The sequence below is a fragment of the Papio anubis genome, chromosome 18 (genome assembly GCF_008728515.1).
Source record: "Papio anubis isolate 15944 chromosome 18, Panubis1.0, whole genome shotgun sequence".
NCBI lineage: Eukaryota > Metazoa > Chordata > Mammalia > Primates > Cercopithecidae > Papio > Papio anubis.
In genome coordinates, this window is record NC_044993.1 from 17,519,461 (window position 1) to 17,590,465 (window position 71,005).

Consider the following 71,005-nt stretch of genomic DNA (forward strand, 5'->3'; position numbering starts at 1 on the left):
ACTTTGGGAGGCCAAGGCAGGAGTACTGCTTGAGCCCAAGAGTTCTAGACCAGCCTGGGCAACATAGCGAGACTCCATCTCTTCAAAAAATTGGCTGGGCTTGGTGGCATGTACCTGTGGTCCCAGTTATTTGGGGAGGCTGAGGTGGGAGGATTGCTTGAGACCAGGAAGTCAAGAAAGACAGTTTATATGGTAAAATAGAGTTTGGCTCAGATAATATGAACATATAATTTTTTACGCACACGAATGTCAGTAGGATGTTCAAAAGTCACACAGGAAATGGGGCAGTTCATGTCAGATAGTCTCAACCCGAGAAGGATGTCTGACTTTCCGGATTCCTGCCCACCACATCTATTAGCATTACCCTGTCACTGTAACCAGTAGCAGTGTCCACCACAATCCCCCTAGAGGACAGTATGGTGCCTCTTGAAATTTCTGGCCTGAGAGTCCCAGGAAAGCCTTTAGGACCTGAAGAGGTGTGTAGGCAGAAGTGTCAATACAGCCTCTGACTGTAGAGGCCAGTGTTAGCAGAAGGCTAAGGGCGTCTGTTTCATGTGACCTGCCGTTATGCCCTCTGTGTGCCTGGGTGTGAAGGGCTCAGGGAGGATGCTGCAGCCTGGCCTGGACGGCCCCCCTAATAGGCTCTTTTTTTTTGCAGAAGCGGGCCCAGGATGCTGTGGTCATCCTGGGGGGTGGAGGACTTCTCTTCGCCTCCTACCTGATGGCCACGGGAGATGAGCGTTTCTATGCTGAACACCTGATGCCAGCTCTGCAGGGGCTGCTGGATCCGGAGTCAGCCCACAGACTGGCCGTTCGCTTCACCTCCCTGGGGCTCCTTCCACGGGCCAGATTTCAAGACTCTGACATGCTGGTAGGTGTTCCTGGATACCCTGTGCATTACATACAAAGGTGAAGGCTGAAGTCCCTAAACTTCTCAGCTAGGACTGATCTTTTTGAACACCAGAACCTCAAGTGAGCAGTGGAGATTTGGAATTCAGTCTGAGCATTATTTTTTTGTGTCATGTAATTAGCAATGATGATTATCTATTACATATATGGGATTGTGTTAGGCGATGTTCTTGTTTGATCTTCCCAGCTACTGCATGAGCTGGATCTGTTACTATCCCCAGCCATGGATCAGGAAACCAAGAAACAGAGTAAGGAATAACAAAAAGGAACTCCAGTCACACAGCTAGCGGGTAGCAGGACCAGGATTCAAACCCACGGAGTCTGACACTGGCTTCCTGCCCCTTGGCTGCTGTCCTGCCTTGCTGAGGTTGCAGGTAGCTCAGTCTTCCCCTCAGCTAAATGGGGAAACTGCCAGTCATTGAGCACCGTGCGAGACAGGAGCGTTGGGTCCCAGCCTCACTCAGCCGCATGTTCAGCCCACGGGCCCTCCCCACATGCTTGAAATCTTTGGCCTAGAGTCCCAGGAAAGCCTTTAGGGCCGGAAGAGGGTGTGTAGGCAGAAGTGTAGATACAGCCTCTAACTGTAGAGGCCAGTGTCAGCAGAAGGCTAAGGGCCTCTGTTTCATGCAACCTTCCGGGCTTAGTGCAGCAAACCGAATAGAAGAATCCCCATCCTCATAGAAGCTGCTTCCTCATGGAAGTCTCGGCAGTTTCCTTTCGAGAGGCTTCTTATCAAATGGGAGGACATGGGAATGATTTGAGTGTGAAAACGCAAACAAGAAGCCCTCAGAACTCTGGTGAGGAAGGGTCACTGTTACAAATTAAAGGGGCCTTCACCGCATTTCCCCTTCCGACCTTAGACTCCTTTTCACTCTGATTGTATGGTGCTGAGCAGATGTGTCATTTCCCCTGACTCGCCATGCTCACACAGTAACAGGTACTGTAGGCTCAGACAGAGCACTCCGCTAAACCGTCCTCACCCCAGACTGCTAGTTTGAGAGCCCTGGAGTGAATGGGAGTGAATAATGAGTGGGATGCAGAGATGAGGAGAATTTAGAAGGAAGTGTGTGCCTGAGGGCGCAGGCTGTGTCTGTGTAAACACAGATGACAGAGACAGGCAAACCTGACCTCCGAGGTGTTGTCCTAAACACCGCTGCCTGTGCCCACGCTTGCAGCAGCTCATTTAGAATGTGACTCAAACTTTTTAACTGGTAGCCAGGACTCTTGATGATTTCACAGCTTTCCTGGTTTAGCTCTCCACCCTTCACCTATGTCAGGCATGTTAGAATCCCCCGGGGTTGCATTTGGAGTATCCAGATGCCCTGGCCTGGTGCCAGACCAGTTTCACCGCCACATCTGAGAGTGGGACCTGAAAGCTGCCAGGGGCCTCTGTGGTACAGCCGGAGCTGAGAACCGCAGTCCTGGAGGAAAGCCCCTAGTCCAGCCACACACATCTTGCCTCCCAGTCTCCTGAGGTGCTGCGAGCATTCTCACCTTCATTTGTTGTTCTTCTTTCTTGGAGCATCTCTCTTACCCCTGCTTCCGGGATCCCACGGTGTTCACCCTGGGAGGCCTTTGCTAGTCTCCTGAAAGGTCGCTGGAGCCCATCAGTCAGTTCTGCCCAGCTGAACACCTTCCTTCCTCGGGTTCCCCGTGGGAGGCTGGGGGTCGTGGCTGGGGCTTCTTACCAGCCTGGATGAGGAGGGACACAGCTGGAGCTGATGTTTATTAAGCTGATTAAAGAGTTTGCTGCTTACCATGCCTTGGTTTCAGGGAAGCACTATCTAGGGCCTGACACCAGCGAGCTACTCTCTCCCACCAAGGCTAGTTGACAAGAAGGTATGAACCTTAACCACAGCTGGGAAAGGCAGCGCTTGTCTCCTGTTCAACCCATGGTGGAAACACCATTTCTCCCCCCAGGCTTGCTAATAATAAAGCCCCGTGGTTTTCAAACTCTAGTAGGTGTCACAGTCCCCTGGAGAGCCAGCACTGTTAAGAATAGGTTCCCCCAGTGCTCCATTCCTCCCCCAAAGATTTTGACCTTGGGGGTGGGCCCTGGGATCTGAGGTTTCACAAGCTTCCCAGGTCATTCTGGTGTAGCCGTGCCAGGAACCATGCTTTGAGAAACACCGGGATAGCCTTGCGTGCCTCTGACTTTGTCTTCCTCTTCCCAGGAAGTGAGAGTTCTGGGCCATAAATTCCGAAATCCAGTAGGAATTGCTGCAGGATTTGACAAGCATGGGGAAGCCGTGGACGGACTTTATAAGATGGGCTTTGGTTTTGTTGAGATAGGAAGTGTGACTCCAAAACCTCAGGAAGGAAACCCCAGACCCAGAGTCTTCCGTCTCCCCGAGGACCAAGCTGTCATTAACAGGTAGGTGAGCGGCCCAGAGTTCATGGGGGATGCCCTCTTTCCAGCTGGGCTTCCAGAGATGTAAGATCTGCCTCTGTTTTTTTTCTCTCATACAATGTGGACATTCTTCTGTCATTTAGAATGTTCAGGAACCCCGTTCAGCGTCTACTATGTGCCCCAGGCATCTATCTTGAAAAGCAGGCTTCGTTACGTCCATTTAACAGTTGTGTAGACGGAGGCTCGTAGAGCCAAATAACTCCGCTTCGGTCACGGAGATAATAAGCAGGAGAGCTTGGGCATGGCCTGGGCTTACTGGACTTGAGAGTTTGTGCTCTGTCCATGCTGTTTCTCCAGTGCTCTTACTCGACACTGTCCAAGAGAAATGTAATGTGAGCCCATGTGTAATTTAAAGTGCTCTAGTGACCACACTGACACAGTAAACAGAATGAGTGAAATTGAATCTTACTTAAAATTATAATTTAGTTATATTTAATGTGTTACAAATATTTAAAAAAACATGTGTTTAAAACACCATAAAAAGTATTAATTCGCTGTTTTTACCTTCTTTTGCCTGTACCAAGTGTAAGAGCCAGTGTGCATTTTACTTCCAGCACCTCTCCCTTTGGACCAACTGCATTCCCAGCAGCCAGTAGCCACATGTGGCCAGCAGACGTGTATTGGCCAGCACAGCCCCAGCCTTTAGCAAACAGGAGAATGTAACATTCAACATGCACAGCTGCTCTTAGTAAGAGAAATCCTTCTAGACTGTATAAAGCTCTTCCCTTTGTCATCCCTGGGTAATTTTTACTGCAGCAAACCCAAAAGGTGAAGAAGTGCCTACTTTTTGGTAAGAGGATTTTGAAGAGCCTCCTTGGGGAGATTTCGATGGGCATCTTTGGGGTCACTGGTGGCCTCCTGGGAGATGGACCTGTAGGACATTTACTTGGCCGTGCTTCCTGCTTTCTTGTGCTTGTTTCAGGGAAAATCTGCAGCATTAGAGATCAAGTTATCGATCTTTCTGCTGCATTGCAGGTGGGGATCAATATCTTCAGAATTGGCCAGGCAAAATATATTTGCTTATCATTCAGCTGCTACAGATAACTGCAGGTGCTGGGATGATGGTACTTGGTGAATCCTATAGGTGAGCAGGGGTGTGAGATCGTGCTCTGAGCACTGCGTGTGTGGCCTCCTGGCTGCGTGGCATGTGGTGAGTGTGCTGTAAATACTTGCTGAATGAATGGGTGAAGTTATTAAGTCATCAGATATGTGTGCCAGTGTGTCTATTATAGATGCTTTTGGCTCTAACAAAGTGGCTTAAACAACAGGCACATTTGATACTATTTTCTTCTCATAACAGGTGCAATGGGCAGGCCCAGGGTTGGTTGAGCACTAGGGCAGTGTTGAGACTGTGGTCCAACTTCTTTGAGCCTTCCCTTTTTGCTTGTCAGAGAGTGACCTCGGCTGCGAGTATTACGTTCTTACACGGATGCTCAAGAGCAGAAAGGAAAAAGGGCAGGCATGTTCTCAGAGGCTCCCAGTAGGCCTCACTTGTGTCTCAGGCACACACTTTTGCTTCACTTGCCAGCAAGGCTGGGAAAGGAGTCATTAGCATTTTTACCCTGTATCAGGGCAGGTGGGTTTCACTGGCAAGGAGGAAGAGGAAGGGGACTGGCCACTAAGTCAACACCCACAGTGGGGCTGGGGATACAGGGATGAGGCCCCTGCCTTTGGGAAGTGTCTAGTGACAGTGATAGAGGGATGAGAGAGGTATGAGATGTTGCTTGCCCTCAAGAAGATCGTAACCTAGTGTGGGACCTTAAGCACATATGTATGTGTCTATCCCGAGCCAGGAGAAAGGTAGGTCCAAAGCTCTGTATGAAGGCCAGGGGGATGAGGGATGTTTTGCAGCTGGGAGCTTTGTGGAGGACAGGGAGCATTTGCTCTGAGCTAGGAAGAGAGGTGATTTTCACAGGCAGAAAGCATAGGGAGACAGAGTGGCTGCAGGGGCTTCAGGAGGCTGTTTGGGAGCCCAGGCAGGTGGCAAGTGAGCGTGCAGTTCTCAGAGTGGCTGGGTGAGGAGTGGGGATCCAGCAGGTCTGGGGCAGCTGCTGCTGCATCTGGGCTGTTTCCAATGCTAGTTGGCTGAGCATTTGCAAATTTTAATCTTTCCCCTGGGTACTGGATGGTGTTCTGGCAAGTTCTCTAGGAGCCCCAGGGGTGTTTAGACCCTGGAAGTGTAAGAACTAACTGTGATTTTTTTTTCTCTTGTTTTAAAAAGTCCTAAGTGTACAGGAAGTGGCTATGGTGCCCTCTCACTCTGCCCCTCTCATCTGCTTGTGGTTCTGCAGGTATGGGTTTAACAGTCACGGGCTTTCGGTGGTGGAACACAGGTTACGCGGCAGACAGCAGAAGCAGGCCAAGCTCACAGAAGGTAAAGTGGGTTGCGTCAGAGGGCCTTTCTTATTTATTAGGAGAAAACGTGGGAGAAACACTGGGAACATTTCTAGTGAAATAAACATGATTGAGCAATAGCAAAAACCACTGAGGACCTCAGGGCACCTCTCCTAGAGGGATTTTCCTGGTCCCACACACAGCCTCCAAGAGTTTAACTGGATTTCACAATTTAGCAAATACTCCCTTTGCCTCTGCCTCGTTATGTAACCTGTTACCGTAACTAGGGAGGCCTGAAAGCAAGTGAAGCGAAGCGGCTGGGCTGTGATCACACAGGCAGGGAGGGCGGGAGCAGGACTTGAACGTCATCTTCCTGTGGCCCACTCTGTCCTCCCTTTTTAATCGTCTATTGTGTAAATAATGTTCATTAATTACAGAAGACAGTAAATACAGAGAAGCGTAAAGAAAGAAAGTTCAAGAAACGGATACTCCTCCCTACTCAAGGATAACTAATATTAGCATTTGGGAAAATATTCTTCATGAGTTGTTTTGGAAACTGCTCATTTTTGGCTCGACACAGTTCACACCTGTAACCTCAATACTTTGGGTGCCCAAGGTGGGAGGATCGCTTGAGCTCAGGAGTTTAAGACCAGCCTGGGCAACATCGTGAGATCCCATTTCTCTAAAAAACCAAAAACAATGCGCATTTTTTTTTTTAAATGGAGTCTCGCTCTCTCTCCCAGGCTGGAGTGCAGTGGTGCGATCTCAGCTCACTGCAAGCTCCACTTCCCAGGTTCATGCCATTCTCCTGCCTCAGCCTCCCAAGTAGCTGGGACTATAGGTGCCCGCCACCACGCCCGGCTAATTTTTTGTATATTTAGTAGAAGTGGGGTTTCACTGTGTTAGCCAGGATGGTCTCGATCTCCTGACCTCGTGATCTGCCCACCTCGGCCTCCCAAAGTGCTGGGATTACAGGTGTGATCCACCGTGCCCGGCCACAACATGCATTTTTGAAGGTGCCTCCGGCAATGCGGGTGTTCTCTGTGGCCTCTGCCTCACTCGCTCTCAGGATGCACTTAGTGGTCACAGCCCTCTGTTGTCCTGACCCTGATGCCCCAGGACCCCGTGGATTGTGTGTGGGGGGCTGCGGCTCAGTAGCGACCACTGTCTTCTTTGGGTCCTTCTGAAACTCCTTTTAGGATGTCTTAGTCCCAGATAGTCCTGGTAGCAGGATAAAGAAACCAATGGATATGAGATTCACTTCAGGAAGTGAGGTGGAAAGGGCTGAGGCACTCAGCAGTGTCATAATTGGGGAATAGGAAATTATCTTTTGGAAACCCCTGGCTTGGCTGGAAGCAGACCCCGCTGAACTGCAGAGCTGCCCACCTGGGGAGCTTTGGAGGTCATCACAGGACTTGCATGGTTTGTGATGCTTGCCTGCCTTCGTGCTTGCTTTTTCTTCTTGGTGTCTGCAGTGCAGTTTCCTGGCTTATCCCCTGTTCTTCCTCACCCAGCCCTCCCTCCCAGTGGCCCTCCTGGTCTGTGGAGTGAAGCAGAGCCTGCACCAGGGCTCTGCACGGATGTGTCTGCCAGCAGCTTAGGGGCCTTCATGGCAGCTTGTTAGCACCATGCCAAGGAACATGTGTTGACAAAAGCTTTGGTGCCCTCTGGGGACAGAGTAATCCAGTAATTTCTCTCTAACTCCCAAATCTTGTCAGTTTGGGCAGATGACTCCTAATCCATTAGCTACATGAAAGTGATATTCTCCTTCAAGCCAGTTTACTTGTGTGGAAAAGAATTCAAGCTTACAAATGATCTGGGCTTGATAGGTGCTAGACTGGGAAGCTTGGAGACCTATGATAAACCTTTTGTCTAATTGGATTCTTTGTTTTTTTGAGACAGAGTCTCTCTCTGTTGCCCAGGCAACAGTGGTGCGATCTTAGCTCACAGCAGCCTCCACCTCCCAGGTTCAAGTGATTCTCCTTTCTCAGCCTACTGAGTAGCTGAGATTATAGGCGCCCACCACCACACCCGACTAATTTTTATATTTTTAGTAGAGATAGGGTTTCACCATGTTGGCCAGGCTGGTCTTGAACTCCTGACCTCAATTGATCCACCCGCCTCAGCCTCCCAAAGTGCTGGGATTACAGGCATGAGCCGCTGTGCCTGGCTTCTAATTGGGTGGGTTCTGATCCCCTCCTCCAGTCCCCACCCTGGAAAGTAGCTACACTATCTCATTTGCTAATGATGCCAGAGTGTGATTGGGGTGTGAGAAGGTGGTGAGCAGTACAATAGATGTTGTTCGATCCTCTCTGGCCTGACAACCCATTTTGTGAGCTACTTGGTGTTCTAAGTCTTTTCCCAACTCTCAGATGGAAAAAACAGCCTGTACCATTGATGTACCACTCCTCATGCAGATAAGATAGTATCTTAGGAGAAGTCAAGTAGAGACAACCCTTTTCTTTTACACATAGTGTGTTTCTGAAAATGTATTTTTCTGGAGGTCCAAAATGCAAGTCCACTGATAGTCAGTCCCATGGATTTTTAAGTAAGCTGACCTCGTTGCATACATGTAAACTGAGACCCTCTTGAGAGTAAAAAAGGGCAGGTGCTAACAATGATGCCCAGGCTAGGGGAGTAATCAGGCTGTCCGGGGAAGCACCGAAGACACAGGGTCCCCTCAGTTATTATATGAGGGAGAGTCCCTTTCCTCAGACAACTAAAATTATAAGTTAGAAAACAATTACACCTCTACATTTTAGGCATGATAATTGAAAACATTTGGCCAGGCATGATGGCTCATGCCTGTAATCCTAGCACTCCGGGAGGCTGAGGCAGGTGGGTCACTTGAGGTCAGGGGTTCGAGACCAGCCAGACCAGAGAAGGGGTGAAAACCCTTCTCTACTAAAAATACAAAAATTAGGCCAGGCGCGGTGGCTCACATCTGTAATCCCAGCACTTTGGGAGGCCGAGACGGGCGGATCATGGGGTCAGGAGATGATCATCTTGGCCAACATGGTGAAACCCCATCTCTACTAAAAATACAAAAATTAGCTGGGCATGGTGGCACATGCCTGTAATCCCAGCTACTCAGGAGGCTGAGACAGCAGAATTGCTTGAATTCAGGGGGCAGAGGTTGCAGTGAGCCAAGATTGTGCCACCACATTCCAGCCTGGGCAACAGTGGAAAAAAAAAAAATTTTCCAGTATATATATATTTTCCAATATATATATTGGAATATATATATATTTTGAGACAGAGTCTTGCTCTGCTGCTCAGGCTGGAGTGCAGTGGCATGATCACGGTTCACTGGAGCCTCAATCCTACTTCAGCCTCACGAGTAAGTAGCTGGGACTACAGGTGTGCACCACTGTGCCCAGCTGAGTTTTTCAATTATAGAGATGGGGTTTCACCATGTTGCCCAGACTGGTCTTGAATTCCTGGGCTCAAGCAATCCTCCACCCTTGGCCACCCAAAGTGCTGGGATTATAGGCATGAGCCACCTCACCTGGCCTGTTTTTCAGAATTTTATACATATTCTTTCATTTTGTTTTTTCTTCACAACTGTACATCCAGTCAACTGAGCCAAGGCCAACAAGCATCCCTTGAGGTGAGCGTTGCCGGCCTGACGTGCCTACTGAGTTCTGTCTGTTCTCAGTTTTATTCAATTTATGAGGCCCATCTTTTGCCCCACAAGTATTTGCACTAATTTGTCCATTTTCCATGAAAAATTTTTTTAAAAAAGGGCAAAATGCAGCAAAACATCCTCGTAGCTGCCCCGACTTTGCTAGACAAAGCCGGCGAGTGATTTTGGTAGGCAGGCCCAGGCCGCAGCTGAGCACCTGTCAGCCGGTGTCGGGCAGGTCAGGTTTGGAGGGAAGACCTGCCCAACTGTCCACAGTGGTTTGGTCAAGGACAGCCTCAGAAAGTGGCACAGGAAATGGTGTGCGGGCTGCAGGCCTGACCAGCGACGTTTGCAGATGGACTGCCGCTGGGGGTCAACTTGGGGAAGAACAAGACCTCAGTGGACGCCGCGGAGGACTACGCAGAAGGGGTGCGCGTGCTGGGCCCGCTGGCCGACTACCTGGTGGTCAATGTGTCCAGCCCCAACACGGCCGGGCTGCGGAGCCTTCAGGGAAAGGCTGAGCTGCGCCGCCTGCTGACCAAGGTGGGCAACTGCACCCCTTCTCCAGGCCCCGTCCCACCAGCCTGCCCCACCCGCTCCCCTTCATTCTCCAGGGTAAAGCTTCAGCATCACCCTCAGAAGCTGTCCTTAGCACCTGGACCAGTAGGACCCCTGGCTATGCCTTCCCAGGGTCCCCTCTGATCCCCTGTCATGACACTGATTATACGTGACAGTGACAAATTATCTGTCCCTGCTGCTGTAAACCACGAGGTCTGTAAGAGCAGAGACCGCGTCTCTCCCATTTGTCACTCTGACCCTAGCACCCAGAGCTCTGAGTGAACTGAAGGACTTCACCCAGTACTTGTGGTAATATTTCCTGGCTATCTTTTAGGAATGAAAGTCTAAAAAAGGCTGGGCATGGTGGCTCATGCCTACAATCCCAGCACTATGAGAGGCTGAGGCAGGTGGATCACTTATAGCCCAGGAGTTTGAGACCAGCCTGGGCAAAAGAGCAAGACCCTGTCTCTACAAAAAATTTAAAAATTAAGACAGGCACAGTGGCTCAAGCCTATAGTCCCAGCTACTTGGAGGCCGAGGCAGGCAGATCACTTGTGCTCAGGAGTTTGTGACCAGCCTGGGCAACTTGGCAAAACCCCATCTTACAAGAAATACAGAAATTCGCTGGGCATGGCGGCGCACACCTGCAGTCCCAGGTACTCTGGAGGCTGAAGTGGAAGGATTGCCTGAGCCCAGGGAGGTACAGGCTACAGTGAGCCATGATCATGCTACTACACTCCAGTGTGGGTGACAGAGTGCAACCTTGTCTCAAAAAAAAAAAAAAAAAAAAAAAAAGAAAAGTCTGAAACACCCTTAAGCTATGAGCCAATGTCCATGGGGATCCCTTGGCCTAAAAGAATGGACTCGGATCCATCTCGTTAGTGCTCCTCACGTGTCTGAGACTGGCTTTCCTGAAAAGGAGAAATTGTTCCTGCTTTAGTCTGATTGCTTTTGTGGAAACCGACTGACCTGCAGTGTAGGTCACAGCTGCACTGCGGGGCTGCAGTCTGCAGGGTCCCCAGCTCTGGCCGTGTGTCGCCCTAGGTGCTGCAGGAGAGGGACGGCTTACAGGGAGCGCACAGGCCGGCAGTGCTAGTGAAGATCGCTCCTGACCTCACCGCCCAGGACAAGGAGGACATTGCCAGTGTGGTCAAAGAGGTTTGAGTCGGGGCCTGGGCCCAGGGTGTGCCTCCCATGGTCTGCAGAGGCTATTTGGCCAGCTGGGTTAGCTCAGAATGGCGGCCTTTGTGATTTCCTCTCCTTGGTATTGAAGGCTGGTTTGGTGTCTGTCATGGTGTAACTCACCCTGTGGGCAAAAGCGAATGTTGGAATAACTGCTTGAAGGAGTTTTTCTCATGCCTCTTACTCTCTCTCCTCATCTGCATCCAGCAAGGTTAAGGCTTGAGCCTGGGTCCTTGGCCAGTCTTGACTGGGACTCAAAATTCTTTCCCTCACTCCTCTCTCCAGCCTGTCTGGACAGCGGGTCTCTGTGGCATAGGAGAGTAGTGGAAATAGCCTGAGCCTGGCCGTCATGGGTTCAAATCATGGTTCCACCACTTACTACCTGAGGGCCTCAGACAAGACACTATAATTGGGTTGTTTTAAGGACTGGACCATGTCCTAGGGGAATGCTGTGGGTGGTCAGTGTGTGATAGCTGCTGTTGTCACGTTATGGCTCATTCTAAAACTTGTTGAGGAAAAGATGAGTAGTAAGGTCTGGTGTAGCTCTTGCTTTGGGGGCTGTAGGTGTGGGTACCTGGCCCGGCTGCTGCCTCTGACCCCCAGAGGAGCGCCTCTGTGTCCTTCGGTGCCATGACTCATGGCTTTTTCTCCATCTCACACTGCAGTTGGGCATTGATGGGCTGATTGTTACGAACACCACCGTGAGTCGCCCTGCTGGCCTCCAGGGTGCCCTGCGCTCTGAAACAGGAGGGCTGAGTGGGAAGCCCCTCCGGGATTTATCAACTCAAACCATTCGGGAGATGTATGCACTCACCCAAGGCAAGGCTTCCGGCATCTGTGTCTTCAGATCTGCGTGTGGCTTGGGCTCCTGGGTCCTGATGGGAATCATCATTCCCTAATCTGCCTTGATTGTGGGGGACTCTGGGGCGGAAGCCATATCCTTCTTTACAGTGTCACCATGTGCTTCTCTGTAGGCCGAGTTCCCATAATTGGGGTTGGTGGCGTGAGCAGCGGGCAGGACGCGCTGGAGAAGATCCGGGCAGGGGCCTCCCTGGTGCAGCTGTACACGGCCCTCACCTTCTGGGGACCACCCGTTGTGGGCAGAGTTAAGCGGGAGCTGGAGGCCCTTCTGAAGTGAGTGAGGCTTGAAATAGAAGTTAGGCAGAGGTTAATTCAGAATCACTCAAGTCAAGGACATACTGTTGATCTGTTTCTTACTCATTCAAAAAGGAGTTGAGGGGTACACTCTGAAAGGGGAGAGAAACTCTGGGTTACTCTTTTGATGAAGGACAAACAGTGCCAAGGAGAACTGAGGATTAACCTCCAAGGCAATGGTGTTTCTACGGCAGAGTTGTCCATTTGCTCGAGGGAGAAGAGCCTAAGGACTCCCGTCAGCATTCCCATTAATTAAACAACACTGGTTCAATGTTGGGAACTGTCAGTACTTAAAAGCACTTTCCTTCCTGCTCTGTTCCTACCTGGGTAGAACTATCCCTGTGTCCCTGGGTGAAGAGTGTAGAGGAAACCAGATGCGCCTGGGCCGGGATGATGCATTTCTGGGTGAATGTGGGCTTCCTGTAAGAGCAGGGCCTGTCCTCCACTGTTTGCTGAAATTGCTTTGTTTGCTCTTTTTCCAGAGAGCAGGGCTTTGGCAGAGTCACAGATGCCATTGGAGCAGATCATCGGAGGTGAGGACAGCGTCTGTTGGGAAGCCTGATCTGGAACCTTCCCAAGGACTCAGGCAAGCCTTTATGGCTGGATTGTGAGAGGAGGGACTCTGTCTTGAGCCATGTCCCTCAGCCGTGGCATAGCTGCACCATAAACGCCAGTCAGGGGTCACCAGGATCAACCGCAGGCTTTCTTCAGTCCCTTGGTCAGACTATAAACTGTGTTTGTGATTCTTTGTGGATTCAAACCCTAGGATCCGTCAGTCTTGCAAGGACATTGAATATTAGGGGGAAAAAGTTATGGAAAAAATAAAGCCATTTAGAACCTGGGTTTCAACGCTAGCCCTTTCTGGTTTGCCACAGGCCCTGCCCAGACGCTGCAGGTCCTTCCAGGCCTCTGCTACCTGCATCTCCAGTGGGCTTCCCAGGAACTTGACTGTCTTTCATTTGATCTTTATTTTTTTTTATTTAATGTTTTAAACTTTATTTTTAAAATATTTCAAACATAAGGGCGGGGTAAGGTGGCTCATGCCTGTAATCCCAGCACTTTGGGAGGCCGAGGTGGGCGGATTACCTGAGGCCAGGAGTTGGAGACCAGCTAGGCCACCATGGTGAAACCCTGTTTCTACAAAAAGTACAAAAAATTAGCCAGGCATTGTGGTAGGCACTTTTAATCCCAGCTACTGGGGAGGCCAAGGCAGGATAATCGCTTGAACCTGGGAGGCGGAGGTTGCAGTGAGCCAAGATTGCACCAGTGCACTCCAGCTTGGGTGACAGAGTGAGACTCCGTCACACACACACACACACAAATTTTTCCCATTTCTCTCCCTCCCTCCCTCTATAACATGGATAAAATATTCACATGTATTACATATTTATTGTTGTTGAGTCATTGGTGCCTTACTCTTAAGTGTTTCAGTCTGCATCTCCTAAGCATCCTGATACTAGTTTTTTGATTATAAAATTGACCTGCATTCTTTACTAGCAATCCAAACGGTACAGCACTCTTGAAGTGTAAACATTCCTGTTCCTCCTCACCCCACTCTGCAGACATGCCTTTCTGTCTATCCTCCTGGACTTTTCCCCTGCATGAAGATGTTCATTTTGTACATACACTCAGACATATGTGGCTGTATTTTTTGTATACCTATATATGGATGGAATGCACACTGTTTTCTGTATAGTTACTTTACATTTTCATACAAATGACATCATCCTACAAATACGATTCTGCCGTTGACTTTCTTCACTATTCTCATGTGGGCATGGTTCATGCTGGGCCTCGGTCTTTGAGTGGGGTCTATTTAGCCAGTCCCCTGTTGGTGATCACATCACTAACTTCCGGCATTTTCCTATCACCGTCGGTGCCTCGGTGAACATCTTGTGAAAGTGCTTGTGCCTTTGTTCCGGCGTCAGTGCAGAGCAGGGTCCAAGGAGTGTGACAGCTGGGCTGAGGGGCTGGCATGTTTCACATTCTGATAGATAGAGCCAAGTTGCTCCTATCAGGTTTTCAAGCTGCCCATTTCCCACCGTGGAGACAGCAACAGAGGAGACATCCCCAGCTCCTCTGGCTTTGCCTGTTCAAAGCTACCCTGTGAGGCCTGAAGACAGCTGCCATGAAGGCAGCTCATGTCCACCAAACACTGACTGTGGGCCGGACGCTGTGCCAAGGGCTTGATGTTTCCTCTTTATAGATGAGGAAACGGGCAGAGAGGCAGCTGATTGTCCAGTCCCCCTGCGTGGAGGCTGCTCGGCTGGGCTCAAGCCTGGCGGTGTTTTCACAGAGCATGTTGTGCTGAATGGCTCTGCCATGGACCAAGCCTTGGCTGCTCTAAAAGCCGGCTCATTGCCTCATGCCTCATTCGTTCCTTACTCCAGGAAGAGCAGTGCACTGAAGGAGAAACGGGAATGGGCAAAAGGAGCCACATGCTGGCCAGTCCACCGCGGGGTCACTTTCCTCATCAGCCTGGGCTCCCACACGCCACGTCAGGTGCCAGCGCACACACTCTGGACACCCTCCTCGTTCTCTCTGGGCTTGGATGCTCTCTGTGAGTCACCTGCCCTCCCTTCCCCATGTTACAGGCATCTACCTTGCTCTGTCCCACCTAATAGCTTTAGGACTGAACGATTCAGGAAAGGGAAGGGAAGGAGTGGAGGAGAAGGGGGAAGAGTCGGCGCTTGGAAGGTTCTCCATGGGAGACTGACTTTCTTTCTTTTTTTGAGACGGAGTCTCGCTCTGTCACCCAGGCTGGAGTGCAGGGGTATGATCTCAGCTCACTGCAAACTCCGCTCCCGGATTCAAGGGATTCTTCTGCCTCAGCCTCCAGAGTAGCTGGGACTACAGGCGTGTGCCACCACGCCCTGCTAATTTTTGTATTTTTAGTAGAGATGGGGTTTCACCATATTGGCCAGGCTGGTCTCGAACTCCTGACCTCTTGTTCCACCTGCCTCGGCCTCCCAAAGTGCTGGGATTACAGGTGTGAGCCACTGCACCCAGCCCCCACAGTGACTTCTTAAGACAAACTCCTCCAAGAACTTGACATATTCAGAACAAAATGTGTGTTGAAGCCAGGCACTGCAGCTCATGCCTGTAATCCCAGCACTTTGGAAGGCCAAGGTGGGAGGACTGCTTGAGCCCAGTGAGGCAGAAGAATAGGGTCTGGAGATAGGGAACATAAGGCTGATTCACGCTCACTTCCTAGAACTAAATCAAATGGAGACACTTCAGCGATGACAGGAAACACCCTCTCCATTTACATAGGGCATACACTGAGTAAATGACTTTGTAACTTTACTTCATCCTCTTCATTTACAGAGGACATACACCAAGTAATCAATGGAAACCTCTAGAGGGTATTGAAACCCCAGAACATTCTGTAACGGGGCTCTTGAGCCCCTGTGCTCGGCCCGCTCCCACCCTGCGGAGTGTACTTTCATTTTCAATACATCTCTGCTTTGTTGCTTCATTCTTTCCTTGCTCTGCTTGCACATTTTGTCCAGTTCTTTGTTTAAGACTCCAAGAACCTGGACACCTTCAACTGGTAACACCAGGAGTTCGGGACCAACCTGGGCAACACAGCGAGACCCTGTTGTTTTTTTAATGTGTGTACTTTCATTGGGACAGGAAAGAGACCTTGTCTCTATAAAAAATTTCAAAACTGGCCAGGTGTGGTGGCAACCACCTGTAGTCCCAGCTACTCAGAAGGCTCAGGTGAGGGGACTGCTTGAGCCCTGGAGGTTGAGAATGCAGTAAGCCATGATTGTGCCACTGCCCTCCAGCCTGAGTGGCAGAGCAAGATCCTGCCTCCAAAAAAGTATGTTGACCACAAACTGAGCAGTCTGCAGGGCTGGCTTGAGTAAGTGGGCTTCTAGGGGCTTAGGCTCCTGTTCTACCCCTCTTTGTGACAGAATGACACAGAAAGATGAAGACAAAGGAAAACACTATTTCACTGAGGAAAAGGGATCAAACAATAAATATTCATACCAAAAACTACCAAAAAGCACACCAGAGTTCTACACCCCAAACTAGTCACACAAATCCTTTTCTCCCTGAATTAGTCAGTTCTCTGCTGCTAACAAAGACATACCCGAGACTGGGTAATTTATAAAGGAAAGAGATTTAAAGGACTCACAGTTTCACATGGCTGGGGAGGCCTCACAATCATGGTGGAAGATGAAGGAAGCGCAAAGGGATGTCATACATGGCGGCAGGCAAGAGAGAGCGTGTGCAGGGGAACTCCCCTTTATAAAACCATCAGATCTTGTGAGACTTACTCACTATCAGGAGAACAGCATGGGAAAAACCTGCCTCCATGATTCAATTACCTCCCACTGGGTCCCTCCCATGACATGTGGGGATTACTACAATTCAAGGTGAGATTTTTGTGGTGACAGAGCCAAACCATATCACTCCCATTAATCGAGATTATGTAGAGGAGATAAACGGTTATTTTTTCCTGTCTGCTCAACTGGGTTTCACAAGAAGACAGGCTGGGAGCCTGACTGTTGAGGAATTCTTACCCTTTTGCCCGTTGTCAAGCCCTGGGTTCCCTTCACTGTGGCTTCTAGAAGAGCAGAGTGGCTTTAGTGAGCCTGCCCACAGCACCAAAACTGTAGGATCCAAGGGAAAGCTTCCCCTTTGCCTTCTGAAGGTTCACTGAAAAATCACCTCACAAAAGAGTTTTAGAAATGGCATACAGTTATCCACGTGCACACAGGGGAGAACCCCAGAGTGATTACCCCCTTCCTGAGAGAGATAAAGCCTCAAGGAAAAACTCACCACTTCATGGAGGGGTGAGAATATCTAGCTGAACAGAACTCAGGACCGGAATTGTGTGGGAAGTCTGAGACTCAGGAGGAAGGCACCCAGTTGTCTTCAATCTTGGAGGAGCTGGAGGGGCTCAAAGGGCTTTTGCTGGTACCCTCAGGGTCCCTGCAATGTTCCAGGCAAAGAGTGGTGTTGAGATGGGAAAAATGGAGGTGGAATGCAAGTGGGGGAGCAGGGAGATACAGGGCTCTCTGTTTTAGGGTCTGAGAGTCTTTCAAGCTTTCAGAGACATGGTTAATTGTTCCGGTTAGTCTCCTTTAAAAATTTAGAGACTGCCAACTGCATTTGGAGCTTTCAAAAATGCTGATTAAAGAAAAGCCTCTGAGTGTTTTTGAGAAGTCCAGACTCCTCTTTGTTCTAATTGTGTGCATAGTTTAATTTAGATGCATCTCTCAGGTCGATCTTGTCTGGGGGCAAAATTTGACAATACCAATCCTTGGTAGTGATTAGTAATGTCCATGAACCAGGGGCACTGGTGGAGGACTTAGGGCTATATCAGGAGTGGCCCATTCCATCCAGGGGTGGGGCAGGAGGGCCCCAGGGGGTGTGCTATTGACCCCAGACTCACTGGGTATAGGATTGAAGTATAGACATTGGAGTCAGCCTTGTAAGATTTACCTCACCTCCCTGAGGCCCTGTTTTCTCAACTGTAAAAACAGTGGTTTGGCAGGTTCGATGATATACTAACAGCAACTTTTTTTTTTTTGAGACAGAGTCTTGCTCTGTCGCTCAGGCTGGAGTGCAGTGGCCGGATCTCAGCTCACTGCAAGCTCCGCCTCTCGGGTTCACGTCATTCTCCTGCCTCAGCCTCCCGAGTAGATGGGACTACAGGCGCCCGCCACCTTGCCCAGCTAGTTTTTTTGTATTTTTTTAGTAGAGACGGGGTTTCACCGTGTTACCCAGGATGATCTCGATCTCCTGACCTCGTGATCCGCCCGTCTCGGCCTCCCAAAGTGCTGGGATTACAGGCTTGAGCCACCGCGCCCGGCCAACTTTTTTTTTTTTTTTTTGAGACAGAGTCTCACTCTGTTTCCCAGGCTGGAGTGCAGGCAATGGTGCCATCTCAGCTCACTGCAACGTCCGCCTCCCAGGTTCCAGCGATTTTCCCGCCTCAGCCTCCAGAGTAGCTAGGATTACAGGCACTTGCCACCACATCCGGCTAATTTTTTGTATTTGTAGTAGAGACGGGGGTTTCACCATCTTGGTCGGGCTGGTCTTGAACTCCTGACCTGAAGTGATCCGCCACCTCGGCCTCCCAAAGTGTTGGGATTACAGGCATGTGCCAGCGTGCACAGCCACAACAGCAACTTCTAAAAGGATGAATATTGGCTGGGCACGGTGGCTCACACCTGTAATCCCAGCACTTTGAGGGGCTAAGGTGGGCAGATTACTTGAGGCCAGGAGTTTGAGACCAGCCTGGGCAACATGGTGAAACCCCATCTCTACTAAAAATACAAAAATTAGCCAGGTGTGGCGGTGCGTACCTACATGTAGTCCCAGCTACTCAGGAGGCTGAGGTAGGAGAATCATATGAACCTGGGAGGTGGAGGTTGCAGTGAGCCAAGATAGTGCCACTGCACTCCAGCCTGGGCAACAGAGCAAGACTCTGTCTCAAAAAAATAAAAAGTAAAAGGACGCAGGCTGGACACAGTGGCTCAAGCCTGTAATCCCAGCACTTTGGGAGGCCGAGACAGGAGGATTTCTTGAGCTCAGGAGTTTGAGACCAGCCGGGGCAACATGGCGAAACCCCATCTCTACAAAATATACAAAAATTAGCTGCATGTGGTGGCACGCACCTGTAATCCCAACTACTTCAGAGGCTGAGGCAGGAGAATCGCTTGAACCCAGGGGGCAGAGGTTGCAGTCAGCTGAGATTATGCCACTGCACTCCAGCCTGGGCAACAAGAGCAAGTCTCTTTCTTAAAAAAAAAAAAAAAAAAGGATGCATATTATGTGCCTGTCACATTATATACTTATTAGGTGTGGGTGATCATGTAAATTTTGTGTGCCTCAGTTTCCCAATGTGTAAAATGGGAATAAGGACAGCACCGATCTCAGAGGGTTACTATGTGAATTAAATGTGAAGTGCTTACAGTAGTGCTTAGCATATTCTAAATTTCTCATAAATGTTAGCTATTGTTTTTTATGTTTCTGATCACAAATAGGTCCTGAAAATAGATATTAGTATACCCATAGTTACAGATAAAACAAGTGCTTTGAGAGATTAAATAACTTCCCTAAACTATGAGGCTAGGATTCAAAGAACTGGAGCCCCCAGGGTATGAGCATCTCCTCCTGATGCAAACTGTTGGCAGGAAGTGTAGGTGAACCTCTCCATAGGGCTGCTTGAGTGTCCTTACAACATGGCGTCCAGCTCCTCCAGAGTGAGTAAGCTAAGAGGGAGCAAGGTGAAAGCTACAGTGCCTTTATGACCTAGTCTTGGAAGTCACACATCATTACTTATGCCACATTCATTCTATTCTTATTTTATTTATAGAGACAGGGTCTTGCTCTGTCACCCAGGCTGGAGTGCAATGGCATGATCACGGCTCACTGCAACTTCCAAGGCTCAAGCAGTCCTCCCACCTCAGCCTCCTGAGTAGCTGGGACTACAGGCACATGCCACTAGGGCTCACGAAGTTTTGTATTTTTTTGTAGAGATTGGGTTTCACTATATTGCCCAGGTTGATCTCGAACTCCTGGGTTCAAGTGATCCTCCAGATTTGGCCTCCCTAAGTGCTAGGATTACAAGCATGAGCTACTGTGCCCAGCCTCATTCTACTCATTGGAATAGAGTTGCTAGTTTAAGCAAAACTAAAACAAAAGGATGCCCAGTTAAATTTGAATTTGAGATAAACAATGAATACACTTATAGTATAAGTCTATCTCATGCAGTATTTGGGACATACTTATTCTAAAATTTATTTGTTGTTTATCTGAACTCAAATTTCTTTGGGTATCATATATCTTCTCTGGAAACCCTGTGTTAGAAGCAAGTCATTTTGTCCAGCCCACCACTCAAGGGAATGGCTTCCACTTTTGTTTTCTTTTTTTTCCAAGCAAGCTGGTGAGAAAAATGTGGTGGCTTCCACTTTTGAAGGGAGGAATGTCCAATAATTTGTGGAGATATTTTTCAACCACCACAAGCAGGGTTTTGAAAAAGTTCACCTGGTTCTGGGGTCTGTGGATAATTGCATGCGAGCCTAACAGGATGAAGCAGTAGTTCAGGGACAAGCAAGGTTTTCTTCCAAATGATCTTGCACATTTACCAGAAATCACACACATTATCTTATTGAAGCCTCAGACAGCTCTGTGGAGCAGGTGAGGGTGGCAATTACAATCCCCATTTTACAGTCAAGGAAACAGATTAAGCACCTGCTCCAAGGTGATATGGGCAGAAATGGTGGAGGGGGCAACAAATTCTCCTAATCTCAAGTCTGGCATTTGTTCTGCTCCACCCAGTCATGTCCTGACAGAGTACTGATGTCTCCACTATGTAAGATGTCTTAGACTCATTTTCTATCTTCTGTTGTGTTGTTATCTCAAATAGGTGATGGGATTTGTGGATCCTTGCAGCAGTGCTGGGTGATGACAGACTATCGGAGAAGCTGAGGCTGGAGGGCAGTTTTCTCTCCCTACATCCACAAGCTCTAAGATCCATCCTGGCTGAGACCATGGGCTTCAACCCACTCCTCAGACCCTTTGTGTTGACTGGTTCCAGAATACTGACAGGAACCTCACTCATTTTCACCAGAAGGCCATCAGCCTCACATGAGAAAGCTGAGGAACAGTCAGCACAAATAGATAATTACCCTCCTATAATTTGTATTATAAGGAATTTTAGGCTGGGCATGGTGGCTCATGCCTGTAATCCCAGCACTTTGGGAGGCCAAGATGGGCAGATCACTTGAGGCCAGGAGTTCTAGACCAGCCTAGGCAACATGGGGAAACCCTGTCTCTACTAAAAATACAAATATCAGCTGAGCGTGGTGGCACATGCCTGTAGTCCCAGCTACTCAGGAGGCTGAGGCAGGAGAATTGCTTGAACCTGTGAGGCAGAGGCTACCGTGAGCCAGGATTGCGCCACTGCACTCCAGCCCGGGTGACAGAGCGAGACTCTGTCTCAAAAAAAAAAAAAAAAAAAAAAAATTTAGATATGCAGAAAATCTGAAAGAAATGGATCTCCATACCCCTTCCACCTACACTCAGTAATTCTTACTATCTTTTCCCTGTTGGCTCTGCCAATCTTTTAGCCTATTTTTATTGTGTATTTTGATTCACTCCTAAGTACTTTGTAACCTGCATTATCTACGTACATGCTCCTATGTAACCATAATTCTATAATCACACATAAGAGAATTAACCATGATTTGCTAACGTCATCTAACACTGAGTTCATGTTCAAATTTCTCCTGTTGTATCCAAAATATCTTCCATATCCAATCAAGGCTCATCCATATGCCTCTTCAGTTTCTTTCTTTATTTTATTTTATTTATTTATTTTATTTTTATATTTTTTTGAGACGGAGTCTCGCTCTGTCGCCCAAGCTGCAGTGCTGGAGTGCAGTGGCACGATCTCGGCTCACTGCAAGCTCCGCCTCCCGGGTTCACGCCATTCTCCTGCCTTAGCTTCCCAAGTAGCTGGGACTACAGGAGCCCGCCACTACGCCTGGCTAATTTTTTGTATTTTTTAGTAGAGACAGGGTTACACTGTGTTAGCCAGGATAGTCTCGATCTCCTGACCTCGTGATCCACCCGCTCAGCCTCCCAGAGTGTTGGGATTACAGGCGTGAGCCACCGCGCCCGTCCTATTTATTTTTTGTGAGAGGGAGTCTCACTCTGTTGCCCAGGCTGGAATGTATTAGCACGATCTCTGCTCACTGCAACCTCCACCTCCCAGGTTCAAGCTATTCTCCTGCCTCAGCTTCCAGAGTAGCTGGCATTACAGGGGACTGCCACCACACCCAGCTAATTTTTTTTGTATTTGTAGTAGAGACGGGGTTTCACCATGCTGGCCAGGCTAGTCTCAAACTCCTGATCTCAGGTGACCCGCCCACCTTGGCCTCCCAAAGTGCTGGGATTACAGGCGTGAGCCACCACGTCCTACTAGTTTATTTTAATCTAGAACAGTAACCTCTCATGAGATCAGGCCACTTATCTTGTAGATGGCTGTTTTAGTCTGTTCTCATGCTGCTAATAAAGACATACCTAAGACTGCGTAATTTATAAAGGAAAGAAAATTGACTCACAGCTCAGCACGGCTGGGGAGTTCTCAGGAAACTTACAGTCATAGTGGAAGGGGAAGCAAATATGTTCTTCTTCACATGGTGGCAGACTGAGAAGTGCAGAGTGAAGGTCGGGGGAAAGCCCCTTATAAAACCATCAGATCTCATGAGAAATCACTATCATGAGAACAGATGAGGGTAACTGCCCCCTGATTCAATTACCTTCCACTGGATCCCTTCCATGACACGTGGGGATTATGGGAACTACAATTCAAGATGAGATTTGGGTGAGGACACAGCCAAACCACATCAGTGGTTCCATGTTCTGGATTCCCAGCATAAAGACATTTCCTGGTTTCCAGTATAGTTGGATGGGGTCCTGTGACCAAGTGCTATTCAATGACATATATGTGAAAGTATTGTGTGAAGTTTCTGGAAAGTCTGCTGCTGCCTGGAATACGGGTATGATGGCTGGAGCTCTGGCATCCATTTTAGACCTAAGGATCAGGGTCACCCTGCAAGGATGATGGAGGCAAAAGCTGGAAAGAGCTTAATGCTGCTACCAATACCAGCTCTGTCTGCCTACTTCCCCACCCCTTTTACTTGAGAAAACAGAACCTTGTGTATCTGTGTGTGTGTTTTTTTAAATTAAAAATTTAAAAAATATTTTTTAGACAAGGTCTCACTTGCTGTGTCACCTAGGCTGGAGTACACTGGCATGATCATGGCTCATTTCAGCCTCAATCTCCTGGGCTCAAGTGATCTTCCCACCTCAGCCTCCAGAGTATCTGGGACTACAGGTGTGTGCCACCACACCTGGCTAATTTTTGTATTTTTTGTAGACATGGGGTTTCACTATGTTGCCCAGGCTGGGACCTTGTGTGCTTTAATCCCTGTTAAGTCACTTAGTCAAATTAAATCCTAGCTAATAAGCCAGATTGAGGTCTACTATCATTTTATATTTGCTTAGAAGAGATGTTATGTGCTTCCTACTTGGCTAAAACATGTTTCAGGATTTCTCTTTCCTCCAGGTGCAGATCTCTGGTCCCAACACACCGTAAGAACATTCTGAGAGAATAATGTTACCTACCCTCTAGTCTGGGCCACCTATGATGTTGAATGAGTCTTGGCAGCCAGGGAAAATTTCTGTAAGAACCTTGTGGTTAGAAATGTAGGAAATAAAGTCACTGTGGCTTGTCACATGCAAGAGGACAGCAGGGGACAGGGGATAGTGGTGTGTGTGCAGGAACAGTGTGGGAATGATCTGGAATTTGTGAAATATCTTGGCAGCAATACAAGGACGAGGCTCCAAAGGGCAGGGCTTCAGGAGAGGAAATGGATGAACACTGCACTTCTTGCATTCATGCCGGCCACGAAGAGGTTTCCTGAGTGCTGAAAACCCCATCTGGAAAGTGTCCCCTAGGAAACAAAACGAGTTACAGTGTGTGAAGGTCACCTGGCTGCTGCACCACCTGCCACCCCGTTCATCACTTGAGTTGGTGGGTACAGGAACACAGCTGTGGGCAGAGGGTCAGAACACTTCCTGTCTGCCCCAGGCACGTGGAAGACATTCTCCTGAGTAGTAACCTTGGCACTGCCTTGGCTATTTGAGAAGCTGGCCAGTTATTTCAGTCACTGGGTATTTGAGAAGCTGACCAGCCTTTTGAGCTTCAACCATTCTCACAGTTGTTTAATTTGCAGTTCTTAATGGATCTAGTGACACCTTCCTACCTCAGCAGAGCAAAAAATGTGGATCCCAGGTCTGGGAACCTAAAAGAAATCACTCTGAGTAGGTTAGAATTTCACCTCTATCCGAGACCTAGAAATAATCATTTAAAAATAGAAACGCATATATACAAATATCGAAACACACATACATATGTCTGCATGTGTATAGGGTTGGTCCACATTCATGTTCTTTCACTCCCTCATTCTTTCAGTCATTCACTGAGATGCTGAGTTTTCCAGCATCTCTCAGTCTCTCAGAAGAGACAAGCACAAACACAGCCTGCCAGCATCCAGTGGATCACACCCTACAACAAGCCCAGTGCCTCTTTAGTGGAGAGGGGATTTGCTTTGGGGCGTGGCAAGTTTATGCAAGTCCCTGATTTCTTGCACTGACTGCTCAAAAGCAGAGCTCCATTTAAATTCCATTCCTTCTGGAGAGATCTGTCCTATGACCAGGGTGGATGGTTCAACTCCTCTCTGCATCTGGCTGGCACCCAGGGCACTCTTGCCCAAATGCTTTGTCAGGTAGTTTCCTTGACCTATTTCCTAATGTGCTTTCCAGCCATGGCCCACGTGGTTTCTGTCTGCTCCAGTGCCCCCAAGGCCAACACAGGGGTCATGCTTGGAGACAGCCTCCAACTCTTTGCAGCCTCAGGCTTCTCCAGACTTGGGTGCCAATGCTTTAAGGTCTTCTTTATCCTCTTTGCTGGGCATCACTGCCTCAGTCATGGCTTAAATCTGATACACAAGGTTCTTAATGGGCTTCCATAGCCACGTAGAATTGACACCCTTAGCCTGGCTAATGTGGTTAGCTAGCAAGTTTGCTATCCCTTCCAGGTAAGAAATGCCTTAACCGAGCAAAAGATCTGTCTCCAGATGACTCTTAAAAGCGACTCTAATGGTGAGCTCTTCATGCTGATTATGTGAGGGAATCTTTTTTATTTTATTTTTGAGACAGGGTCTTGCTGTGTTGCCCAGGCTGGAGTACAGTGGCACAGTCAGAGCTCACTGCAGCCTCTCCCAGGCTCAAGTGATCCTCCCCACTCAGTCCCCTGAGTAGCTGGAACTACAGGTGCATACCACTATGCCTGGCTAACTTCTTATTTTTTTTATTTTTTATTTGTGTAGAGATGGGTCTCCCTACGTTGCCCAGGCTCATCTTGAACTCTTGGCCTCAAGCAATCCTCCAGCATGGCCTCCCAAGTGCTGGGATTATAGGTATGAGCCACTGTGTCCAGCCCATGTGAGGGAGTCTTGAAAATTCTGTGTAGTTCGTCATGTGGGAGAGGTAGCACCCCAGGGTGGTCAAGGGCTTGGCCTGGGTTTGAATCCTGCCTCCTCTCTTTACTAGCTGTGTTACCTTGAACGAGTTTCTCATCCTCTCTGTGCCCCACTTATAAAAAATGGGGTTGTTAGATAATTAAAAGACCCAGTGCTTATGGGCTGTTGAAGAATTAAATGAATAAATACACAGAAAGCACACAGTACAGTGCCTGGCACATAGGACCCTCCCAATGTTACCTGTTCTTACTAGAAGTTGACTGGCTTTTCTCCTAAAGTACCTGCAGGGCTGGTTCTGCGGACAGCTTTTATGCTTATAAGGGCTGGATCTTCTCCACTGCAGATAGAAGCTGACAAAACAGGCAGTACTTACTCGTGTTACAGTTTTTATTTCTGCCCCTACTCTGAACTCTTTGAAGGCAGAGGCTATGTTTATCACCCATTCGATTCAACCAACTGGACTGAGCCTCTGTTGTACGCCAGGCATTGTTGGGTATAGAGGTAAAGGTGGATGAAAAAACACCAACGTGGTCCTACCTTGTTTCCCGGGTCCCATCCCACAAATGTAGTAGGTTGAAGAAATTGAGGAAGGTTGATATGAATTCTTTTGAATATAGAGCCAGTTTTTACACTCATACTAATGTCCTCATGCCTTTGACATCTGACTAGTTTCATGCTGGGAAAGGCAGCATTTCTTTGGAAGTTTTGACAGGCTGTATGGGTTTTCCACCTTGGTTGGCTGACTTTGCTGATAGGAAGCTGGTCTGAGGATAATTGATTTAGCAGCCTGGATCTTGGAAGTTCCTCATTTACAATCTGTCAAGGTTGATCCTACTTTTAAGAAGCTTTTACAAAGTTTAAAATATCAATGTGTACGGTACGAAATATCAATATGTGTGTCTGCCAATGGCTCAGTTTTGGAGAAGAGAATTGCTGACCCTAAGGGAGTGCAACTAGGAAGCAATGCCTATGTTCCAGGCACCGCGGGACCCTGTAGCCCCTGGTCCTGGTGACTGTGAAAAAAGGGAGAAATTCTAGAAATAGGTGTAATCATGTGAATGTCTTTGTTTAATTTTCTTATCAAGATAAACTGCAATTCTGAACAACATGTGCCGTTCTGAATTCAACACTCCACTCTCCATTCTGTTTGAAGGTCATGTATACTCCTGGGAAAATCCAGGGTTCTCATTTCATGGCTACTGAGGTATTTATTCCCACACTATTTAAATCAATTAAATAAAGTATCATTTACAGTAACATAAACATCAAATGCTTAAGAATAAATCTAATGAAAGAGGTGCCAGAGGTCTGTATCAATATGAACAAGGCATTAAAATTAAAGACAGCCTAAATAAATGAAGAGACATGCTATGTGCATTACTCGAAAGACTCAACAGAGTCAAGATGTCAACTCTCCCCAAAGTGATCTGGAGATTCAATGTAATCCCAATAAAAATCCCAGCAGGACGTTTTGTGAGAATTGGAAAGTCGATTTTAAAATTTACATAAAATGGAAAAGACCTAGAATAATCAAGACAAACTCTGAAAGAAAATAAAGTTGGAACACTTATAACACCAGAGAGCAAGATTTAGTATAAAGTTCCCATTCTTGGCCAGGTGTGGAGGCTCTTGCCTGTAATGCCAGCACTTTAGGAAGCTGAGGTGGGTGGATCACTTGAGCCCAAGAGTTCAAGTCCAGCCTGGGCAACGTGGCAAAACTACATCTCTACAGCTACAACAACAAATTGGCTGTGCGTGGTCGTGCATCCCTGTAGTCTGTTACCCGTGAGGCTGAGGTGGGAGGACTGTTGGAGTCCAGGAGGCTGAGGCTGCAGATCGTGCCTCTGCACTCCCGCCTGGGGGACTGTGAATATCCTGTCTCAAAAGAAGGTTCCCATTTGTGAACCCCCCAAATTGGAGACAGGTCTCAGTTAATGTAGAAAGCTTATTTTGCCAAGGTTGAGGACGCACACCCAACACAACCTCAGGAGGTCCTGCTATGTGTCCAAGGCGGCCAGAGCACAGTTTGGTTTTATACATTTTAGGGAGACCTGAGACATCCATCAACATATGTCAGATGAACTTTGGTTGTGTCCGCAGAGGCGGGACAAATCTCAAAGCTGGAGGGGGGGCGCTACCAGGTTGTAGGTAGATAAGAGACAAATGGTTGCATTCTTTTGAGGTTCTGATGAGCCTCTCCAAAAGAGGCAAAAGGATATGCATTTATCTCAGTGAGCAGAGGGGTGGCCTTGAATAGAATAGGGGGCAGCTTTGCCCTACGCAGTTCTCTGCTTCACTTTTCCCTTTAGCTTAGTGATTCTGGGGCTTTAAGATAGTTTCCTTTAGCACATTATTATTATTATTATTATTATTATTTATTTATTTTATTTTATTTTTTTTGAGACAGTCTTGTTCTGTCGCCCAGGCTGGAGTGCTGTGGCACGATCTCAGCTCACTGCAACCTCTGCCTCCCGGATTCAAGCGATTCCCCTGCCTCAGCCTCCGAGTAGCCAGGACTACAGGTGCCCGCCACCATGCCCGGCTAATTTTTTATACTTCAGTACAGACGGGGTTTCACCATGTTGGCCAGAATCGTCTCAATCTCCTGACCTCGTGATACACCTGCCTCGGCCTCCCAAAGTGCTGGGATTACAGGCGTGAGTCACCGCGCCCGGCTCCCTTTCACACATTATTAAGACAGTATCACAATGGCTCCAGATTAGACACATAGACTAGTGGAAAAGAATAGAGGATTCAGGAGGAGGCTAACACATACATAATCACCTGATTTATAATAAAGATACCACTGCAATTCAGGGACAAAGGACGGTCATTTTAGCAAATAATATCGGATCGACTGCATGTCTGTATGGAAAAAATGAACTTTTCTCTCATATCATATACCAACATTAATTCCAAATGGATCACAGACCTAGATTTGAAAGGCAAAACAATACACTTTTAGAAAAACATATGGGAGAATATTGTCATAACCGTGTAGGCAAACATTTCTTAATCAAAACACAGAAATCACTAACTATGAAATTTAAAAAATGGACAAATTAGGACTTATTTAAGATTAAGAACTTCTGTACTTCTGGTCATCAAAACACGAGATTAAGAGAATTAAAAGACAAACCATGGAATGGGAGAACATGTTTACAATACATTTATCCAAAAAAAGACTAGCATTCAGAATATTTTAGAAAAAGACAACAAATCTACAAGGAGAAGACATACTGTAAAGACGATATCTATGTGGTCCAACACGAATCTAAAACGTGCTCTACATCATTTGATATTGGGGAAATGCAAAATTAAAGCCATTATTATTATTATTAATCTTATTTGTTTATTTTATTTATTTTTTGAGATGGAGTTTTGCTCTTTCACCCAGGCTGGAGTGCAGTGGTGCGATCTCGGCTCACTACAACCTCCACCCCCTAGGTTCAAGTGATTCTCTTGCCTTAGTCTCCTGAGTAACTGGGACTACAGCCCTGTGCCACCAAACCTGGCTAATTTGTGTATTTTTAGTAGAGACGGGGTTTCGCCATGTTGACCAGGCTGGTCTTGAACTCCTGACCTCAGGTGATCCACCTGCCTTGCCCTCCCAAAGTGCCAGGATTACAGGCTGAGCCACCGCGCCCGGCCTCCATTATTATATTTTACTACACATATGCAGAATGGCAAAACTTAAAAAGTATTGGCAAGGATGCAGAGCAACTGGAACTTTGATATACTGCAGATAGGAGAGTTTATTGGAAAACTGGCAGAATCTATTAAAGCTAGACATACGCCTATCCTATGACACAACCAGGTACATATCCAAGAGAAATGAGTGCAGGTAACCATCAAACGATATATGCAAGAATGTTGATAGCAGCTTGGTTTACAATAGTCCCCAGACGGAATTAATCCATATATCCATCTACAGGAGAATGGATAAATCAATTGTGCTTTAGTCACACAATGGAACACTTCTCAGCAATAAAAAAGGAACCAATGTGACAACATGGATGATTCTCACAGACATTATGTTGCAAAAAACAAGCCAGGAACCAAGAATGCCTACTATTTGATTCTATTTATATGAAGTTCAGGACCAGGCAAAAGTATTCCATCATGACAGATGTCAGGCCAGTGGTTACTTTGGTAGGGGAAGGGTGCGGACTGAGAGGAACCCAAAGTAGTTTTCTGTGGTGCTAGAAATATTTCGTACTATACAGATTCATTGAGATGGACACTTAAGATTTGGTATTTTTAGTAAATGATGCTGGATCAACTGTACATCCATATGGAGTAAAATGAGTGTGGTCTCCCTACCTCACTTCCCTGTGTGTATGTAAGCTATTAATAACAGCAAAATTAAAGTACATGTGATACCTCCTTAAGTTAGGAGTGTAATACAGCATTTAAGATTTTTTTTTTTTTTTGGGACAGAGTCTTGCTCTGTCACCCAGGCTGGAGTGCAGTGACGTGATCTTGGCTCACTGCAACCTCCGTCCCCCAGGTTCAAGCGATTCTCCTGCCTCAGCCTCCTGAGTAGCTGGGATTACAGGCACACACCATCACACCTGGCTAATTTTTGTATTTTTAGTAGAGATGTGGTTTCACCATGTTGGTTAGCCTGGTCTCAAACTCCTGACCTTGTGATCTGCCCGCCCCGGCCTCCCAAAGTGCTGGAATTACAGGCGTGAGCCACTGCACCCAGCCTAAAATGTTTTAAAGAGTTTGCTGCAACATGGAAAATGCCTACAACATTGGGTGATGTAGAAAGTAAAAAGTTTCTCTTCAAAATTTCCCTTCTTGTTAAATAATAAATCACAAGTGTTAGAAATAACAGTTTCTTTTAAAAACTAACTTCCTTCAAGCCTCCTTGCTTTGTGCTAATAACTCTTTGTTAAGCCCTATCCTATGTAGCTGTTAAATATAAGAAAATAAATACATTCTATGCCCTTGTACTTTAACCAAGATGCTCACAGGCATGTCTCAGCTCGCAGCCTACGCCCCTTCCTTATTTGAGAATGTTATTACTTTTCTAAGTCTTTTCATAAGCAACCTCCTCTTTTCCTTTGTTCTCCTCTGCCATTACCTCTTTAGAAAAAGTTTTAAACCTTTAGCCAACCGGGTGCTGCCTAGACTGTGAGGTTCAGTACCAGCCAACGGAATCAGGACACAGCAGCAGGGTTAGGATGGGTCACATATAAATGTTTTTTACCTCCTTGCCTTTGTTCCATGTGCAATGGGCACCCTTTCTGCAGAGAGTAAAAATTGCCTTGCTGAGAGAATTAAATTTATGTTCAAGTCCTATTTCTTTATGGCACCGGGGAACAAGCATTTTGCATTTCTAACAGGTGAAAAGGGTAGACCAAAAAATTCTATCAAAAGAATGATCAAAATTGTGTAAAAGTATGCACAGAGAAAATGTGGAAGGAAGTAACACTAAAGTGTTAATAGTGGCTATGGGTTGTCTTGAGGTGGTGAAATTATCGGAGACTTATTCTTTTTATTTATTTTTATTTTTTGGTAGCTTACAAAATTTCAAGACTTTTGTAATGGCAGAGTGAACTTTTTGTTTTTTTGACACCGGGTCTCACTGTCGCCCAGGCTAAAGTGCAGTGTCACGATCATAGCTCACTACAGCCTCAATTCCCAGACGCAAGCAATCCTCCCCCCTCAGCCTCCAGTCAATTCGCGGGTGCAAGCAATCCTCCCCCCTCAGCCTCCAGTCAATTCCCAGGTGCAAGCAATCCTCCCCCCTCAGCCTCCAGTCAATTCCCGGGTACAAGCAGATGCCTGCCCCTCCAGCCTCCAGTCATTTTTTGTATTCCCAGTAGTGACGAAGTTTTCACATCCTGCCCCCCTCATGCCATCCAGTCTCCAATTCCCGGGCTACAAGCAATCCTCCTGCCTCCAGCCTCCAGTCAATTCCCAGGTGATCATAGGCAATCCTCCCCCCTCAGCCTGCCAGTCAGAGTTCCCGGGTACAAGCAATCCTCCCCTCCAGCCTCCAGTCAAAACTCTCCCAGGTGCAAGCAATCCTCTGTCAACTGCTGTCCTGGCCTATTAATATTTCAAGCTTTCCTGCTCTTTCTATTCTCCCAACAAAATACATTCCTGCTTTCCTTGGTGGAGTCTTCTGACTTGCTATCTCTCATCTTGACTTGTCCAATGAAAGAGAGAAGCCTTGGGGCTGGATTCTGTTTCTCAAGTTAATGAAAGACGCCCAGGGCAGGAAGGCTGTGTGTGAATGCTCCCCTGTTGCCCAAGACAAGGGGTCAGAGTAACAGAGTTCAGGGTATGTTCACAGGAAGAATGTGAATTTTCATGCACCTAGTGAGTAAACAATTGTTCTACAGCAGTGGTGAGAAATGGTTCATTTTAGACACCCTAGGAGGGCACCAGTCCGAGGAGGAAGTCTCTCCCTCCATTTCATAGGACCGGCGTTCTCCCCACTTCCCTGGGGACCCACAGAGCTGCAGAAATAGAGGCCATCTCTTCCCTCTGTGGAAAAGTAGCAGCAACTGGACAGAAAAGAAAAAAGAAGCCTGGGGCTGTGACATTTGCAAGACTCTAGATAGAGGACTGTGAAAGGCTGAGGTTTGACAGTTTCTGTGGGGAGGAATGATGGACTGGATGAGCTGGGAGGGGGAGGAGGGCATGAGGATGCCATAGGACAGAAGTGTTCCAGTTTTAGTGGAATCCTTTACAGTCTACAGCGCAGGTTCTCTTTGGAAAACGTAGGGTGTAGCTCCCTCCTTCTGGCCACTGAAGGAAAAACTGGGTGGCAAAGCACAGGTAAAGACAAGCTGTGACAGAGGACAGCAGGAACCCAGGGACCTAGGGAGCAGAATTCTAATACCTTCACTCTAGATTTAGTCAGAGCCGCTATTTCCATCATTCCATACACCGGTTCTACTGGTTAACATTTGCTACCTAATGAGTCTTCCCCAAGCTTTGTAGCTTAGAAGAGTCGTCTTTTATTTAGCTTATGATTCTGTGGGTCAGCAATGTGGGCTTAGCTGGAGGTGGTTTTGGTCAGGACCAGTTTCAGCTGATCTTGGCAGGAGCTCACTCATGCACCTGTGGAAGGCTTCTGGGAATTTGGGGCTGGCTGGCTGTCAGGTGGGATGCCTGGGTTCTGCTCTATGGGGACATTTCATTCTCCAGCAATGGAGGAATAACTTGGGCTCATTCACAGGGCGGCTCCCAGATTCCAGGTGTTGTAAAAGCAGGCAAACCCCAATCCACAAGCACATTTCAAGACTATCCTTGTTACGTCTGCTACTATTTCAACATAGTCACAGAGCCAACCCCAGATTCCAGGGGTGGAGAAATGAGCTCCTGCTTATGACTGAAGAGTTGCCATCTATTGCCTCATACCTGCAAGGGTGGGAAGTTATGGACGCTTGAAATGTAGATTTTCACATCCCCATGCAGACCTACTGGATCCAATTCATGGAAAAGGGGCCTCTCACTATGTCCTTAGGATGAGTCCCTCCCTCCTTCATATTTTAAAATATTTTATTTAATAGTTATAAAATATTATATGGGACATATATGTGTGGGCATATATGTGTTTTATTAAAAATAAAGCACAATAATATAATGTACGTTAATGAACCTACTACCCAGCCCAAAAGCTGGGTCATTAACAATTTATTTATATTTACCTAAGTGTCTTTCTCTTATACTTTCCTCTTACCTCCCCATGAGACGTAACATTTTATATTTTGGGTTTTCCATTCCAACAAGAAATTTAAAAACACAGTTTTGACTCTTTGATATCTACGCCTGAGCAACATAGTGCTGAGTCTTGCTTGTTTCTTTCTTTCTTTCTTTTACTCCAATAAAGATAAGTTTATTTACTTATTTACTTCTTGAGTTTTTTGTGCTAAAATATTTATAACACAAAATTTCTGATTTTAACCATTTTGAAGTGTACAATTCGGCAGCATTTATTACACTAGCAATGTTCTGCAACCATCACCACTATCAGTTTCCAAAGTTTTTTCATCACCCCAAACAGGAACTCTGTACCCATTAAGCAATCACTTCCCATTTCTTGCTTCTCCCAGGCCCTAGTAAAGTCGAATCTACTTTTGTTTCTACGCATTTGCCTATTCTAGATACCTTATTATAAGTGGAATCAAGTAATATTTGTCCCTTTGTGTCTGGCTTCTTTCTCTTAGTATGTTTTCAAGGTTTATTCATGTTGTAGCATGTATCAATTTTATTCCTTTTTATACGTGAATAATATTCCATTGTATGTAAATAATACGGTTTGTTTATCCATTTATCTGTGGATGGATGCTTGGATTGCTTCTACCTTTTGTGAAAATGCTGTTATGAACATTGGTGTACAAGTCTCTGAGTCTCTGCTTTTAATTCTTCGGGTTTATACCTTGAAGTGGAATTGCTGGGTCAGATAGCAATTCTATGCTTAGCTTTTTGAGGAACCACAAAACTGTTTTCTACAGTAGCTGCACCATTTTACATTCTTACTAGTAAGGTAATGTACCAGGGTTCTAACTCTTCCACATCCTTGCCAACATTTCTCACACACACACACACACACACACACACACACACACACACACGATTTGTAGCCATCCTAGTAGGCTGTGAAGTGGTGTTTCATTGTGGTTTTGATTTGCAAATTTCCGTATTGACATTTTCCAATGGTGTTGAGTGACTTTTTTTTTTTTTTTGAGATGGAGTCTCGCTCTGTTGCCCAGGCTGGAGTGCAGTGGTGCAATCTCGGCTCACTGCAACCTCTGCCTCCCAGGTTCAAGCAATTCTCCTGTCTCAGCCTCCCAAGTAGTAGCCGGGACTACAGGTGGATGCCACCACTCCTGGCTAATTTTTGTATTTTTAGTAGAGATGGGGTTTCACCGTATTTATATTGATCAGACTGGTCTCGAACTCCTGGTCTCAGGTGATCCACCCGCCTCGGTCTCCCAAGGTGCTGGGATTATAGGTGTGAATCACCGCCTTGAGTCTTGAGTATCTTTCTATGTGCTTTTTGGCACTTTATGTATATTTTTTGGAGAAATGTCTATTCAAATTCTTTCCCTATGCTTTAATTGTTTGTCTTTTGTTGTTGTAGTAGGAAACACTCTGGATAATAACCCTTTATCAGATATATAATTTGAAAATATTTTCTCCCATTCTGTAGATTGTCTTCACTTTTTTTTTTTTTTTGAGACAGAGTCTTGCTCTGTCACCCAGGCTGGGGTGCAGTGGTGCGATCTAGGCTCACTGCAACCTCTGCCTCCTGGGTTCAAGCAATTCTCCTGCCTCAGCCTCCTGAGTAGCTGGGATTACAGGCAGGCATTGCGCCACCATGCCCAGCTAATTTTTTTTTTTTGAGGCGGAGTCTCGCTCTGTCGCCCAGGCTGGAGTGCAGTGGCGCGATCTCGGCTCACTGCAAGCTCCGCCTCCCGGGTTTACGCCATTCTCCTGCCTCAGCCTCCCGAGTAGCTGGGACTACAGGCGCCGCCACCACGCCCGGCTAATTTTTTTTGTATTTTTAGTAGAGACGGGGTTTCACTGTGTTAGCCAGGATGGTCTCGATCTCCTGACCTCGTGATCCGCCCGTCTCGGCCTCCCAAAGTGCTGGGATTACAGGCTTGAGCCACCGCGCCCGGCCCAGCTAATTTTTGTATTTTTAGTAGAGATGGGGTTTCATCATGTTGGTCAGACTGGTCTCAAACTCCTGACCTCGTGATCCGCCCACCTCAGCCTCCCAAAGTGCTGGGATTACAGGCGTGAACCACTGCGCCTGACCTGTCTTCATTTTCTTAATATGTCTTTTGATGCACAAACATTCATTCCAATGAAGCCCAATTTATCTAATTTTTCTTTGATTGCTTGTGATTTTGGTGTCATATCTAAGAATCCATTGCCAAGTTTTACTTGGTTTTGATGTCTAGAAGATTGCTATCATACTGAAGGTAATCTTCTGAAACTTGCACTTTTCTTTCAAAAATTATGTTTATAAGATTATCCATGTTCTTGCAGAGTTTATTCATTTTATGCTGTATGATATTCCATTATATCCACATACAACGCAGTATTGACCCTTCCTCCTGTTGATGGGCATTTGTCTTGTTTCTAGTTACTTTGCTACTACATCAGTGTCACCATGATTATCCAAAAGTAATTCTTTTGTACACTCTAATTTAAGAACCACTAACCCTTTTTAACGAATAAATCAACCTTTTATCGAGTTTCTACTAAATTTCAATTGACTGGTACTTGGGATACACACAGGTGCAGACATTTGACTTAGACATACTGATTTTTCTCATCTGCCTATTTAGGCTAATCAACAGACTATAAAACCATAAGAACCACTGCCACTGAGTATGGTCTGTGTCAGTCTACACTATAGCTTTAACTAGTTGTGTGATTTCTTGCAAAGAACAATCAGGGAAGACACAATAAACACATTTACTGATTTCACGCTGGAGAGCTTTTAAGCAATAGGGAGATGTCCACTCACAAGGTGGAGAAAATTACTGTGAAAAGGGAATTCTTTCTTTAGAGCCCTATCTAAGCTAGGTTGCAGAAATGTCTACAATGGGTTTAAAACAACTCAAAGTAAGGCCTTCTACAGCGTGAAAATCCTCCAAGATAAAGAGACTGATGGCTCCTGCTGCTGCCCTGTCGTGCCCAGTTGCTGATTTCGGGAAATACTTTGGCAGGTTCGTGGGTCACAGAGGTGCCAGGTTTCTTTGGGGTTTGTAATAGAACACCACAGGAAAATCAAGTGTGAAGCAAGAGCTCAGCTCTTAACAGGGGTATTGTTTGTGGTTTTGTTACTGGAAAAGATAGTGACCTTACCAGGGCCAAAGTTATGTAGACACAGGAATTACGAAATGGAGAAGGGGGAGAGGTGAGCTGGTGGCAGCATAAAAAGACCAGCAGATGCCCACAGCACTGCTCTTCCAGAGGCAAGACCAACCAAGATGAGGTGGGTCCACAGCGTTCTCTCCTGAAAAGCTTTCCTCTGGTTCTTTATTTCAGTCTTCTTTGCGTACATTGGTAGAGATGCAGAAATAGAACAAAGAAACGGGCAAATGGGCTAAACTATAGTGAACTAAAGGGCTTAGTGTGTTAAATCTTCTCCTTTTCTGCATCCATAGAAGACAGTGCTGTCTTTCCCAGGAGATGAGATTTACTCTCAGGAGTGTCTTTTTCCTTGAGGTTACATTTTTATCTTTGTAGGGGATGTCATCAGCTCCTGTGGTAGGCTTCCTGGCATTCTGAGTATATTAATTAGCAGATACTTTCCTCTTTAAAAATGTATAATAAGAAAGACTAATTGTAACACATATGAATGACACATTAATTGACTAGTACCTGGGATATACACTAGTACCTGGGATACAACTAATTAAGGCACTTAGATCTTATAAAAATAAAGACTTTTTGAAATGTTGAAATAATAAGACTAGATTTTTTTTTTTAAGAAGGATTCTCGCTGTGTCACCAGGCTGGAGTGCAGTGGTGCGATCTCGGCTCACTGCAACCTCTGCCTCCTGGGTTCAAGTGATTCTCCTGCCTCAGCCTCCCGAGTAGCTAGGACTACAGGTGTGCGCCCCTATGTCCACCTAATTTTTGTATTTTTAGTAGAGATGGGGTTTCACCATGTTGGCCAGGATGATCTCGATTTCTTGACCTCGTGATTTGGCTGCCTCGGCCTCCCAAGGTTTTGGGATTACAGGCATGAGCCACCACATCCGGCCTAGAAACTATTTTAATAGAAGCATTAGTGCCTGAATGGTCAGCATCTGTTAGCGAGATGGTGAACTGGCAGATGGCACCTGTGCGTCAATGCCCATGGCCACAGTCCTGCTTTTGGACACCAGTTCTCTTCCAGGTAACCTTCTGGCATTTTGGGGTTTGAGATACCATTTCCTAAAGATGAACTACCATAAAGTACTAGAAATAACCATATGTTTAAAAGTATATATATAAGGAGGCCGGGCGCAGTGACTCACAAGGTCAGGAGATCAGACCCTCCTGGCTAACACAGTGAAACCGCATCTGTACTAAAATTACAAAAAATTAGCCGGGCATGGTGGCAGGTGCCTGTAGTCCCAGCTACCCAGGAGGCTGAGGCAGGAGAATGGTGTGAACTCGGGAGGCGGAGCTTGCAGTGAGACAAGATCATGCCACTGCACTCCAGCCTGGGTGACAGAGCAAGACTCCATCTCAAAAAAAAAAAAAAAAAAAAAAAAAAAAAATTGTGTATTTAAGGAAACTTTTATTATGGAAAATATCAAGAAGTAGAGGAATAGCATAAAAAGTCCTAAGTTCCCATCTCTGAGTTATCTACATTTTATTACCAGTATCTTTGGTGTGCCTGAGGGAGGTTTCTCTTTCCTGGAGGGCTCCTCTATTATTGCCAATGTACTTTCCTGAATGCAGCCAGAAACTGAGCCCCTACTCGCCCCACACCCACGTGCCTTCCTATCCCTCTCTGAAGCTTCCGCAGAAATCCCAGCAGGACAGAGCTTGCTGGAAGCTTGGCACGCTCAGAAGCTGCTAAAGCATGTGTCTGCGGGGGTGGGGATAACTTCTTGGTCCTAGCACATCCATATATCGATTTTCTTTCTGGCTGCTAAGTGGGAGGTGTGTGTGTGTAGGCATGTGTGCGTGTGTGTGGGTACACGCATGTGTGTGTGGATGCATGCATGTGCTGTGAAGCAGGGAGACCAGCTTTCCACTCCTTCCTGTCTTCTCTCTGCAGTGCTCTGGGAGCTGTCGTTGCCCTCCTGCTCTGGGGACAGCTTTTTGCAGTGGACTCAGGCAACGATGTCACGGATATCGCAGGTCAGTCTTTGGTTGGGTAGGAGCGTGCATCCCGGGCGCCGCCGCATCCCCCTCTGACCCTCTCGGGTCTGCACTCTCTCTCTGAGAACACCCAGCTGCCCCTTCTTATCTTGACCTCTGGGCTTTCAGGACCGTGAAGAACATTGGGGTTCCTGCCAGAAATGAGGGGAGCTTGTGCTTCCATTGGCTTCTATTCAGGGTGGAAGGAGATTGATGTGCAGAGCAGCTTCCACTCATCTGACTTTTCATGGTTCACTGGGAACAATTTCCAAATAGTAAACTCTCTTGCTTCTCTCTCTTTGCAGATGACGGCTGCCCAAAGCCCCCCATGATCGCAAATGGCTACGTGGAGCACTTGGTTCGCTACCAGTGTAAGAACTACTACAGGCTGCGCACAGAAGGAGATGGTAAGACGTGGACAACTGTCTCTATGCCCTATGGGCGGTGCTGGGGTGATTTGCCAGAAAGTTCATTGCTCTCCTTGGAGCCAGGAGATTTAGATTCTAATAGGGATTTTGTTGTCAGTAGCTGTGGCCCTTTGGGCAGACGAACTTTTGTCAGCCTCAAGTTTTCTGTTTTGTTAAGGGGAGGCCATGCCATGCAGCCTACCTATCTCAGAGTCAGATTTCCATCTCCAGCGGGAGATGTGGGAAAAGGAGGAACGCTGATGACGACAGGTCACCCTCACCTAGTGAGTCCTGCTGTCCTAGCACTGCTCTAAGTGCTTCATATTTATTTGCTCACTTAGTCCTCACAATATCCCTCTGAATAGAGGTCATTGTTCTCACTTTGCTGATAAGGAAACAGAGGCACAGACAGGTTGAGTCTCTTGCCCAAATTCAGGCAGCCTGTAAGACGCAGTCAGGATTTGAACCCCGAGCCCTCCGTGTACTGCCTGGCTGTGACCAACATGACCACAGTGTGTTCTGCTGGGCGTAACTGGAGTCCAGGCACTTGGTTTCCAGCACAGCACTCTTTCCCTCCTCCTCATATTCTCTCTCCTTTTCCCCTTCCTATTTGTCCCCTTTTCCTCTTCCGTTTAATTCTTCTCTTTAAATGCCTTCTCACTCTGCTCGGGATGCAGACTTGACTTAGCCTTTGGCTCATTTCTTGCCTTTTGTTTCAGGAGTGTACACCTTAAACAATGAGAAGCAGTGGACAAATAAGGCTGTTGGAGATAAACTTCCTGAATGTGAAGCAGGTGGGTGCTGAGCACTTACCAGTGCAGGCAGACTTCCGGGTGGGAACGTCCTAGAGGCACAGCCTTCCAGCGCGGCTTCCTCTGAGCACACAAGAGCCAAGAGGAGGGATGTGGGAGAACCGCAGCTGGCCAGGGAGAGACTTAAGCAGTTAGGTGGTAACTCCCTAAGGGTCACTAAGGGTCTAAGGGTCTTGTTTATTGGGGCCTGAAGGGCACTGGCTGAATCCACTGTCTACACTGCCCACAGATCAGGAGAGCCTGTGCATACAGAGAACCTGCTAGAGAGCCCTGGGTGTAAAGAGAAGCAAGCTCCAGGGAGAACAAGTCAAGGGATAACATACAATCTTAATCCACGGAAGCCTAGAAGGAGGCTGGACGTGGGCTGGGACTGCTGCTTCTCGTTATTAGCAGGAGCTGTTGTTCTCTCCTTTCCTTCTCGGAACCAGAGGCAAAGGCTCAGCCTCTTCGGCTCTTACTGGTGTGGAACTACCAACCTGCCTCATAATAACTGCACTATCTACAAAATCTGAGCTCCAGTCAATGATGCTCTAGATTCCTCTTTCTTCAGAGAGAATGAATTATTGTAGCTCCTAGCCCTTTCAATGAATTTCAGGGAATTGTGGAAATTCCTTTGTTGGGATAATTGTTTAAATATAATACAGTTCACCAGCCAGGGCTCAAAAATCTCAGTATTTCCCATTTCCTTTGTTAGAAAAGTAGGAAATAGAGCTTTTTGTAATGTAAACAATTAAAAAAACAGAATTATTTTAGAACTGCAACTATTGGGAATGAGATGAGCAGGCAGTAAGGGCAAAGCATTTAAATCTTTGTAGTTTACGCAGCAGTGGCAGCCGCCCATGCTTTTACCCCTCTTTCTCAGATGGAAAGGCTCTTGCACATTTCCACTCACGAGTGTCTTGCTCTCCTTGACAGTGTGTGGGAAGCCCAAGAATCCGGCAGACGCAGTGCAGCGGATCCTGGGTGGACACCTGGATGCCAAAGGCAGCTTTCCCTGGCAGGCTAAGATGGTTTCCCGCCATAATCTCACCACAGGGGCCACGCTGATCAATGAACAATGGCTGCTGACCACGGCTAAAAATCTCTTCCTGAACCATTCAGAAAATGCAACAGCGAAAGACATTGCCCCTACTTTAACACTCTATGTGGGGAAAAAGCAGCTTGTAGAGATTGAGAAGGTGGTTCTACACCCTAACTACTCCCAGGTAGATATTGGGCTCATCAAACTCAAACAGAAGGTGCCTGTTAATGAGAGAGTGATGCCCATCTGCCTACCTTCAAAGGATTATGCAGAAGTAGGGCGTGTGGGTTACGTGTCTGGCTGGGGGCGAAATGCCAATTTTAACTTTACTGACCATCTGAAGTATGTCATGCTGCCTGTGGCTGACCAATACGATTGCATAAAGCACTATGAAGGCAGCAAATGCCCCAAAAGGAAGGCACCGAAGAACCCTGTAGGGGTGCAGCCCATACTGAATGAACACACCTTCTGTGCCGGCATGTCTAAGTACCAGGAAGACACCTGCTATGGCGATGCAGGCACTGCCTTTGCCGTTCACGACATGGAGGAGGACACCTGGTATGCAGCTGGGATCCTAAGCTTTGATAAGAGCTGTGGTGTGGCTAAGTATGGTGTGTATGTGAAGGCGACTTCCATCCAGGACTGGGTTCAGAAAACCATAGCCGAGAACTAATGCAAAGCTGGCCAGAAGCCCTTCCCTGAAAGCAAGATTCCAGCCTGGAAGAGGACAAAGTGGACGGGAATGGACAAGAGTGGACGGGATAAGATGTGGTTTGAAGCTGATGGGTGCCAGCCCTGCGTTGCTGAGTCAATCAATAAAGAGCTTTCTTTTGACTCATTTCTGTGTTGTGTTCAGTCTTGAGACTTCTTTATTCACTCCTTTATGGTCCAGGGTAGCCAGAAGGTATAGAGTCTACTGGGATTATGGAAGAGAACACCCCAAACCCACTGGAAATCCCGAAGGTGATACAAACTCTTCCACCTTAGGGAATCATGCTCACTGACTGAGTGCCTATTGAATGCTAGGCCCCAGAAAGGCAACTGTTGTCCTTGTTTTACAGAGAAGGAAACAGAGACTCAGAGATGGTAAGTGAGTTGCTTAAGGTTACATAGCCATGAAACACTGAAGCAGAACTTTGAACCCAGCCCTGTTTGATACAAACTCAGAGCTCTTTTCACTGCATGCTGTTGCCTCTTCAAAGTGAATTAGGAGAAAGGGCATGGGCCTGGTGAGGAAGAGCCTAGCTCAAAATGGGATGGGGAAAAAGTGTTTTGACACAGACAGTACTTCAGAGTTTGGGATCTAACCTACCAGCACTCCAGAAAACAAAAGACGATGATGTAAAGGCAGGATCTCTGGACTTGCTGAGTGCAAATCACAGATTGGTCCATACATTTGCTAAGTAATTTAGGCTTCCTGGCCATCAGTTCCTGGTCTCTTCCATGAAGGACTTGAGCCAGGCAATGGCTAATGTCCCTATCAGCAATAACCTTCCGGGACTCTGTAAAGAGTGGGAGGTAGAGTCCCTGCCTCAGTACAAGCTGCTTTTCCTACTTGGAACAAACCCACCCTTCGCCAGGAATCAAATGCAAGCTGGCTGAGCCTCCTCTCCTGATGGCAGGTCACGCTATCAAGGGTCTCCCAGAAGAAAGGTTCTGGAGCTCTGATAAACAGAAGCTGTTCTAGTGAATTTTTTCTTGCTATAAGCCTTCAATACCACCAATCACCAATGCGCCTTCTTCTTATGCCAAAATACGGCCCCTCCTTTGCAGGGTGTAAAACGACACTGATGTCACTCTCTCTCACCAGGGTCTGGCCATCTCTCTGAAGCTCTCCTCACAGGCACCCTGCAGATTCATCAATAAACTTCAACAGGTTAGCGCTAGTAGGCCAATAAGACACACACCTATATTCTAGAACCTGTGAAAGACATAATAGCCACAAACTGGAAAATAATATACCTCTTAAAAAGAAGCCTCTCAGAACACAGTCACTTACACCTTTTCCTCTTGTAGTTCTCTTCAGCACCAAGTTTCTCGGAAGAACAAGCTATTCCCCAGTTTTCTTAAAGAATTGTCTGATCGTATTAAGTAAGTGGCTCTGGTAAAATAACAGTAAGAGAAAAGCTGTGGCATTCTCTTGATCGCTCATCTTCTCTGCCTTCCTCCCCAGCACCACCTCCTGGCCTCAGCCTGTGGGCTTCTGCAACACCAAACTCCATGTTGTTCTCTGACACATCTGGCCGTCTCCAGCCCCTGGGTTTTATTTTCTTGGGGCCCCTCTGCTGAAATTCCCTTCCCCTTGCTGTATAAACACCTCCTACTCTCCTTCAACATGCAGACACTGCCTCCTCTAAGGAGCCATCTGTACTTATGTAGCTGTGAGCATAGGATACGGCATACAGCAGGCACTTAATAAATACTTGTGGAATGGAAAGCAACTAAGATAGGATCAAAAATACAAATCAGGACTTGAGAGAAAGATGATCAAAAGCTCTCAGGAGGGTTCTGGGCTCGGTGTCTCACGCCTGTAATCCCAACACTTTGGTAGGCTGAGGCAGGCAGATCACTTCAGGTTGGGACTTTGAGACCAGTCAGAGCAACATGGAGAAACCTCGTCTTTACTAAAAATACAAAAAATTAGCCAGACATGGTGGCATATGCCTGTAATCCAAGCTACTCGGGAGGCTGAGGCAGGAGAATTGCTTGAACCTCAGAGGTGGAAGTTGTGGTGAGCTGAGAGCATGCTGTTGTACTCCAGCCTGGGCAACAAGAGCGAAACTGTGTCTCAAAAAAAAAAAAAGAAAAAAGAAAACAACAACAAAAAAAAGAACACCACAGGAAAATCAAGTGTGAATCAAGAGCTCAACTCTTAATAGGGGTAATGTTTGTGGTTTTGTTACTGGAAAAGATAGTGACCTTGTCAGGGCCAAAGTTATGTAGACACAGGAATTACGAAATGGAGAAGGGGGAGAGGTGAGCTGGTGGCAGCATAAAAAGACCAGGAGATGCCCACAGCACTGCTCTTCCAGAGGCAAGACCAACCAAGATGAGGTGGGTCCACAGCGTTCTCTCCTGCAAAGCTTTCCTCTGGTTCTTTATTTCAGTCTTCTTTGCGTACATCGGTAGAGAAGCAGAAATAGAATAAAGAAACAGGGGAAATGGGCTAAATTATAGTGAACTAAAGGGCTTAGTGTGTTAAATCTTCTCCTTTTCTGCATCCATAGAAGACAGCGCTGTCTTTCCCAGGAGATGAGATTTACTCTCAGGAGTGTCTTTTTCCTTGAGGTTACATTTTTGTCTTTGTAGGGGATGTCATCAGCTCCTGTGGTAGGCTTCCTGGCATTCTGAGTATATTTATTAGCAGACATTTTTCTCTTTAAAAATGTATAATAAGAAACACTAGTAGCAACACATTTGAATGACACAATTAATTGACTAGTACCTGGGATATACGCTAGTACCTGGGATACATCTAATTAAGACACTTAGATCTTAAACAATACAAAGACTTTTTGAAATGTTGAAATAATAAGACTAGAAACTTTTTTTTTTAAAGAAGGATTCTCGCTCTGTTACCCGGATGGAGTGCAGTGGCGCGATCTCAGCTCATTGCAACCTCCACCTCCGCGGTTCAAGCAATTCTCCTGCTTCAGCCTCCCGAGTAGCTAGGACTACAGGCGTGTGCCACCATGCCCAGCTAATTTTTATTTTATTTATTTATTCATTTATTTTTTGAGACGGAGTCTCACTGCGTCACCCAGGCTGGAGTGCAGTGGCGTGATCTCAGCTCACTGCACGCTCCGCCTCCTGGGTTTACGCCATTCTCCTGCCTCAGCCTCCCAAGTAGCTGGGACTACAGGTGCCCACCACCACTCCCGGCTAATTTTTTGTATTTTTAGTAGAGATGGGGTTTCACTGTGTTAACCAGTATGGTCTCGATCTCCTGAGCTTGTGATCTGCCTGCCTCAGCCTCCCAAAGTGCTGGGATTACAGGCGTAAGCTACTGTGCCCGGCCATGCGCAGCTAATTTTTGTATTTTTAGTAGAGATGAGGTTCCACCATGTTGGCCAAGATGATCTCAATCTCTTGATCTCATGATCCGCCTGTCTTGGGCTTCCAAAGTACTGCGATTACAGGCGTGAGCCACCGCGCCCTGCCTAGACACTATTTTAATAGAAGCAAATAGTGCCTGAACAGTTGGCATCTGTTAGTAAGAGATGAACTGGCAGACGGCGCCTGTGCGTCAATGCCCACGGCTACAGTCCTGCTTTCAGACACCAGTTCTCTTCCAGGTAACCTTCTGGCATTTTGGGGTTTGAGATACCATTTCCTAAAGGTGAATTATCATAAAATACTAGAAATAACCACATAAGTGTTTAAAATTATTGTTAAGTACAGTAAGAAATTCTTCTTCAAAAGTTTAGCCTGCTTAAGTTTCCTTGTCCTTTGTTCCCTGCTTTCAGGGCCAGACTTCCTTACTCTCTGTGTTCCCCCTGCCCTGGTAAACAACCTTCCTGCCAATCCTTATCTAGATAGCCCACATTCCACATCTGCTACCCACTCTGTGAATTACCCCTCTCATGGGAACGGCTTCTCCCACCAAAACTGATCTTCCTGCCTTCCCAACAGTGTAACCGCATTCCCGCACTTTTCAAGTTAGCCAACCGGGTTCAGCTTAGATCGTGCGGTACAACTCCAGTCAATGGAGGCAGGACACAGTAGCAGGGACAAGCTGCGTTAGAGATAAAGACCTCTGCTTTCCTTTGTTCGGGGTGCTCTTGTGGCAACTGGACTCATCAGGAACTCTTCTGCAAAAGTAAATTTGCCTTGCTGAGAGACCTTTTGTCCTTTGTCTCAGTGCTAGTTCTTCTTGGCAGCACCGAGCATTTGTTTCCAACAAATTTGGTGGTCCATATGGTGAAAACATTCTCCTCTGGGAAAGGGTCTTTGATCACCTCTCCTGAGGAGACGTGCCCTGCTGCCTTGTTGCAGTGGCCTCACGAGTAAGGAATTGAGACCCACCCTGTGTGATGAATAACCTGACTCTCAACAACGCGGGGAGAAAAAGGCTTGCAACACCATGGCGACCTGGTAACTCTGTGCGCAGACCAAGGTAACAAATGTCACAGGAGTGACAAAGTACTTCCTTGGTGGTCATTACATTCTGGTGGTTGAAAGTCCATAAATGGTAACAAGCGCTACTGCTATGCGGAGTGAATGAATCCAATCTTCGGATCCGCGGTTGCCTCATATGGCTTAGCCTTCTCGGAAGGATCCTGAGGTTGGGGTTATAGTCCTGCCAGTGCTAAGCGGGCCTTGAAATATTCCCAGGAGGAAAGCGGGCAGAGTGGATGAAGTGAAAGGAGAAGAGTGTGAAGAGCCTCCACGAGGTGGGGCTAAAAGATAGGCAAGAAATCCCTAATACGAGGGATTGAGCCACAGAACGCTCCAGATAGAAAAAAAAAAAAATCCCTAATATGAGGGATGGAGCCACAGCAAGCCTCTAGTAGGCAAGAAATCCCTAATATGAGGGATTGAGCCTAGCTAAGACCCAATATAGGAAATACCCCAAGAAAGACGGAGAGTAAGAAGGATAAAAATAGTAACAAGGATATACCCCCTCATAGTCCCCTAGGTTTCATGTTAAAATATTGGAAAGATAATGAGAGGACTAAGCCTAAGAAGAAGCAGCAAATTATAAAATATTGCTGCTTCATTTGGACCCAAGTTTCCATCCTCAAACCCTCAATCTTCTGGCCAACGTATGGGTCAAATGAGGATGTAATGTGTCAACTCTTAATCCAATATGTTAATGATAAAAGTCCGGTTTCTCAAGAAGAACTAGACTATGCTCATTGTTGGAGGCAGGGACCTGTCTTCCTCTTTCCCTTAAAGACAACTAGGGAGGAACCCAATACGGCATCTCAAATTGAGAAGTCAGACAAGCCGACTCCCACACCTAAAGTCAGCACATGGGATCCCTTAGACTGTCTTCCTCCACTTATTGCCCCTAATCCTAACCACCCCCACTCCTCAGGCAGCTGCCACTGCCCCAGATCCCGTCCCAGATTCTTCTCCAACTCATGATGTTCCCCTGGCTTACAACCCTGACTCTCAGGGGCAGTCGTCCCAAAAGCCTGTTCACTGCCAACGTAAATATCCTTCCTTAAAAAGGCTCCAACATGAAATAAAGCAGTGTAAAAAGAACATTCAGAACTTCCCTTTTCTTTCCACACCTAAGGAGTCAGCTATAACTTTCCTCCCTTTAAAAGGGGTACCACAAGGAGGGGAAGTCACTGGTTTTGTAAATGCTCCCTTGACTAGTTCAGAAGTCTGAGGTCTGAAGAAAGAACTTAAGCCACTGCTCAATGACCCCTATGATGTGGCAGATCAAGTTGATCAATTCTTAGGACCGCAGTTAAACACCTGGGTCGAGCAAATGTCTATCCTAGGCATCCTCTTTTCAGGGGAGGAAAGAAGCACGATCTGTAGGGCTGCTGTGGCAATTTGGGAATGTGAACACCCTCCCAGTCAAAACCTTCCTACTGTGGACCCAAAATTTCCTGCCCAAGACTCCTGGTGGGACAATAACAATGCAGCCCACCGAGAAAACATGCAGGACCTAAGGAAAATAATAATAAAAGGAATCAGGGAATCCATACCCTGAACTCAAAAGCTCTCTAAAGCATTTGATATACAACGGGAGAAAGATAAGGGGCCTAAAAGATTCCTAGACAGACTAAAGGAACAAATGAAGCAATATACAGGTCTGAATTTAGAAGATCCCCTTGGGCAAAAGATGTTAAAGATCTATTTTGTCACTAAAAGCTGGCCAGACATTTCAAAAAAGTTATAAAAATTGGAGGACTGGGAAAACCAACCTCTAAGCGAACTTCTCAGAGAAGCTCAAAAGGTGTACGTGAGGAGGGACAGGGAAAAACAAAAATAGAAGGCAAAACTGATGTTATCTACTTTCCAGCAGGTGGCTCCAAACCCATATACTACCAAATGAGGCTTCCAGGGAGCCAGAAACTGTAAAAGATCCTAAGCCTCCGAAACCCAGTTTAGAGAATCCAAACCTTCAGGTAGAGGACCCAAGTCTACATTTCCCAGGCCCCCTAAAGAGCATAGAAAAGCAACACCAAAAAAATCCCAAAACTGAGAGAGGGGAAGGACAAGATAGGTGTTACAAATGTGGAAGGATGGGCCACTTCAAAAGAGAATGTCCCGAATAAGAAAAGGAGAGAAAAGCCCTTCCACTCATGACCTTTGAAGAGGAATAGGGAAGTCAGGGGCTCTGTCTATTTTATCCTGAGTCCCACTAGGAGCCCTTGATACATTTGGAGGTGGGACCTATACATGAGCTTATCACATTTTTGGTCGATTCAGGGTGGCCCGTTCCTCTGTTTGTTTCCCCTCATCTAATACCGCCTGCTCTTCAGAAGAACTTACAGTCTCTGGGATAAAAGGGGAAGGATTTAAGGCGAGAATCTTAGAAAATACAGAAGTCAAGTACCAAGACTGAACAACCCAGGTTCAATTCTTGTTAATACCTGAAGCGGGAACTAGTTTGTTAGGAAGAGACTTAATGTTAAAGTTAGGCATAAGCCTACAAGTTAGCCCAAAGGGATTCCTTACCTCATTAAACTTACTCACCACTGCGGATGAGAAATACATTCATCCTGATGGCTGGTCAAGGGAAGAAAACCAAAGAAAGCTTCCAATTCTCCCAATCCACATCAAGCTAAACCGCCTCCCTCCAGCTCCCAGGAAGTAGTGAGGAGGAAGCAATTCCCCATTCCCTTAGAGGGCATGCTAGGGCTAAAACCTATAACTGAAAGTCTCATTAATGATGGGTTTCTTGAACCCTGTGTGTCTCCTTATAACACCCCAATACTGCCTGTCAAGAAATCAGATGGGTCATACCGGCTGGTGCAAGATCTCAGGGCCATTAATCAAATAGTCCAGACCACTCATCCCGTTGTCCCAATCCTTACACCATTCTCAGCAAAATTCCATATAATCATTAATGGTTTACTGCAATAGATTTAAAGGATGCCTTTTGGGCATGTCCCTTGGCTGAAGATAGTCGAGACATATTTGCCTTTGAGTGGGAAGATCCCATCAGGGTGAAAACAATGGTATCAATGGACAGTCTTGCCTCAAGGGTTCATGGATTCACCCAACCTTTTTGGTCAAATTTTAGAACAAGTACTAGAAAAAGTTTCTGTTCCAAAACAATTATGCCTGCTTCAATATGTCGATGATATTCTCATATCTGGTGAGGATATAGAGAAAGTAGCTGGCTTCTCTACATGTATTTTTAACCATCTGCAGTTTGAGGGGTTAGGGGCCTCAAAGGGAAAGCTTCAGTATATGGAGCCTGAAGTTAAATATTTAGGCCACTTAATAAGTGCAGGCAAGTGAAGGATAGGGCCTGAACGGGTTGAAGGAATTGTGTCCTTACCCTTGCCTCAGACTAAAGAGGAACTCAGGAAATTTTTAGGGTTGGTTGGATACTGACACTTATGGATTAACTCATATGCACAAAACAGTAAACTTTTATACCAAAAACTTGCCCAGGGAAAACCTGACCATCTCCTGTGGACTTCTAAAGAGGTCAATCAGGTCAAAGAGCTAAAAGAAAGGCTTATAACTATCCCTGCCCTAGCCTTACTTTCCCTAGAAAAACCATTTCACCTGTTTGTCAGCGTGAATAATGGGGTAGCTTTAGGGATGCTTACCCAAGAGCACAGAGGCTGCTGGCAGCCCGTGGCCTTCCTGTCAAAAATGTTGGACCCAGTGACCTGTAGATGGCCTCAGTGCATCAAATCTGTTGCAGCTACAGCAGTATTAGTTGAAGAGAGTAGAAAATTAACCTTTGGGGAGAGATGAACAATAAGCACACCCCACCAAGTTAGACCTATTTTAAATAAAAAAGCAGGAAGGTGGCTAACTGACTCCAGAATCTTAAAATATGTGGCCATTCTACTAAAAAAAGATGATTTAACCTCAACTACTGATAATTCACTCAACCCAGCAGGTTTCTTGACGGAAAACCCAAACCTAAAAAGAGAACACCTATGTCTAGATTTAACTGACTACCAAACAAAAGTCAGGCCAGATCTAGGAAAGACCCCTTTCAAAACAGGATGTCACTTATTTATAGATGGTTCCTCCCAGGTGATTGAGGGAAAAAGACATAATGGGTATTCAGTAATCAATGGAGAACCTCTCTATGTATAAGAATAGAGTCAAGAAAATTGCCTAATAATTGGTCTGCCCAAACTTGTGAACTGTTTGCACTCAGCCAAGCCTTAAAGTACTTGCAAAACCAGGAAGGAACCATTTATACTGATTCTAAGTATGCCTTTGGAGTGGCTCATACATTTGGAAAAATTTGGACTGAATGAGGCCTCACTAATTGTAAAGGTCATGACCTTGTTCATAAGGAGTTAATCATCCAAGTACTGGATAACCTTCAGTTTCCAGAAGAAATAGCTACTGTCCATGTCCCCGGACACCAGAAAAGCCTTTCTTTTGAAAGTCGAGGAAATAACCTAACAGACCAGATAGCCAAACAAGCTGCTGTTTCCTCCGAAATGCCTATGTTTCACTTAACTCCTTGTTTTCCTTCCCCTACTGCAATCCCCATTTTCTCTTCTATTGAAAAAGAAAAATTAATAAAGATAGGAGCTGGAGAAGACCAGAAGGAAAACGGCTGTTACCAGACCAAAAAGAAATGTTATCCAAGCCCCTTAGGGGAGATCTAGTCTCAACTACATCTGAGGACACACTGGGGACCCCAAGCCATGTGCGATGCAGTTCTCAGGGTCTATGGATGTATAAGAATTTACACTCTAGCCAAACAAGTTACAGACAGTTGCTTAATATGTAAAAAGACTAATAAGCAGATTCTAAGAAAACGACCCCTTGGAGAAAGAGATCCAGGTCTAAGAGCATTTCAAAGTGTTCAATTAATTATACTGAAATGCCCCCAATTGGTCATTTAAAATACTTATTAGTAATAATAGACCACTTTACCCACTGGGTAAAGACTATCCCACCCTCAAGTGCAACCACCAGTAATGTAGTTAAGGCATTAATTGAAAACACTGTATCCAGATTTGGACTAATAGAAAACACTGATTCAGATAATGGAACCCATTTCACTGCACATGTCATTAAAAAGTTAGCCCAGGTACTAGACATAAAATGGAAATACCATATCCCTTGGGATCCCTCGTCCTCAGGAAGAGTAGAAAGGATGAATCAGACTCTAAAAAGTCATTTAACTAAATTAGTTCTAGACACTCAATTGCCATGGACTAAACCTCTTCCTATTGCCTCGTTAAGAATCCGAACTCCTCCTCGGAGAGATATTGGCCTTTCCCCTTATGAGAAGCTCTATGGATTGCCCTATTTATACTCCACTGCTGACATTCCTACATTCAAAATAAAAGATCAGTTCCTCAAAAATTATATATTTGGTCTATACTCTACTTTCTCTTCCCTTAAGACTAAAGGTCTCCTAGCACAGGTGCCACCCCTGGAGTTTCCAGCACATCAGCGTCAGCCTGGAGATCACATCCTCTTAAAAGGTTGGAAGGAAGGGAAACTCAAACCAGCTTGGGAAGGACCCTACCTGGTGCTCCTAAATACTAAGACTGCAGTCTGAACAGCAGAAAGAGGATGAACTCATCACACCCAAGTCAAAAAGGCACTGCCACCTCCAGAATCATAAACCGTCACTCCAGGGCTCACCCCAACCAAATTAACTCTAAAAAGGGCTTAATAATCACTTGTTTATTTTCTCTTTTCAACAGAAGGTCATCTTGTCATCAATGCAACTTGGGCTAACCATCCTTTAACCCTTCAGTCTGATGCTTGTTCAGTCATCCCGTGTGGAGACAAGCAAGCTCAAAGGAAGCTGTCTCATGTAGATAAATACCTATGTCCATACCATAAAGAGTCAACCAAGCATAAGTAAAGAGCCTTAAAAAGTCCCTGTGGTGACTGGGCAGATGTTGTGTAAACCACTCAGTATGGAGGGTGGACAGCCAGGCCCCCTTTTTCAAATAAGTTATGGGGACTAAAACAGAAACTCCAACTAATTCATGGTCCCACCCCACCAAATTGTAAGGTACTGCAGTGTAACCCCTCATTGCTAATTCTAGATAATCCCCAAACAATGGCCCAAGAACCCTTTATATTCAAACGGTATGCATTAGGAGCAAATGTTACAAAACAAAATCCCATAAAAATCTCTAAGGTTAGCTAAACCACTGGTTAACAATAATAATAATAAAAAATCCATATCCAGAGTGCGGGAAACAACTGGAATCCAATGCCTTCCCCAATGCCCAGCGTCCTCCTGCCATCTCCAAAACAACCCAACCAAAGTAACGGTTGTAAAGGTAAAAAATTTAAAGCAGACTATAGCTCTAGAGACAGGATATCAAGATGCAAATGCTTAGCTAAAATGGATTAAATATTCCATCTGCACTTTAAACAAATGCGATTGTTATGGTTGTGCGAACGGTAGACCAGAGGCCCAGATTGTCCCTTTTCCACTCAGATGGTCTTCTAACTGACCAGGCATAAGCTGTACGGTAGTTCTCTTCTAAGACCACACAACCTGGGGCAACAAATCATGTCAAGCTCTTTCTCTGCTGTTCCCTGAAGCTCAACACCCTGAGGGTCAGCCCCTGAGGGCCATCAGCTTCCGTCTCTCAATGCCAACTTTACCTCGCGTCTCTCACACAACAGGGAGAAAAACTGGTGCTCCTTGGAGCCTTAACGGGATGGAGTGAGCTTAAGTCCTTCCAAGAGCTTACCCATCAGTCTGCCCTTAGTCATCCTTGAGCAGATGTATGGTGGTATTGTGGTGGACCATTATTGGACACTCTGCTGAGTAACTGGAGCAGAACTTGTGCTCTAATTCCATTGGCCATCCCTTTCACCCCGGCATTCCATCAACCAGAAAAGATAGAAACCAAACACTGTAAAATAAGAGAGGCCCCTCATGGGTCTGTTGACTCCCATATTTATAAAGATTCCACTGGAGTCCCATGAGGAGTGCCAGATGAATTTAAGACCCCAAATCAGACAACTGCAGGATTTGAATCCACATTCTTCTGGTGGTTAACTATAAATAAAAATGTGAATTAGATAAACTACATTTATTACAACCAACGACGATTTTTTTTTTTTTAGATGGAGTTTTGCTCTTGTTGCCCAGGCCGGAATGCAATGGCGTGATCTAGGCTCACCACAACTTCTGCCTCCTGGGTTCAAGCAATTCTCCTGCCTCACCCTCCTGAGTAGCTGGGATTACAAGCATGCGTCGCCACACCTGGCTGATTTTGTATTTTTAGTAGAGACGGGGTTTCTCCACGTTGGTCAGGCTGGTCTCAAACTCCCAACCTCAGGTGATCTGCCTGCCTCGGCCTCCCGAAGTGCTGGAATTACAGGCGTGAGCCACTGCGCCTGGCCTACGATTTGTTAATTATACTAGAGATGCTCTTAAAGGGACAGCTGAACAATTAGGACCCACCAGTCAAATGGCCTGGGAAAATAAGATAGCATTAGACATGATACTAGCGGAAGAGGGTGGAGTTTGTGTCATTATCGGAACCCAATGCTATACTTTTACCCCTAATAATACTGCTCTGAGAGGGACCATAACAAAAGCACTACAAGGTCTTACTGCCTTATCAAATGAGCTAGCTAAAAATTCTGGACTAAACGACCCCTTCACAAATTTAATGGGAAATTGGTTCGGCAAATGGAAGGGACTAATGTTCTCAATCCTCATGTCTCTTGCCATCAGAATAGGGTTGCTTATTCTTGTAGGATGCTGTGTCATACCCTGTGCCTGAGGATTAATACAAAAGCTTATTGAAACAGCTCTCCCCAAAACTTCCCTCAATCATCCTCCTCCTTATTCCAGTGAGCTTTTTTAGAAGACCAAGTAGAATAACAGAGCCAAACTATGTTAAAAGGGTTTAAAGAAAAAATACTATAAAATATTTAAAGGGGGGATTGTTAAATACAGTAAGAAATTCTTCTTCAAGGCCGGGCGCGGTGGCTCACGCCTGTAATCCCAGCACTTTGGGAGGCCGAGGCGGGCGGATCACAAGGTCAGGAGATCGAGACCACGGTGAAACCTCGTCTCTACTAAAAATACAAAAAATTAGCGAGGCAGCGGGTTGGTAGCCTGTAGTCCCAGCTACTCGGGAGGCTGAGGCAGGAGAATAGGCGGGAACTTCCGGAGGCCGGAGCTTGCAGTGAGCTGAGATCCGGCCACTGCACCTGACACAGAGGCGACAGAAGCGGAATCTCCGTCTCAAAAAAAAAAAATTCTTCTTCAAAGGTTTAGCTTGCTGAGGTTTCTTGCTCCTTTGCTCCCTGCTTTCAAGGCCAGACTTCCTTACTCTCTGTGTTCCCCCTGCCCTGGTAAACAACCTTCCCACCAGTCATTATCTATAGAGCCCACATTCCACATCTGCTACCCACTCTGTGAGTTACCCCGCCCATCACAACGGCTTCTCCTGGCAAAGTTGATCTTCCCACCTTCCCACTGGTGTAGTCACATTCCTGCACTTTTCAAGTTAGCCAACCAGGTTCAACTTAGGGATTGTGCAGTCCAACTCTAGCCAATGAAGTCAGGACACAGTAGCAGGGACAAGCGGCGTTAGAGATAAAAACCTCTGCTTTCCTTTGTTCGTGGTGCTCTTGTGGCGACCGAACCTATGAGGAGCAACCTTCTGCAAAATTAAATTTGCCTTGCTGAGAGACCCTTTGTCCTTTGTCTCAGTGCTAGTTCTTCTTTGCGGCACCAAGCATTTGTTTTCAACAATTATATATTTAAGGAACCTTTGATTATGGAAAATTTCAAGAAGTAGAGGGAATAGCATACTAAGCCCTGTGTTCCCATCTTTGAGTTATCTACATTTCATTACCAGTATCTTTGGGGTGCCTGAGGGAGGTTTCTCTTTCCTGGAGGGCTCCTGTATTATTGCCAATGTATTTTCCTGACTGTGGTCAGAAACCGAGGCCCCCTCCTACTTATGTACCCTTCTATCCCTCTCTGAAGCTTCTGCAGAATTCCCAGCATGACAGAGCTTGCTGGAAGCATGGTATGCTCAGAAGCTGCTGCTAAAGCATGTGTGTGAGGGGGCGGGGGCAAACTTCTTGGTCCTGGCACTTCCATATATCGATTTTCTTTTCTGGCTGATTAGTGGGAGGAGTGTGTGTGTATGCGTGTGTGTGTGTGTGTGTGCGCGCGCGCGCGCGTGTGTGGGTACATGCATGTGTGTGTGGATGCATGCATGTGCTGTGAAGCAGGGAGACCAGCTTTCCACTCCTTCTTGTTTTCTCTCTGCAGTGACCTGGGAGCTGTCATTTCCCTCCTGCTCTGGGGACGACAGCTTTTTGCATTGTACTCAGGCAATGATGTCACGGATATCCCAGGTCAGTCTTTGGTTGGGTAGGAGCATGCATCCCTGGCACTGCCGCATCCCACTCTTACCCTCTCGGGTCTGCATTCTTTCTTTGAGAGAAGAAAGTTTCCCCTTCTTATCCTGACCTCTGAGCTTTCAGGACTGCCAGGAACATTAGGGTTCCTGCCAGAAATGAGGGGAGCGTGCACTTCTGTTGGCTTCTATTTGGGGCAGAAGGAGATTGATGTGCAGAGCAGCTTCCTCTCATCTGATTTTTCTTTTTTTTTTTTTTTTTGAGACGGAGTCTCGCTCTGTCGCCCAGGCTGGAGTACAGTGGCACGATCTTGGCTCACTGCAAGCTCCACCTCCCGGGTTCATGACATTCTCCTGCCTCAGCCTCCCGAGTAGCTGGGACTACAGGCGCCTGCCACCACGCCCGGCTAATTTTTTTGTATTTTTAATAGAGATGTGGTTTCACCGTGTTAGCCAGGATGGTCTCGACCTCCTGACCTCGTGATCCACCCACCTCGGCCTCCCAAAGTGCTGGGATTACAGGCTTGAGCCACCGCGCCCGGCCTCATCTGATTTTTCATAGGTCTCTGGGAACAATTTCCAAATAGTAAACTCTCTTGCTTCTCTCTCTTTGCAGATGACAGCTTCCTGAAGCCCCCTATGATCGCAAATGGCTACGTGGAGCACTTGGTTCGCTACCAGTGTAAGAACTACTACAGGCTGCGCACAGAAGGAGATGGTAAGACGTGGACAACTGTCTCTCTGTGCCCTACATACAACCCCTGCTCTGACATTTCCATGATGGGCGGTGCTGGGGTGATTCACCAGAAAGTTCATTGCTCTCCTTGGAGCCAGGAGATTTAGATTCTAATAGGCATTTTGTTGTCAGTAGCTGTGGCCCTTTGGGCAGACGAACTTTTGTCAGCCTCAAGTTTTCTGTTTTGTTAAGGGGAGGCCATGCCATGCAGCCTACCTATCTCAGAGTCAGATTTCCATCTCCAGCGGGAGATGTGGGAAAAGAAGGAACGCTGATGACGACAGGTCACCCCCACCTAGTGAGTCCTGCTGTCCTGGCACTGCTCTAAGTGCTTCATATTTATTTGCTCACTTAGTCCTCACAGTACCCCTCAGAATAGAGGTTGTCATTCTTTCTTTGCTGATAAGCAAACAGAGTCACAGACAGGTTGAGTCTCTTGCCCAAATTCAGGCAGCCTGTAAGACGCAGTCAGGATTTGAACCCCGAGCCCTCCGTGTACTGCCTGGCTGTGACCAACATGACCACAGTGTGTTCTGCTGGGCGTAACTGGAGTCCACGCACTTAAGTTTCCAGCACAGCACTCTTTCCCTCCTCCTCATATTCTCTCTCCTTTCTCCCTTCCTATCTGCCCCCTTTCTTCTTCTTCTTCTTTTTAACTCTTCTCCTTAAATGCATGCCTTCTCATTCTGCTCTGGGTGCAGACTTGACTTAGCCTTTGGCTCATTTCTTGCCTTTTGTTTCAGGAGTGTACACCTTAAACAATGAGAAGCAGTGGACAAATAAGGCTGTTGGAGATAAACTTCCTGAATGTGAAGCAGGTGGGTGCTGAGCACTTACCAGTGCAGGCAGACTTCCGGGTGGGAACGTCCTAGAGGCACAGCCTTCCAGCGCGGCTTCCTCTGAGCACACAAGAGCCAAGAGGAGGGATGTGGGAGAACCGCAGCTGGCCAGGGAGAGACTTAAGCAGTTAGGTGATGACTCCCTAAAGGTCACCAAGGGTCTTGTTTATTGGGGCCTGAAGGGCACTGGCTGAATCCACTGTCTACACTGCCCACAGATCAGGAGAGCCTGTGCATATAGAGAACCTGCTAGAGAGCCCTGGGTCTAAAGAGAAGCAAGCTCCAGGGAGAACAAGTCAAGGGATAACATACAATCTTAATCCACGGAAGCCTAAAAATGGATGTGGGCTGGGACTGCTGCTTCTCGTTATTAGTAAGAGTTGTTGCTCTCTGCTTTCCCTCTAAGAACCAGAGGCAAAGGCCCAGCCTCTTCTGCTGTGAGTGGTGCAGAACTCCCAACCTGCCTCGTATTAATTGCAACATCTACAAAATATGAGCTCCAGCCAATATTGCTCTAGATTCCTCTTTCTTCAGAGATAATGAATTGTTATAGTTCCTAGCCCTTTCTTCTTCTTTTTCTTTGTTTTTTATTTTTTGAGACAGAGTTTTACTTTTGTTGCTGAGGCTGGAGTGCAATGGTGCTGATTTCTTTTTTTTTTTTTTTTTTTTTTTTTTAAGAGATTTATTTATTATTATTATACTTTAAGTTGTAGGGTACATGTGCATAACATGTGCAGGTTTGTTACATATGTATGCTTGTGCCATGTTAGTCCTGCTGCACCCATCAACTTCGTCTTTTTACATAAGGTGTAACTCCCAATGCAATCCCTCCCCCCTCCCCCTCCCCATGATAGGCCCGGTGTGATGTTCCCCCTTCCTGAGTCCAGTGATCTCATTGTTCAGTTCCCACCTGAGTGAGAACATCGCGGTGTTTGGTTTTCTGTTCTTGTGATAGTTTGCTTGCTAAGAATGATGGTTTCCAGCTGCATCCATGTCCCTAAAGGCCCATAAACAATCCCTTTTATATGGCTGCATAGTATTCCATGGTGTATATGTGCACATTTTTCTTAATCAATCTGTCACTGATGGACATTTTGGGTTGATTCCAAAGTCTTTGCTATTGTGAATAGTGCTGCAATGAAACATGCATTATTGCATGTGTCTTTATAGCAGCATAATTTTATAATCGCTTTGGGTATATATCCCCAGTAATGGGATGGCTGGGTCATATGGTACACATCTAGTTCTAGATCGCCCAGGAATCGCCATACTGTTTTTCCATAATGGTTGAACTAGTTTACAATCACCAACAGTGTAAAAAGTGTTCCTATTTCTCCACATCCTCTCCAGCACCTGTTGTTCCTGACTTTTGAATAGTCGCCATTTCTAACTGGTGTGAGATGGTATCTCATTGTGGTTTGATTTGCATTTCTCTGATGGCCAGTGATGATGAGGCATTTTTCATATGTCTGTTGGCTGTATCAGATATGCCTCTTTTGAAATGTCTGTTCATATCCTTTGCCCACTTTTGATGGGGTTGTTGTTTTTTTTTCTTGTAAATTTGTTGGAGTTCTTTGTAGGTTCTGGATATTAGCCCTTTGTCAGATGAGTAGATTACAAAAATTTTCTCCCATTCTGGCAGGTTGCCTGATATTCACTCTGATGGTAGTTTCTTTTGCTGTGCAGAAGCTCTGCTTTAAAGTTCATATGGAACCAAAAGAGCCAGCATCTCCAAGACAATCCTAAGTCAAAAGAACAAACCTGGAGGCATCCAGCTACCTGACTTCAAACTATACTACAAGGCTACAGTAACCAAAACAACATGGTACTGGTACCAAAACAGAGATATAGACCAATGGAGACAGAACAGAGTCCTCAGAAATAATACCACACATCTACAGCCATCTGATCTTTGACAAACCTAGAAAAAGCAAGAAATGGGAAGGATTCCCTATTTAATAAATGGTGCTGGAAAATTGGCTAGCCATAAGTAGAAAGCTGAAACTGGATCCTTTCCCTTACTCCTTATCACGAAAAATTAATTCAAGATGGATTAGAGACTTAAATGTTAGACCTAATACCACTTAAAAATCCTAGAGGGAAAACCTAGGTAGTACCATTCAGGACATAGGCATGGGCAAAGAGACTTCATGTCTAAAACACCAAAAAACAGCGGCAGCAAAAGCTAAAATTGACAAATGGGATCTAATTAAACTAAAGAGCTTCTGCAGCAAATGGTGCTGATTTCTGATCTCAGGTGATCCAACTGCTTCGGCCTTCCAAAGTGCTGGGATTACAGAAGCATTAGCCACCATGTCTGGCCCTAGACCTTTCAATGAATTTCAGGGAATTGTGAAAATTCCTTTGTTGGGATAACCCAGCTTAAATATAATTCACCAGCCAGGGCTCAAAAACTCAGTATTTCTAATTTCCTTAGTTAGAAATAGAGTTTTTTAGCCAATGTAAACTAATTTAAAATTATTTTAGAACTGCAACTGTGGGAATGAGATGAGCGGGTGATAAAGGGCAAAACATTAAATCTTTGTAGTTTACGCAGCAGTGACGGCCGCCCATGCTTTTACCCCTCTTTCTCAGATGGAAAGGCTCTTGCACATTTCCATAAAGAGTGTCTTGCTCTCCTTGACGGTGTGTAGGAAGCCTTGCAGAATCCGACGAGCGCGGTCTGGCGGATCCTGGGTGGACACCCTGGATGCCAAGGCAGCTTTCCCTGGCAGGCTAAGATGGTTTCCGCCATGAAAATCTCTCACCACAGAGTACGCTGATCAATGAACAATGGCTGCTGACCCGCGATACAAAATCTCTTCTGAACCATTCAGAAAATGCAACAGCGAAGACATTGCCCCTAGCACAACACTCTGTGTGGGGGAAAAAAGCAGCTTGTAGAAGAGATTGAGAAGGTGGTTCTACACCTAACTACTCCCAGGTAGATATTGGGCTCATCGAAGCTCAAACAGAAGGTGCCTGTTAATGAGAGAGTGATGCCCATCTGCCTACCTTCAAGGATTATGCAGAGTAGAGGCGTGTGGGTTCTGCGTGTGTCTGGCTGAAGTGAGAAATGCCAATTTTAACTTTACTGACCATCACAGAGTATGTCATACGCCTGTGGCTGACCAATCTGATTACATAAAGCACTATGAAGGCAGCAAATGCCCCAAAGGAGAGGCACCGAAAGAACCCTGTAGGGTGCAGCCCATACTGAATGAACACACCTTCTGTGCGAGCATGTCTAAGAGGCCTGGGAAGACACCTGCTATGGCGATGCAGGCACTGCCTTTGCACCGTTCACGACATGGAGGAGGACACCTGGTATGCAGCTGGGATCCTAAGCTTTGATAAGAGCTGTGAATTGTGGCTAAGTATGGTGTGTATGTGAAGGCGACTTCCATCAGGACTGGGTTCAGAAAACCATAGCCAGGGAACTAATGCAAAGCTGGCCAAGCCCTTCCCTGAAAGCAAGATTCCAGCCTGGAAGAGGACAAAGTGGGCCAGGGAATGGACAAAGAGTGGGCCGAATAGATGTGGTTTGAAGCTGATGGGTGCCAGCCCTGCGTTGCTGAGTCAATCAATAAAGAGCTTTCTTTTGACTCATTTCTGTGTTGTGTTCAGTCTTAGACTTCTTTATTCCACTCCTTTATGGTCCAGGGTAGCCAAGAAGGTATAGAGTCTACTGGGATTATGGGAAGAGAACACCCAAACCCACTGGAAATCCCGAAGGTGATACAAACTCTTCCACCTTAAGGAATCATGCTCACTGACTGAGTGCCTATTGAATCACGAGGCCCCAGAGAAGAGGCAACTGTTGTCCTTGTTTTACAGAGAAGGAAACAGAGACTCAGAGATGGTAAGTGAAGTTGCTAAGGTTACATAGCCATGAAACACTGAAGCAGAACTTTGAATAATACATTTGATACAAACTCAGAGCTCTTTTCACTGCATGTATTTGCCTCTTCAAAGTGAATTAGGAGAAAAGGCGTGGCCTGGTGAGGAAGAGGCTAGTTCAAAGTGGGATGGGGAAAAAGTGTTTTGACACAGACAGTACTTCAGAGTTTGGGATCTAACCTACCAGCACTCCAGAAAACAAAAGATGATGATGTAAAGGCAGGATCTCTGGATGTGCTGGGTCCAAATCACAGATTGGTCCATACATTTGCTAGGTAATTTAGGCTTCCTGGCCATCAGTTCCTGGTCTCTTCCATGAAGGACTTGAGCCAGAGTAATGTCCCTATCAGCAATAACCTTCCGGGACTCTGTAAAGAGTGGGAGGTAGAGTCCCTGCCTCAGTACAAGCTGCTTTTCCTACTTGGAACAAACCCACCCTTCGCCAGGAATCAAATGCAAGCTGGCTGAGCCTCCTCTCCTGATGGCAGATCACGCTATTAAGGGTCTCCCAGAAGAAAGGTTCTGGAGCTCTGATAAACAGAAGTTCTTCTAACGGAATTTTCTCTTGCTATAAGCCTTCAATACCACCAATCACCAATGCGCCGCCTTCTTATGCCAAAATACGGCCCCTCCTTTGCAGGGTGTAAAACGACACTGATGTCACTCTCTCTCACCAGGGTCTGGCCATCTCTCTGAAGCTCTCCTCACAGGCGCCCTGCAGATTCATCAATAAACTTCAACAGGTTAGCGCTAGTAGGCCAATAAGACCTGTATTCTAGAACCTGTGAGATAGTAGCCAGAAAGCGGGAAACACTAAACGCTTAAAAAATGCCTCTCAGAACACAGTCACTTACACCTTTTCCTCTTGTAGTTCTCTTCAGCACCAAGTTTCTTGGAAGAAGAAGGCAGTCTCCAGTTTTCTTAAAGAATTGTTTGATTGTATTAAGTGGCTTCTGGTAAAATAACAGTAAGAGAAAAGCTGTGGCATTCTCTTGATCGCTCATTTTCTCTACCTTCCTCCCCAGCACCACCTCCTGGCCTCAGCCTGTGGGCTTCTGCAAAGTCATGTATCAGGACTAATTAGCTAGCATCAAATTCCTGTTAATTCCAGAAGCAGGGACAAACCTGTTCGGGAGGGACTTAATGATAAAATTAGGTATAGGTCTATATGTTAATCAAGGAAAATTCTCTACTTCCTTAAACTTACTTTAAATCCTAGAGGAGAGCCAAATCCATTCTGATGTATAGTCAGAGGAAGGAAATTGGGGGAAATTACAAGTTTCTCCAATCCATGTAAAATTAAGAAATCCTGGGGAAGTTGTAAAGAGAAAACAGTACCCTATTCCCTTGAAAGGCAGAATAGGTTTATAACCTATAATCGAAGGTCTCCTTCAGGAAGAACTTCTTAAACCCTGTATGTCCTCTTACAACACTCCAATACTGCCTGTAAAAAAGTGAGATGGGTCATATCGACTACTACAAGACCTTTGAGCCATTAACCAAATAGTCCAGACCACCCACCCTGTCATTCCTAACCCTTACACCATTATCAGCCAGATCCCTCATGACCGCCAGTGGTTCACAGTAATAGACCTCAAGGATGACTTCTGGGCTTGCCCCTTAGCTGAGGATAGCTGGGACGTATTTGCTTTCGAATGGGAGGACCCTCACTCCAGTTGGAAGCAACAGTACCGATGGACAGTTCTACCCCAAGGGTTTACAGACTCTCCAAACCTATTCAGTCAAATTTTGGAACAAGTCCTAGAGAATTTCACTCTTTCATCATCCTTATGTCTACTCCAATATGTGGACGACCTGCTCATTTCCGGAGGCACCAAAGACCAAGTAAACACAATTCTAAATTTCCTAAGGAAACAACGGTTATGGGTCCAAAAAGTAAACTCCAGCTCGTAGAACCCAAGGTAAAATACACGGGGCACTTAACAAGCAAAGGGAAGCGGAAGATACGGCCCGAACAAATTGAAGGGATTATATCCTTGCCATTGCCTGAGACAAAACAAAAACTTAGAAAATTCTTGGGGCTAGTTGGAAATTGTTGCCTGTGGATTGACTCTTATGCCTTAAAGACAAAGCCTCTATATCTAAAACTCACCCAAGAAGGGCCCGACCCCTTTCTTTGGACTCCACAAGAAGTCCAGCAAGTTGAGAAACTAAAACATCTACTTATAACTGCCCCTGTCTTAGCTCTGCCATCCTTAGAACAGCCATTTCACCTTTCTGCTAATATAAGCAAGGGGGCAGCTATAGGAGTACTCACTCAAAAGCATGGGGGCCATCGCCAGCCCGCAGCCTTTCTGTCAAGTATTCTTGACCTAGTAACCCATGGGTGACCTGAATGTATCTAATCTATAGCAGCAACTGCTTTATTGACAAAAGAAAGTAGAAAACTACCCTTTGGGGGAAGTCTCATTGTAAGCACACCCCATCAGGTTAAAACCATTCTTGGCCAAAAAGCAGGGAGATAGCTTACGGATTCAAGAATCCTAAAATATGTAGCTATCCTATTAGAAAAAGGTGATTTAACCCTAACCACTGACAATGAGCTCAACCCTGCCACCTTCCATTTTTTTTTTTTTTTTTGAGACAGAGTCTCGCTCTGTCGCCCAGGCTGGGGTGCAGTGGCTGGATCTCAGCTCACTGCAAGCTCCGCCTCCTGGGTTTACGCCCTTCTCCTGCCTCAGCCTCCTGAGTAGCTGGGATTACAGGCGCCCGCCACCTCGCCCAGCTAGTTTTTTGTATTTTTTAGTAGAGATGGGGTTTCACTGTGTTAGCCAGGATGGTCTTGATCTCCTGACCTCGTGATCCGCCCGTCTTGGCCTCCCAAAGTGCTGGGATTACAGGCTTGAGCCACCGCGCCCGGCCTTTTTTTTTTTTTTTTTTTTTTTGAGACGGTTTCACTCTTATTGCCCAGGCTAGAGTACAATGGCACAACTTGGCTCACCACGACCTCTGCCTCCCAGGTTCAAGCGAATTCTCCTGTCTCAGCCTACCGAGTAGCTGGGATTACAGGCATGTGCCACCACACCTGGCTAATTTTTTTGTATTTTTAGTAGAGATGGGGTTTCTCCATGTTGGTCAGGCTGGTCTTGAACTCCTGACCTCAGGTGATCCACCCACCTCGGCCTCCCAAAATGCTGGATTACAGGCATGAGCCACTGCACCTGGCCAACCCCACCACCTTCCTGACAGGAAATCCAAATGCCGGAGACCCTGAGCACAAAAGCTTAGACTTCATCAATCATCAGACTAAAGTAAGGCCTGATCTAAGTGAGACCCCTTTAAAAACAGGGCACCATTTCTCTGTAGACGGCTCCTCCTGGGTAATTGAAGAGAAAAAACATAATGGCTACTCAGTGGTTGATGGAGAAACTCTCACCGAAGTTGAATCAGGGAGACTGCCCAGTAACTGGTCTAACTAAACATGTGAGTTGTTCGCACTAAATCAAGCCTTAAAATATCTGCAGAATCGAGAAGGGATATTTACACCAATTCCAAATATGCTTTTGGAGTGGCCCATACCTTTGGGAAGATTTGGACTGAACGAGGTCTTATTACTAGCAAGGGCCAAAACCTTGTCCATAAAGAGTTAATCAAGTAAGTATTAGAAAACCTTCAGCTAACAGAGGATACAGTCATTGTTTATGTCCCAGGACACCAAAAAGGTCCCTCTTTCGAGAGTCGCTTCCCAAGAAGCACCCATTTTCCATTTAACCCCTTGTCTCCCTTCCCCATCCGCAACCCCCATCTTCTCCCAACCACATAAAGAAAAATTAAAGAAAATAGGGGCTAATGAAAACTCAGAAGTGAAATGGATACTGCCAGGTAACAAAGAAATGTTGTCTAAGCCCCTAATGAGAGAAATCTTAGCACAACTTCACCAAGGAATTCATTGGGGTCCCAAGCCATGTGTGACGCAGTCCTTAGAACGTACAGGTGTATAGGGATTTATACCCTTACCAGGCAAGTCACAGACAGTTGTATGGTATGCAGAAAAACCAATAAACAAACTTTAAAAAAACCACCCTTTGGGGGAAGAAATCCTGGGCTAAGGCCATTCCAAAGTGTCCAAAGAGACTATACTGAAATGCCCCAAATAGGCTGCCTCAAATATTTGTTAGTTATAATGGACCATCTCACTCACTGGGTGGAAGCCATTCACCTGCCAAGTGCAACTGACAATAATGTAGTTAAAGTACCAATAGTGTTGTAACTGAGCGAGTTATAGAGAAACGCCACACTTCAACATGAATTCAGGAGTCCTTTATTAGCTGGTGACCGAGAGACGGATAGTGCTCAAAATTCTCTCGGCCCTGAAAAAGGGGCTAGATTTTTTTTTATACTTTGGTTTAGAAAGGGGAGCGGGAATCAAGCTGAAGCAATCTCACAGAAGTAAAACAAGCAAAAAGACAAATGGTTACAGGAAAACAAACAGTTCCAGGTGCAGGGGCTTTAAATCCATCACAAGGTGATAGGTGCGAGGGCCCTGGATGCCATCTATCGGACACAAACGCGGGGGCTACAGGTACTATCAACTGGGCGAATTCCTGGGAACTGCGGATATAGTTTGCCACAATACCTTATCAGTTAATTGCACTCTTTGATGTGCTGGGAGTTAGCTTGCACAAGTTAAATCCTTGAGGAAGGGGGTGGGTAAGGAGCCCTTGATGTCTTGCAAATGAAGGAGCCAAACGGAGTCTGTCCAGCTTTCTCAGCTAAGGGACAGTCAATTCATATTAAAACAGGGTAAGGTATCACAAGAGACGACATCATACCCAGATTCAGATTAATAGAGAACATTGACTCAGACAATGGAACCCATTTTACTGCACAGGTCATTAAAGGATTAACCCAGACACTAGAAAAAAAATGGGAATACCATACTCCCTGGCACCCACCCTCATTATGAAAAGTAGAAAGCACGAAACAAACTCTAAAAAAATCACCTAACTAAACTAATCTTCAAAACCCGACTGCCATGGACGAACTGCCTCCCTATCGCCGTACTAAGAATTCATACCACCCCTTGAAAAGATATCAGCCTGTCCCCTTATGAAATGCTCTACAGATTGCCAGACTTAAATTCCACCACTGACATTCCCACATTGGAAACAAAAGATCAATTTCTTAAAAACTATATATGTCGTCTGTCTTCCACCCTGTCTTCCCTCAGGATCCAAGGCCTCTTAGCACAAACGCCACCTCTAGAGTTTCCAGTACACCCACATCAGCCTGGGGGTTATGTGCTCATCAAAAGTTGGAGAAAGAAAAACTGGAACCATCGTGGGAGGGACACTATCTAATACTCCTAACACCTGAAACAGCAGTCCCAACAGCTGAACAGGGGTGGACTCATCACACTCGGGTAAAAAGGACCCCACCCCTTATGGAATCATGGACCACCACTCCAGGACCAACTCCCTCAAAATTAACATTCAAAAGGTCTAATTTGTCTCTTCTTCCTCCTAATTGCCCAGGGGCATTTCATTATTAATGTAACCAAATCAGCCTCCCCTCAAGCTGTTGAGTTTGATGCTTGCCTAGCCATACCTTGCGGAGACCTACCAAGTTAAAGGCAACTAGCCTCTTCGGAAAAGTATCTTTGCCTTTGGTACTCACCCCACCCTCAATCTGATCCTTGTAAGATTCCCTATAATTGGCTACCCTACCATTCCTGGTACGATATTCCCTAGACCACTCAGTCCCAAGGCTGGACTTCCCCAGCAGGCTATACCTCCCTAAAACCTTATATCCATTTTACTAAACAAAATAACTCCTTTAACTGCCAACACCTGACATAACCCGGTGCATATTTCTATTACTACTTCAATCTCCGCTAACCCTATTCCCACCCTAAGTTGCTTTTATGGTACAGGGGCAGATGTTACTGGGAAAGACCCCATAGGGTCCTTGGAGATTGGTTTTGTCACCCCTCCAGCACCCCTTCCTTCCCCAAGATCTCCTCCAAATCAAACAACTATCTTGCCACTACCTAATGACAAAACTAAAGAGGCCATAGTGGAAGTCAAAGACCTAAAACACACCCTGGTTATTGAGACCAGATACCAAGAAACAAATGCCTGGCTGAAATCGATCAAATACTCAGTGTGCACTTTAAATAAAAGTGACTATTACACCTGTGCAATAGGCAGGCCAGAAATCCAAATAGTTCTTTTCCTGTTTGGATGGTCTAACCAACTGGGCATGGACTGTATGGTAGCTCTCTTCCAGCATCCCCCAGCCTGGGGTAGTAAGTCATGCACCACTCTCTCACTGCTTTTCCTGAAAGTCAAAGACTGCTCTGTGGGTCAGCCCCCAAGGGCCATCCGGTACCTGGCCTCTCATGCCAATTTTACCTCATGTTTCTCGCAACAGGGGGAAAACTTGGCATCTTTCGGGAATCTAACAGGATGCAGTGAATCCAAGCCTTTTCGATAGCTCACCAATCAGACTGCCCTCATCTATCCACGAGCAGATGTTCGGTGGTATTGTGAAGGACCTCTACTGGGTACGCTGCCAAATAATTGGAGTGTCACTTGTGCTCTAATCCAATTGGCCATCTCTATCACCCTGGCATTTCATCAGTCCGGCAAAAAGTCACCCTCTCGGGAAAAAAGAGAAGCTCAAGGGTCTTTCGACCCCCACGTCTATATAGAGGCAATTGGAGTACCACGAGGAGTAGCCAATGAATTTAAAGCTTGAAATCAACTAGCTGCTGGGTTTTAGTCAGTCTTACTTTGGTGGTCTACTATAAACAAAAACGTAGATTGGATAAATTATACATGTGACAATCAACAAGGATTTGTTATTTATACCAGAGATGCCATTAATGGGATAGCGGAGCAATTTGGTCCCACCAGCCAAACGGCCTGGGAAAACAGGATAGCTCTTGACATGATATTAGCAGAAAAAGGCAGAGTTTGTGTCATCATCAGACCCCAATGTTGTACTTTGATCCCAAATAACACAGTTCCCGACGGAACCATTACCAAGGCTCTACAAGGCCTCAACACCCTAGCAAATGAGCTGGCTGAAAATTCTGGAACAGATGACCCCTTCACAGGTTTACTGGAAAGATGGTTTGGTAAATGGAAAGGACTTATGGCCTCTATCCTCACTTCCCTTGCAATTGTTACAAGTGCACTCATCCTTGTAGGCTGTTGCATCACACACTGTGTTCGTGGGTTAGTTCAAAGACTCGTAGAAACGGCTCTCACTAAAACCTCCTCTGTCTCTCCCGCTCCATATTCAGATAAACTTTTACCTAGACAATCAAGAAGAGCAACAAAGCCAAATCTTACTAAAATAATTTGAAGAGGAAGAATTATAAAAACAAAAAGGGGGAAATTGTCAGAATAAAAGAAAGGTTCCTCTTCAAAGATCCAACTTTCTTGTCATAGGCTGTAAACTGCCTTGCTCCAAATCTTAACCTGTAACCTTTACCCTGTGCTTTTTGAGAAAGATTCAAGCACATAGCCAATTGGGGTCAGCCTAGACTGTGCGGTCCAACCCCAGCCAATGGGGGAAAGACAGAGAACCAGGAACTGCGTTAGGGTTAAACACCTCTGTTCTCCTTTGTTAGGTGTGCTCTTGTGACTGCTATAGGCGCAGGCAGCACCCTTCTGCAAAGTAAACTTTGAGAAACTTTTCTTCTGAGTGCTGCTCTTCCTCTGCGGCACCGAGAACTTATTTCTAACAGGAGGAAGACGACACGAGAATTTTGCGCAAGCAGGTTCTGAGTTTTGGCTGGTGGGCTGAGTGCTCACCATACCTCAAATACTGTGTGAACTGGGATGAAGAATAGAAAACCCGACTAACAGTGACTTAGGCAAAAAGAAATTTTATTCTTTCACAGAAATCTGAGGGAGGCAGGCTGAGTTCACGCAGGAGTTCAATAACATCAGGGATCGGGCTCTTTTTGTTCTTCTTAGCATGTCAATGTTTTACCTCATGGGCCTAAGATGGCTGTTGTAGCTCCATGCATCATGCTTAAACCAGAGGCAGGAAGTGTACGATGGAAGAGGACAGAGGTGACGGCCTCCTCCTCTCGTTTTGTCTTATTCCTGGAGTGACTCCCTCCTTTTATCAGCAGGAACACAAGCAGTGCCCAGCAGCCTTCCCTCTGTCCTGTATAAGCCAGAAGCAAGCCTCATGGCACCTCTCCCTGCAGAAAAGGGGTGGAATGGAACCCCTGGCAAAGGGGGATGGACTTGCAGTGACAGTGCTGCTCTGAACAGGACTGGGCTTCTGCTGGCGAGGAGGTCAGCGGCTGCTAGGCAGATCACAAGCTGCCTCGACCATGGTTCTCCAGCTCTGCGCCTGCCCTCTCCTTCGAATAAATGTTTCAATAACCATAAAGAGGGACAGTAATTTGCCCATGGTTGCACCAGGCGCCCCGGAAGAGTAAGAATTCCTCACAAAGTTATTAAAACAGGCAAATCTCATTAAGGGTGACATTTCTTTCTAACAATGCTGACATCTCTTTTAGTTTTGAGCTTTAGTAATACAATTTTCTGCCTCAGGAAGAGGCAGCAGCTTCTGGGAAAAACCTGCTCCTGCTAAGGGTGGCTCATGCATTGCTTTACCTGAATAGAGTGGTGGAGAGTGAAGGTTCAAATTCTCACTTTTCATATTCAATTTTATAATATAAAAAATAATTAAATGGGCCAGGCACAGTGGCTCACGCCTGTAATCCCAGCACTTGGGAGGCTAAGGCGGGCAGATCACGAGGTCAGGAGATCATGACCATCCTGGCTAACACAGTGAAACCCCATTTCTACTAAATATACAAAAAATTAGCCAGGCGCGGTGGCAGGTGCCTGTATTCCCAGCTACTCGGGAGGCTGAGGCAGGAGAATGGTGTGAACCCAGGAGGCAGAGCTTGCAGTGAGCCAAGATCGCACCACTGCACTCCAGCCTGGGCAACTGCATCTCAAAAAAAAAAAGAGCCAACCAGGACAATGTTTAAAAGTCAGACCCAAAAGGCTCCAAAATAAAACAAACTTGTCTGCTCAATTATTTATTTGAAGAGAAACTACAGTAATACAGACTGGAGATGGGAAAGCATGAGGGATGTATGAGTGGAGAAATGGGCAAAGGGGTGTGTGTGTGTGAGAGTGTGAGAGTGTGTGCATGTGTGTGTGCAGGCATGCAGCCAGCTAGGGTAGAAAATAAGTACTTTTGCTTCTATGGGAAGTGACTTTCCAGTTCACTTGTGTATCAAATGAACATGATTAAATCAAATTGTACTAGCCAATGTTTTGGAGGACTCTGTATTAAAGGAATAAAGAAAAACATTAGAAAGAGAAGTTACAAAAATCACCGTGGGGAAAATGAACACCAATGACTTGGCTGCTCTAGGCTTGCAGGGAGTAGACAGGCATCCCAGGTCATCAGAGAACCAGCGGGGTCTTCTCCTCAGGGGCCAGGTTTTCTACATGCAAGTATAACCTCTTCTCGTCTGGGACACGTTTCCAAAGGACTTCAGAAACAGCACACCTGGATTCAGGTACTTGTCAAGATGTGCCTTTTTCTTCATCTTTGACAGCAGTTAATGTACTAAATGTCTTGATAGAGAAGGTCATATTTGGGAATATTCTTGGGATCAATAGGACTTTGGACAATAAGCTTCCCCCTCATTGCTCCTCGATAGATTACTTCAATCAAATCTATGAAGTCTTGTTTGGTTTTGAAGCTTCCCACAAACTTAGTGTGATCTGGAGATCTAGACACCATAGAAGAGAAACAACTGCTCTAAGAACTTTGAATAATGACTTGTGGAAGACTTTCAGGATAAACAAAATGAACAACAGCTTTGTTATTTTCTTCTTGTCAATGAGACTTCAGACATAAAGCCCAACATTTTTTTCAATCATTTTTTTCCATTTAGTAAATGACTAAACCCAATGCTGTGGGTCACTAGCATGGAAGCTCTGTCACGTGAAAAGCTTCAGCTTCAAATCTATCGTAATCACAAAATCTATTTTTATCACTTCTCATATCACCAAGTGTTGGAATGTACACTGTTTCTGTGTTTGCTGTTGTTTTTGCCTGGGCACTGTGCAAAGCCCATTCAATACTCACGGCCTTTAAGTTCTAGTCGCTTATACTTTTGAGTAGTAGGTATTAAAAAATTATTTTTTTAAGAAAAGTATCTCAAACATCAGGTACGTTACTATAAAAATTTTAAAGAAAGAAACAAAATCACCGATGAGGCCAGAGGTTACTTTTCAGTGTATATCCTTCCAATTGTGTGTGTGTGTGTGTGTGTGTGTGTGTGTGTGTGTATGCAGATACATACTTTTTTCCCAACACTGGAAATTATGTCATACAAATTATTCAGTAATATGCTTTTTTCTAGCTAACATGTATTTCTTTCAGTTGTTAAATCTGCATCTACAACATCATATTAAAGTCCTGGAAGTGTAATTACTGGGTTAAAAAGTGTAAACACTTTAAAGTATTTGATACATAATGTTGAACTGGCCCCCATAAAACGTTGTCCCAAGTTAATACTTACATCAACTGTGTTCCAGTAGAATAAACAGCTTTAAAATATTTTGTGTTTTTTGTTGTTGTTATTGTTGTTGTTTTGAGATGGAGTCTTGCTGTCACCAGGCTGGAGTGCAGTGGTGTGATCTCTGCTCACTGCAATTTCCACCTCCCAGGCTCAAGAGAATCTCCTGCCTCAGCCTCCTGAGTAG

General features: G+C 46.0%; 3 protein-coding genes and 1 pseudogene across 8 annotated transcripts in view; 3 read left to right on the top strand and 1 right to left on the bottom strand.

Annotated features, from left to right (window-relative positions):
- Positions 1–13,136, top strand: part of DHODH (dihydroorotate dehydrogenase (quinone)) — a 15,542-nt gene extending 2,406 nt beyond the window's left edge. The window contains exons 2-9 of the mRNA XM_003917126.4: positions 659–871; positions 3,084–3,283; positions 5,611–5,693; positions 9,634–9,821; positions 10,881–10,994; positions 11,684–11,837; positions 11,993–12,152; positions 12,656–13,136. Of these exons, the coding sequence (XP_003917175.3) occupies positions 659–871; positions 3,084–3,283; positions 5,611–5,693; positions 9,634–9,821; positions 10,881–10,994; positions 11,684–11,837; positions 11,993–12,152; positions 12,656–12,710 (1,167 nt within the window). The 3' untranslated portion in view covers positions 12,711–13,136. The remainder of the gene's footprint in view (positions 1–658; positions 872–3,083; positions 3,284–5,610; positions 5,694–9,633; positions 9,822–10,880; positions 10,995–11,683; positions 11,838–11,992; positions 12,153–12,655) is intronic.
- A 22,940-nt stretch (positions 13,137–36,076) lies between these two features.
- Positions 36,077–41,164, top strand: LOC101020215 (haptoglobin). The gene is made up of 5 exons (XM_003917127.4): positions 36,077–36,224; positions 38,007–38,089; positions 38,395–38,496; positions 39,216–39,290; positions 40,224–41,164. The coding sequence occupies exons 1-5, from the start codon at positions 36,220–36,222 to the stop codon at positions 41,000–41,002; spliced, it is 1,044 nt and encodes a 347-aa protein (XP_003917176.2). The 5' UTR covers positions 36,077–36,219; the 3' UTR covers positions 41,003–41,164.
- Positions 41,165–43,130: 1,966 nt separating this feature from the next.
- LOC101021379 lies at positions 43,131–59,788 on the top strand (annotated as a pseudogene).
- An 8,338-nt stretch (positions 59,789–68,126) lies between these two features.
- TXNL4B (thioredoxin like 4B) overlaps positions 68,127–71,005 on the bottom strand; it is a 9,248-nt gene continuing 6,369 nt past the window's right edge. For 4 of the 6 annotated variants that reach the window (XM_021932123.2, XM_021932121.2, XM_009196792.4 and 1 more), the window contains exon 5: positions 68,127–70,026. In XM_021932123.2, the coding sequence (XP_021787815.1) occupies positions 69,861–70,026 (166 nt within the window). In that variant the 3' untranslated portion in view covers positions 68,127–69,860. The remainder of the gene's footprint in view (positions 70,027–71,005) is intronic. The other 2 variants (XM_017953511.3, XM_009196794.4) reach the window with 2 other exon arrangements.

Excerpts from the sequence above, each read along its gene's own strand:
- LOC101020215 (XM_003917127.4), top strand. Across the intron at positions 38,090-38,394 it reads CGATGTCACGGATATCGCAG|ATGACGGCTGCCCAAAGCCC; the intron begins GTCAGTCTTTGG and ends CTCTCTTTGCAG. Across the intron at positions 39,291-40,223 it reads ACTTCCTGAATGTGAAGCAG|TGTGTGGGAAGCCCAAGAAT; the intron begins GTGGGTGCTGAG and ends TCTCCTTGACAG.